This window comes from Ptychodera flava, chromosome 4, assembly GCF_041260155.1.
Source record: "Ptychodera flava strain L36383 chromosome 4, AS_Pfla_20210202, whole genome shotgun sequence".
Classification (NCBI taxonomy): Eukaryota; Metazoa; Hemichordata; class Enteropneusta; family Ptychoderidae; genus Ptychodera; species Ptychodera flava.
The window spans coordinates 12461827-12533915 of NC_091931.1; the positions used below are offsets into that span (position 1 = coordinate 12461827).

At 39.5% G+C, this 72089-nt stretch overlaps 4 protein-coding genes across 4 annotated transcripts; 2 read left to right on the plus strand and 2 right to left on the minus strand.

The window, feature by feature from the left end:
- Positions 1-4675: 4675 nt before the first annotated feature.
- Positions 4676-12724, minus strand: LOC139130426 (uncharacterized). The gene is made up of 7 exons (XM_070696216.1): positions 12601-12724; positions 10307-10839; positions 9750-9861; positions 7682-7947; positions 6291-6390; positions 5629-5793; positions 4676-5523 (listed from the first exon to the last, which is right to left on the minus strand). The coding sequence occupies exons 1-7, from the start codon at positions 12674-12676 to the stop codon at positions 4856-4858; spliced, it is 1920 nt and encodes a 639-aa protein (XP_070552317.1). The 5' UTR covers positions 12677-12724; the 3' UTR covers positions 4676-4855.
- Positions 12725-15142: 2418 nt separating this feature from the next.
- On the minus strand, positions 15143-27770 carry LOC139130427 (sushi, von Willebrand factor type A, EGF and pentraxin domain-containing protein 1-like). Its single transcript, XM_070696217.1, has 9 exons — positions 27568-27770; positions 24725-25257; positions 21702-21813; positions 20533-20801; positions 19513-19615; positions 17735-17899; positions 17175-17339; positions 16324-16488; positions 15143-16222 (listed from the first exon to the last, which is right to left on the minus strand). The coding sequence occupies exons 1-9, from the start codon at positions 27641-27643 to the stop codon at positions 15540-15542; spliced, it is 2271 nt and encodes a 756-aa protein (XP_070552318.1). The 5' UTR covers positions 27644-27770; the 3' UTR covers positions 15143-15539.
- Positions 27771-29338: 1568 nt separating this feature from the next.
- Positions 29339-52893, plus strand: LOC139130908 (NACHT and WD repeat domain-containing protein 2-like). The gene is made up of 18 exons (XM_070696714.1): positions 29339-29574; positions 31506-31600; positions 33279-33481; positions 37740-37852; positions 38271-38476; positions 39059-39337; positions 40134-40354; positions 40756-41007; positions 41377-41589; positions 42017-42347; positions 43837-44142; positions 45374-45593; positions 46227-46377; positions 46524-46698; positions 47135-49078; positions 49637-49839; positions 50276-50423; positions 51057-52893. Exons 1-18 carry the CDS (start codon positions 29354-29356, stop codon positions 51164-51166), a joined length of 5391 nt encoding a protein of 1796 aa, XP_070552815.1. The 5' UTR covers positions 29339-29353; the 3' UTR covers positions 51167-52893.
- Positions 52894-61593: 8700 nt separating this feature from the next.
- LOC139130428 (uncharacterized) lies at positions 61594-63624 on the plus strand. Its single transcript, XM_070696218.1, has 2 exons — positions 61594-61755; positions 62446-63624. Exons 1-2 carry the CDS (start codon positions 61700-61702, stop codon positions 62714-62716), a joined length of 327 nt encoding a protein of 108 aa, XP_070552319.1. The 5' UTR covers positions 61594-61699; the 3' UTR covers positions 62717-63624.
- The last annotated feature ends 8465 nt before the right edge of the window (positions 63625-72089 follow it).

Genomic DNA, 72089 nt, shown 5'->3' on the forward strand with positions numbered 1-72089 from the left:
CTTTACGGCAGTCAGATTTCACTGATGGACCATGCGGTGACGTAAAACAGTACTCTCTACACATTTACCCCTGTCGATCCTCTCTGTCTCACGCCGGGGCCTCACGTTCTCGCTGTCTGTGTGGCTTTGATTGTTGTAGTTTTGTCGTCACGATAAAAAATGGATGAAAGCAGGGAAATAATCGAAGTTAAAAAAACAGGAAACCTTTGCACGGCAACTTGAAGGCATGGTCATTGCGAATTGCGAGCAATCGGGACTTGAACAGAGAGAGATTTAGTCGGCCGACTGGACTTGGGTACCACGACTCAGAGAGTATGGCACACGGAAAAATCGGAAAGTGTTGAGGCCTATCCTAGTTAATTGTCTTTTAGGAGTATGGCACACGGAAAAATCGGAAAGTGTTGAGGCCTATCCTAGTTAATTGGTCTTTTAGGTTTGCCAAAAATTTGGTTAATTCGTCCATTTTAACTTGAAACAAAAAATAAACCAGTGATCAGTCCTGTAAACGAAAGGCCTTTACGTACTTTTTTGTTCAGTTTGGGTATGGGAAAGTATATTAGAATCCCTCTGTGAAAGTTCAAACTTGTAGTAGGCGGTCGTAGCTGCTCTTGAAGGAGGTCACACTTTCTGCATTAATGACATCGGCTGGTAATTTATTCCAGGTGTCCACAACTCTTGCTGAAAAAAGTACTTTCTTGTGTTAAGTCGAACGGTTAGTTTATGAAGTTTGGGACAGTGTCCTCAAGTTCTCGAGTCGGCTGCTAACTCAAGTGAAAGGTTACAGTGGTCATGGCCTTTGATAACTAATTCTAGAGTTGAATCATGTCGCCGCGAATTCTTCTTTGTTCAAGTGTTATTAAACCAAGTTGTTTAAGTCTATTTTGATAATTGTAGTGTTGGAGTTTAGGTATTATTTGCCGTGCTAAGATTTTTATGTCCTTTTGTAGCCATGGTGACCAAGCTTGTACTGCATGTTCGAGCTGTGGTCTCACAGGTTGCTTGTCAAGACGAAGAATGACATTTTTTTATTTGATCGACAATGATCGTTTGATGAGATCAACATTCTGTTTGCTTTTTTGCAAACTTATCACATTTGCTTGAAGGTTTAAGGTAGAATAAAGTAGATGGCCCAAGTCATTTTTCTCAGTTGTACGTCCCAGTGAAATATTGTCATTGAGTATTATTGAAGGGGTTGTTGTAGCCAATATGCGTCCGCCAGTGTTCACTCATTTTTTGTAGCTTGTCCAAATCAGCTTGTAGAATTTCAGGATCACTACAATTTCGCAAGGGATGATATGTCTTGGTATTGTCAGTAAATTTTTGAGTTCAGAACTAATTTCACCGCCAGTATGATTGATGTAGATTAGAAAGAGTATTGGTCCAAGAACTGAACCCTTTGGGACACCACTTGTGACGTATTCTCCATTCAGATGATGCTCCATTTATGACTACTCGCTGTTTTGTATTTGTCAATCATGCTTTGACCCACTGTAGAATATTTCCATTTATGCCATGATACTTCATCTTTTCAATCAATCTGGGGTGTGGTACTTTGAAAGTGCAAGGAATATAGATGTGAAGCTTCCACCTAAATTTGGGTCTGATGAGTCTGTGTGTGGAGACTGACAATTGCGAAATGATTTCTTTTATTTGATGGAAAGGAAAGGTGCTGGTTTATACGGATGGTCCGAGGAAGCTACAGGGAATACTTTTGTCAATTATATCACCAATTTCTTCTTCTCTCTGATGCCCCATCTTTCTAAAATTGAATGCAGAGACTACAAGTTACCATTTCTGTTTGGTGTTTTCTTTCAAAACAGACACCTTTCAGCAAAACTATGACATTCCATCAGAGCATAGACATTACAAGAAACTTGAAAGAAACGTACAAGAACTTGAGGACAAAAGACCGCTACTGTATACTGTTATAGTGTACCATTCCTCAAACTGTCCAGATTTACGTAATTTGATGAGGCTGTCAAGGTGCTGTGCAATGGTATTGACATGTGGACACTTTGAATGCACAAGAAAGAAATCTAAAACTAATAAGAGAAAAGCAAACGTCAAAGAATGACTCTTTATTTTGATCCATTTTTTATGAAAATGCATACAGTGATCATACAGTGTATCACACTGTGACAGGAGTATTCATGTGGTTTGAGAAAAATTGTCCAATAAAGGCAAACAGATTTTGTGTTAAATTTTCTGTGTGTGTTTTTTAGCCGCTTACCCGCGTACCTTTTAGGATTTTGAGTGGACGCAAAACAAAGAATTTACTTACTTTGGCCTAATGCAGGTATCAATCTCTTCTTGATTCGATCTGTTTTATAACACGTATTAATGTACCTCTTACTCAATCTATTTTAAAATTTGTCTATGCCATGGAAATATACTTTTGACTTTAAAATCACTGAAATAGCTTGTTTAATACGTGTTATATGACCGAAAATAAATGTCTTTTGTAGGAGTGTTCGCCGTGCTAAATACGTAATGTCAGACTTTGAAATCACTGAAATAGCTTGTTCAACATGTGATAGAAAGCCAATTATGTTATTTTGCAGGACGGCTGGCAGCCATATTTGATTTATGCAAATTAGACATATTTCCCCAAGGTAGATTCGAGTAAACTTTTGATATGTTGTCCTGGGTACATCTCAAAATGCATTCTGAAGAACAAGTTCTATTGCAATTGGTGGTGGGTCTAACCCTATTTGACTGGACTAATTCAGTCATAACGCCCTTTGAATGAACCAACAGCTAACGAGAATCGCAGAGCATAAAGACGTAAAAAGAATCCCTCGCTACATATGATTTAATCAGATTGTCTCTTTCACTGAATATTGTGAAAATTGTACTACGGGAAGTGACAAGCGAGTCTCTCCATACTTACGCTCTTACCGTTAATGCATCAAAATTTCTTCGAAAAACATCTCATAATCGCCAACTATTTCTTACTAAATTTGATGTACATTTATTTCTTTTACCTCGGATTGACATGACGACATCCAGTGGAGTCCGTCGTACCGACCCACAGCATGGCAATTGTTGACGACGTTACAAGTTCGAGCATAATTGAAACTGACATGCCTAATGGTTCAATTTAGGTAGCCTTCAGAAATTAATGGCGGTGGGCCGGGGGAATTCCGTGCACACCTGTACCGTCACATGTCAAATGTGACCCTCCCCTATCCTCTTGTCTACAATGTGACCCTCCTCCCTGTCCGACATTCTAAAAGTTGAGCATACCGCAACCACTGCAGTATTCTCTCCAGGAATAACAGAAACAGATTAGCTAATTGATTTAACAATTGGTTTACTTATTATGTAAGTTAGGGACAAGATTTACAGGAATAGGGCTGGCGTTTTTTTTTTGAGGGGGTTCTCAATTTATCACGCAAGCATTTTTGAAGGAACATGATATTTTATACATTTGCGGGAGGGTCACCATTTGTACAACTATAAAAAGGCAAGATGTGGCTGATACAGTGCTTCACCCAAAAATATCAAATCATAATACATGCAGCCTATAAGACAAACTGTTCACAATTTTCCGCCACAAAACAAGCTATATCTGTACATTTATATAAGTTTGATAATAATTGTAAATGTACTTTGCTTGAAGTGGGAACTAAAAACTAGCATTTGTGTACTAGAAATTGGATTTTTGGATTTCTTCGAAAATGTTGATTCACTATACATGGTAGTCTATGAGAAAACTATGAAGTATTCTTTCCAATACAAAACTAGGTAAATTTGTGTATTTATGTACGCCTGATTATTCATATTAATGTCCTTGATTCAACTAGGGTGGGTACAAGTCCATGTGTTTGCAAGAAATTTGATTTTGGAATTTCACTGAAATGTTGATTCCACTATACATGGCCGTCCATGAGGAAACTATGAATAATTTTTTTCAGTCCAAAAACTAGGTAAATCTATGCATTAATTTTATGGATGTATAAATGTACTTGATAATACTATTGTGGTTACAAGTCAATGTGTGTGCAAGAAATTTGATTTTGGAATTTCACCAAAATATTGGTTCACTATGTTTGGTCGTCTATGAAGAAACTATGAATATTTTTTTCCAAAATAATAACAACATCTGTGCATTTATAGACGTTCGATATTTGATATACACCTTACACCTGTCTCATATGTTTTGTTTCTTTCTTTCATCAGTTTTAATGTTTAATGTGTTTAATTTAGGATACAACTGCATCTTCTTCGCTTGTGAGACTTGTGAATAATGTGTATGTATTTAAAGAATCGGTGTTTTTCGTCGGTGATTTCCTATTCAAGAAATATCACATGGACAATCGAAGGTTTGGCCGTAAAATCAGCTTCTGTTAAAGGTGACCCCCCTAAAATGATAGATTATAAAAAGCGACCCTCCATCTTGGACAGTTTTCTAAAAAGTGACCCTCCCCCCTCCGGCCTACCACTCTGTAATTACTGAAGGCTCCCTTAAGTCTTTCATTAACAGGCTATCGATTGGACATTTTTGTATTTGTAAGAAAACTTGCCGATAAATACCTTGAAGCAAAAAGACACTATATTGTTGCACAAATAAGTTGTATGAAAAGCACTAACTCATGCACGCTTGCGCAAAGACGCTGTTTTAATATGATACCATATATTCAACAGACAAGGAAAACAGAGAAGTAGAGAAATTAACACACTTTATAGACTTTATTGAATGTCACAATATTTACGTACAACGTAATATCGTCTCGGTGGCAAACATTACTGTCGATAATGAACTTGCACCAACTTTTCTAGTAAACAATCATAAAGATTTGCTATTAACCTGTTACATTTGGCCATAATCGTCTGGCAACCAGCCAATAGAAAATCATGCCTTGACCTTCATACTTGTCTTACGTGCGCAGTGGCTGATGCCCCCAATACCATTTCCATATCTTACACCTTCATCCAAGGGACAATTCTGAATAAACGGCTTATTCAGGTCTGATGAGTAACAGACGATGTTTGTGGACTGAACAATACCTTTCTTGTACCACCAGGCCGACATGAATTCTTCGGCACAGTTGAGAGCTTCGTTGTTATCGTTGTCACTGTCGACGGTAGAAAATGGCTGGCCGTTGTGATACGTAATCTGATCAGCCTCGTTTCCATCAAGCTGACTCCCGATTGTCATAGTGTAGAGAGACGCCTCATTGCCAATTGAAAATGTGTCATATTTTCCCCAAATAAGGTTGTCAGAGAAGTCAACGACGTCTACCCGAAGGATGTAGGTATTCTGTGCCGTTAGGTGGTGTATGTTGTCGTTGCCAAACCAGTAACCCCAGCCCAGCACTCCAAAGCCGTCTTTGTATTCTTGCCATTCTCTTTTGAAGTTAACCGTTTTGTTTACGCGGTTTTGTATCACCGTCCAGCCTCCACCATCCGTCGTCATGTCACAGAACACCTGGACAGGTGCTGCCAGGCCCGCTGGTTTAATGTAATAAATACCATCTGATATGAACCCGAATGCAAGAACTGCACCACAATCTGGAAAACCTGAAAGACATAACAAGAATAACTCACAGAGTCTAGGCATGTTACATGTAACATTTACCGTACTAACTTTCAGTTCTTCATTTCACTAATAAACAAACGACTTACTTCTGCACAGTGGCAAGGGGTCAGTCCATGAACCATCACTACAGTCAGTACTGCTAGCACCGTCCAATGTGTAGCCGACGTCACAACTGAAGGTTACGGTATCGCCATGTTGAAACCCGCCTGACTGTTGACCATTGAGTGGCGTACCAGGGTTCGTACAGTCAGCTGAAAATAAAATATGACAGAATTAAAAATGCCATCTCAGCTGATGAGTGTATAGGACAAAATTCGTTAACTACAAAGCTAGTGCAGTATTTGATATTTTTGAGTTCTCCGAAATGATTCATTTGTGCCATGATTGAGAGAAAGTCGTAAATGGCTTATTATATTGATGAAATCATGCAAGCTAAACGATCAGCCAGATACGAAACTTCCATTTTTAACTTCTTACATTTCAGTAATAGGTTCGGTAAATACATAACACAGGATGTTCATTGAAAGAAAAAAGATATTTTAGCTCGTCTGCATTGATTACAGGAGAAAGTGCCAGACATTTTCCCGAAATAACCGACTGTTTTTGACTGTCCACAAAATGAACCCATGTCTTCGGAAATAAAATATAGTTCGCATGCTTCTGAAAAGCCTACAAATGAGCAGTGTTTTGAAATCATTCATTCTGAAAATGATGCAGCGTAATTATAGTGTTTGAATAATTATCTTACCACATGTAGGAACTGGTGGGACACAATCGTATGCTTCACAAGTTGCTTGGCATATTTCTCCAGGATTGCATGGTTGGTTGGCACAGGGATTGGCAGAGGCCTTATGGAAAAAATAATGAAGTCACCCATAATGTCGCGATGATATTAGTGACTAAGCAAGACAGTAAGAGTCAATTTTGCATCTTGTAATGAGCAAGACCAATGAAACATACGAGAAAAGCAAGCAGAAGGAAGTGAAGGATTTGTTACAAGAACCTTAATGTAAGTTACAAATAGTTTCTTGCCCACATCGCTCATACATTTGGCAAGCTCAAGCTTGTTCTGCCAACAAATAACATCCTTTAGATCAAACCTGTTTCAAATTAACAAAAGCGTTTGAAGACAAATCTTTCGGCCGAGAAAGTGTCCGCTGTCTGATGCTCAGCCCATTAAAAACATCTGCAATACTTCATAGTCTGCGATCGGTATTAACGATTAACGTTTGTCGTTGTGTTTTTGTTATTGTTGTTATTATTATTTTTGTTGTTGTTGTTGTTTTTGTTTTTGTTCACAGGGTTAGCACTGCACAAATGAATATTGAATTCGAAGTCGGAACCGCTCAAAGTAGTCCACTGTATTGTAAAGCTGATTCAAAGCCACGCGACTCTGCGAAATCATTCCGCATACGCAAACTAAGTAAGGTATCAATTGAAATACAAAGCATCTTGACTTTTTCTCAGTGAAGACACATCAACATGACGGCAGCACCATCTGCCTTTGTCTGATGACCAATCTTCTCCATAAGGAATCGTTTTGCTTTTGATTAGCTGACAGTTATTTGCACTATATAATAAAACGAATGCAATATCCTTGATTGCAGTGTTCAAAACCTAAATATTAAGTCTATGAGAACTGGACGTAGCTTTCATTCCGTAAGTCTCCTGGAAGCGACCCGTAGACTACAGGGTTACAAAAGGCGTGTCATATAATTTGTAAAACGATTAGACAACGAAAACGGTCGAAATCCAAGTTTAGCTGCTTAAGATTTGCCACTTCAGCGTTTTGCAGTATGTACGTTCTACTCGATTCTATGTAAAATGCAACTGCGCCTGATATAAAAGTTTCCAAGCAAAATCTGATAACATCTAAATACCCTTTAGCAGTTTTTCAGTGACCATATATGGCACATTTGCTAAAAGAGACAAAGGAACTTGAGAGTAGCAGATTGAAAATTATGAAAATTGTAGAAAATATGTAATATTTGGTAATCTAGACTGCAGTTTTGCGTAATTGATTTTTAGTTTGTCAAAAATTGCAACCACATATGAATCTCTTTGTAAGCTGGCAAAGTGCTTGATACACAATCAGCAAAAAACGAGTAAATTAAAATAAATCATTTTCGCTGTGTTTACCTCGTTAAGAGTATTCACAACTTCGTAACGAACAGAATCTTCATACTGTACCATGTCCGGTGTGTTTCCTACACTGCCTCTGCTAAGCTGACAGACTTGTTGCTCCTTGCTGTAATCGATTGACCGACACGTGCTCATTTTAGCACATCTACGAGCACAATCCATGGCGGAATTCTCACTCGGTAAAGTGATGACGTTACCAACGAACTCGCCTTGATAGTCTTTCCGTAAGTGTATCGAAGTTCTACATAGAGGCGCAGAATTACCTATTAGAAAGAAAAATTACGAAAGTGACAAGTGCGTTAATTCTGATGATAGCATAATAATATTGGCAGGGTGTACTGTCGTTGTTGTTGTTGTTGCTGTTGTTGTAGTTATCAACACCAATAATCAATGTTATATCATGATACCAATATGATGGCGCTAATACTGCGATCTGATTGGTCGAGATGCATTCGCAATAAAGCACGGTTGGAACGGGCACGAGTTCTCAGCTAGAGAAAAAATCGCGTGTTGACTTTAAAGGTATACTGTCACCTGTTCCAATTTTGCACAGTTACCATGGAAAGAGAAAATCTAACCAATCACAGATTTTAAGCGGGTGGCGCCCTCACATGGGCATTTTGAATACCAAGGAACGCCCCTTTGTCCATATATGGGCATATTTAGATTACAGGTGACTGTATACCTTTAACATTTTGATACAATACCAACAAACCACCTCAGCAACGGACATATCACTCGATTTTGACAACTTCAATTCATGTATGTTGTGAACTGATCAAATGCCGTGGTGTACCACGGCTGGCTGTTGTTTATTACTTAATAATTATACAACACCTGCAACAGCAAACATGAATGCGAATATTGGAATTGTAAGGCAGGTGCCAACGCCTCTAAAAACTACCTTACTGTCAAGCTAAAGATGAAAACAAAGTTAATTACTCTTAGTATACAGAGTCGATACTTACACCCGTGGCACTTTAGTGTTGATTAAGCCTGTCTGGTGCAAGCAGAAATTCTGTTTGTATAAACGAAACAAAGTGGTGGTCGGTGTAATAAATGTAAGGTTCACTATCGGCACCCCACTGTTAGGATTGAGATAACGTTCTACTAAAATGTCTCGCCTGCCCAATTCAATCGATGACAACACTGCACTGTAGACACGCTGAAGTCTGCACTCCGACAATGAACATCAATAACAACGGTCGCGAATATCATACGGGAAAATCCTTCAGTAAGGACATGGGCAGCTTGATTGTTCAAAATATAAGACATTGTGGTGCCAATTTGGCATCTAGCGAGGTACCACGAGGAGCTACAAAAAACAAGCGAGCGACCGTTTTAAGATAAGCGTAGAGGGAGCCAGAAAAGTTTGGAAGAGATATACATGTATCAGGACAGGTTCCCTTCAACCGGGATGAGAAAAGTGTAGTTCATGGTTACACACATGTGAATACATGAACATGTAAAACGCTACCCCGACTGTACTTTACTCTTACCTTTCCGTACCAAGTGAAATTGGAGTAAGTTTATTCACGGTTTGTAGGAAAGAAACATGGCTTAGTGCAAGTGAATGTTTATTTCGAAAGTTTTGCAGTCAAGACTGGCGATGTCTGTAATGTAATTGCTAACATTTTCAAAGTGGCATTTTCTCAATTCCCGCGTCTGAACAAAGTCCGAACACGACACTTGCGATACCCGCTATAGTATCGTTGGTATTCATTCACTGCAATATTGAAATCGGCACAAAATGTGTGATGTTCTGTAACACTGACTGCATTTGAAACACATGAGTTTTACCTGAAACTAAACACTCATAGGGCAAATGCTGTGGTCAACAGTGTATTTTATAATCACTCCGTAATTTCAGGCTAATCGGCGTGTCCATGGGGTACCGATAGTAGGATCATTATCACCACTGATACAGGGTAAAGTAACCGTTTTATCACCCTTCTGCAGACAGAATTTCTGCTTGCACCAGACAGGCTTGATCAACACTTAAGTGGCCACGGGTGTAAGTGATAATGTAAATAATTATTAAAATGTTCTGCTGAAGATGACTCACCACATGTATCTGAAACTAGTAATACAGCATTTGTCAGATCTGTCGATTTGAAATCATTCCAGGAAATGACGTCACCACAATTTAGGTCACCGAGACAATTTTGTGAAATGTCCTGCGAGAAAATGGAACACACGGATGCCTTTACAAAATTAAATTAAGATAAACGACTATACAAACCCAAAAAATGTTCGTTTTCTTTCCGATTACGCATTCTGTAACTAGTAAAGCAGTTAACAAGTAGAGTATGATAAATTTTGGAGTCCTAAACCTACTGTTTCAAACTGTCCAAATGGAAAAATGTCTCGGTAATCCTTGAGTTTTGCATCTTACATCACTTTATGACAGCTATTGTCAATATTGAATGATCTTATTGACTTTCAGAATCCTCAAAGTAACTTTAATTTTTTTGTCAATAGGTATCTGTCTGTCCATCCGTCCGTCCGTCCGTCCGTCCGTCTGACTGTATGTATGTATGTATGTATGTATGTATGTATGTATGTATGTATGTATGTATGTATGTATGTATGTATGTATGTATGTATGTATGTATAACACACCCGCAAATCAGGACCACCCAGAGCATTTGACCACAAGTTGAAGTTTGCCATGTCACCACTGAAGCAACGACTTCTTGAAAATCCACCACCTAGTACCCCCTGCCCTTGTCCAATGAAAGCAGTTCCACCCTCTTCGATCATCAAAGCCATAGCAAATGGCGCGCCCCCGACTAGCGGTTGTGCATCTACCAACAATGCCCAGCGTCCCGCATCGGACTTCCATTTCGCGCACACAATGTGCCATACACCGTCGTATATGCCTGCATTTGCACCAGTCACAACTTGAGATTTCACCACCAAGATAAGGTCACCGTTTTCAAGGTAGAGGCCCAATTCATCAGTCGAAGTCATCGTCGCATAGCTGAAGATGGTGCCGTTTTCTGACGCATCCGAACTCCTTATCCAAACACAGATCGTGAATGCGGATAAGTTTGGTATGGGTTTAGAAACGGCCAAGTAGCTCCAGCCACACGAACTCTCGAACATAACCTTCTTCGTGGCGAGTGTACCATTTCCAAAGCATTCCGCACTTTCTAATTGGGATAGGGAAACCAGACAGACTTTATTTTCAACCATATAGATAGTGAGTTTGTTTTCCAAAAAGGCTGTTATTTAACCTAATTATGTCCGTGGTAAGTGCACGTAAGCTTACATTGGCGACAGCTTGCGTATGTTATCTCAGGAAATGGATCCTTAACGATGCCTCTCTTTTGACACTTGCTAGAGTTCCAATGGTTGTATGCATGCATTGGACTGATTGTGACAACGTCATGTTTATAGCTATGTTTCTCTCAGTGTTTGCACAAAAGGAATTTCCTTTCGTGTCTACAGGTAGAAACTAATCCATTTGTTATTATTTGTCAGTGAGAGAACATGTTTCTGGCTGGCAGATGCGTAAAAATTTCTCACGTTAGCACAGGTTGCATCTTTCAGTAACGTTTGAATTGGTTTACATTGATGACCTGCTTCGATATCGAGCACTATATATATATATATATATATATATATATATATATATATATATATATATATATATATATATATATATATATATATATATATATATATATATATAAATATATATATATATATATATATATATATATATCTTAATGAGTGACGTGGGTAATACATGTAGACCAACATTGTCATATACTAACACAATTTAGCAGCAAAATGTCACCAAAATGGACTGCAGTATGGGCATAGATCGAAACAAATAATAATAATAACTTATGTTGCATGTAAGAACGCTGAGTAGTCACTAACACGTAATTACTTTGTCAGCAAAGCAACTACAGATGTTGCTAAGTAAATTGCTCATTTGCCATGGAACGAGACAATTGAATGAGAAGTGTTGGCGATCATGATAGGTATTGTCTATCTATAATGTTACAAGTAGGGGAAAAAGTTATTGTGTAGTTCAAAGAGTTTTGATTAGAAAGCAACGCTACTCCAAACACAACTGCCTCCATCTTGTCGTCTTCACAGCAAAAAATTGCCCTGTGACAGGCCCTGTACAGACCCTAACACAACCCCATGGTACAGGTCTGTGTCAGCAAAGACGTCCCATTGCTGTGACAGGGGCTAATGTGCAGATCTGTATCTAGAGCTGTGGGGACAGGACTGTGGACAGTGTGTTGTGGACACGGACCTGTGACAGGGTCTGAAATTTCTGCCTGTCCCATCACTGTATTTATAGGACAGTCACTGTACACAGCAATGTGAATACAGACCTGTAACAAAGTCAACGATATTTTAATGTGCACACAATTATGCCTGTATTCATTTCTGTCATCAAAATTAGCCCATTTTTCTGAATATATACAACCCTGAAATCTGACAAATTTTCAGACCCTGTAACAGACATTGTAAATTCAATACTGACACACAATTGTTTGTAGACCAGTATTTCAGTCAAGTGGTGACAGTACTGGATACACTCAGTAATTACTTCACTGTATACATTCCTGTTATACCAGGCCTGATACAGACTTGTTCATACACACCTGATATCTAACAGAGGTTATTCCTCAGGGACTGTTACAGGTACTGATCAGACCCTGTTACAGGCATGTACTGAAATTTGCCCGTAGTTTTCTTGCTGTGTTTGATAAACTTTCTGTTGACTTACATTGCTTTCCCGTGGTGTACACGTTCCAGATACTGAGATTTTAGAGTAAAATACCACAATTTAAGACCTTTCCCCTACACATTTTCCTTTGATTCTGATGTCTACTTTTGTTAAAAAATCGCTTGTCGTCGATAAAGTGGATGTGCACAGCGTTACCTACCTGAAAACGGTAGCAAGGTTGCGATTATAAGTGAAAAGAGTGTTGTTAACGTTGACCGCAGAAGCCTAGGTAACATTGTACAGGTTTTCAAGTACTCAGAAAGCTGCCGTGAACTGAACGAGGAACAAATGATTATTCCATTAAAGTACACATTTTAATAACTACACAAGACGTTGGGAGCAAATGTTGATAGGTACAAAATGCACAAATACACGACAATGACCGCAAGTGGCTAGTACACAGTTGTCAATGGGCTTTTACGTCAGTACACCGTTCTGGTAGAAAAAATAGATGTCAGGTATTTGTTTGAATTCTCTGACAGTATCGTTATCAGTGTTTGTGGTGGCGGCATTTGAGTTTAACACATTGATTAATTTTCCTTCTAATACTTCGACAGACTAAATCGTTGTAGCACAACTGAAAGCTTTCCAATGGCTGTTTCCTAGTCGATTCATAAGTAATTGAAAATGTCTGCTGGCACAGAGGCAGACGATCGTTTCGAACTCATTGTATTCCATAGCACCTAGGGGAATGTTAAAGTTGATCAATTTTACGCAGTTGCCAATCAAACTTGGGAAAAGATGGGGCGTCGATTACATCTTTATTTACCTTCCCTCCCCCGCCCCGCCAGTCACTTATAAATGTGCAAAGGGTTCGGCCATTTCTAGATATGAATGTGTGTATATGTGTGTACGAAGTGCATACCATTCTCTCCTTCAGGAATGATGTGATGTCCCGATAAAAATATGTCATTGAACTTCTTAGTTCACTGCAGAATCTTTTGAAATCCGTTTATTTGATTTGTCAAGAGCTAGTGAGCGAAATTTATCGATTATTTTTTCAGCCAATCCATAAACGTTTAGTGAATGTTAATATATATGCAAAGTTGCATCTATCTTAATCGTAGGTGTCGGTATCAAATTAATATTCGTGGGCACGGAATGTCAAACTGACTTGTTTAAAAATATCGTTGAAAGTTTATCTGGTAGCCAATTTCATCCAGTGGCTTCCCTAACGCTCCTGTGCCAGTATTCAGGATCGACATAGTTAAAATGTGATTTGTCCTCCATCAGCAACACGTTGTTCCTAAAGCCTAAACTGTCAGTCGACCGACGACTGTAAGCAACATTTGAGGTGATGAGGGCACTGTAGTTCAAGACATATAAACGTCATCTTGAGCTGAGTACGGGAAGTGTTCCCGTCTCAGAATGGCCCAAATTAGTAGAAACATTGAACCTCAACGTTGCAAAGGTGAAAGTACAGACCACAATTTGAAGTTTATGTCAATACACGTTTTCATCTCTATGATTCTCGGTGCCTTAAATACGATTTTACCACCTAAGTGAGTCACGAAAGTCTCAGGCGGTTGACCCTATTTTCAATATGGCAGATTTCTACAGGTAAAGCATATGTACTTGAGATTACTGAACTGATAGTTTTAGGTTCTTTAGGAGTTCCGTAGCAGAAATAACTAAAAATGAAAATATTAGCAAGTCTTGCTAGTTTCATGTACAAGCGCAACTTTCTGCCAAGAAAACTATTACGTTTGCGCTAAAGTGATAGATAATTATCTCAAACTTTGTCGACTTCTTACCTACAGTGCATTTCAATGCCCTGTAGTTTGATCCCATAGCACAGAACAAAAGCTCTCTGCCAGTAGTGAGAATTATGGTCCATAAACTGTCTAACAAAATTTCACGTTTTCCTACTTTTTCTCGTAGATGTAAGGCTTTGCGATCTGTAATAACAACATACCGAGGACTCCGCTTACATTTTAGTTACAGCTACCATGCTTGAGAGAGCTTGCCATTTTCAGTATGTTTAAGGCTACATTTGACAATTTTGATAGAAATCATTCCCTAATTACCATAGAGTCGATAGATCTCGTAAAATTTAAATGTTGTGGCTACATTGACGTGAGGCATATCATGTGAGGCAGACTTTCTTGTTTACAAATAATGTATTTCATGCATGATATGCCTCACGTCAATGTAGCCACAACATTTAAATTTTACGAGATTCGTTGTGAACAAACATGTTTTAACTTTCATCATTCGCCAAAGTAGCCTAGATACAATGTTTACATTGGTCATAGGGATCCCTGGCAACCTTTGAGCAGAGTTCCGACGACCACCCTCCTTTAACGTAGAGCCCTCTTAACAGATGGAGTTCGAGTGCATACTTACTCTCCAGTACAAATTAAACGCATAAAAATGGCGATAGCTAAAATTAGGTAATCTGAATTCACAAATACTGGGTGGGGTGGGGGAATTGCTATTGTACTCTTAATTCGTCTTAAATTCCCCCTCAATACCCTAAAAAATGTCGAATCCTACAAAGATAAAATTTTAATCTCTTTTCTCCAGTATTTTTCGCTCTTTCTATCAATTCCAACCTCTTGCTTCTCACCCTTATTAATAGAAACTGCATATATGTTGTGTAAACTTACATTGCTGGCAGTTGTATTTCAGTCCAGCCGTAACTTGAAATGTCACTTTTACACTAACACTGTTGCATATTCATACTCAAGCTGTGCTCACATGCTTAACGCATTTCAACATTTATTTCAAAAAAAAAAAATTACGTACAAGAGAATGACGTTGATACGCAGAATAACAAACGTTGAGACATAAAATATCAAATTTAACTTGATGCTGCTAGTTATCATTCACATTTTAGTTACTCTCTATGGGCAATGTTTTCGTGGCAAAATCTACTAATCAGACATTTGCAAAACTGATTTCCTAACCATTAACAGTCTTCCCCATCGCAAACTAAAATTGCTTCTCAAACATCCCTATGACTTCTACTCGTCTTTTCTTTTTCATCATAGAGTATTAATTATGTTTTAACTTATGCCACGTTATGTTGTATGATGTCAAGTTCATTCATGCCACGGACTTTTTGTGTGTGTTCACGCACAGCAAACACCCAGTAATTCACCGCATGGGTAATGATGGCCGTACCTTCATGCTGGTTGTCCGAAGGCAATATTCAACACCATCAACACCGACACCGTATTTTGGCCCCAGAGGATTAGGGCAGTTGGGAACGAACGGTTTATTGAAATCGGACATGTAACAGGCAACGTTGTGGCCCGGGAGAAACTCTTGCTTGTACCACCATCCCGATTCCAAGAAGTCACCGCAATTATAGTCGGGGTTGTTTTCGTTGTCGTTGTCCCTGGTTGAGAATGGGACACCGTTATGGTACGTCATCTGATCAGCCTCGTTTCCATCAAGCTGACTCCCGATCGTCATAGTGTACAGGGATGTCTCGTCGGCTATGGAAAAGGCATTAAAATTGGCCCAGATGTCGTTACCGGAATAATCGGAGACCTCAATCCGTAGAATATACGTGTCCTGTGTCGTCAAGTAGTGTATGTTGTCATTGCCAAACCAGTAACCCCAGCCCAAGACTCCAAAGCCGTCTTTGTAACCTTGCCAATCTCTCGCAAAGTCTACTGAGTTATTAACGTGGTTTTGTATTACGGTCCACCCTCCACCATCAGTGGCCATGTCACAGAACACTTCAACAGGCGATACAATGCCCGCGGGTTTGATGTAATAAATACCGTTCGTTGTGAAGCCGAACCCCTTAACTTCAGCGCAATCACAAAAACCTGCAAATGAAGACAACATTGTTATTGATTTCCAGTAGTTTATTATATGTTGAATTTTTTAAACCTAGGTATCATCGTTCTATTAAACTCGTTATACTTACTTCTGCATAGAGGCGAGGCGTTACTCCATGAACCATCACCGCAGAGAGTACTGTCAGCACCGTCCAATGTGTAGCCGACATTACAACTGAAGGTTACTGCATCGCCGTGTTTATTACCTCCTGATTGTTGGCCATTGAGTGGCGTACCAGGGTCTGTACAGTCACCTGGAAATGTACACAATCTGGTTATCAGTCGGAAATAGAAGCTTGATTTTACCTATCCTTTCCCAAAAGGTATTAGAATTGGTGCCCAATATGTGGCGGGTAAAGAAAATCTCTTGCATCCTACATTTCCCACAAAACCTCAACACCAAGGCAAATGAAGTTTGACTTCAAAGGGGCTGAGTAAAGACATGATCCTGATCAATAGTTGATCGATCAGCCGCAACTTACCATACCCGACTGAGCCAGCTATACTGCCGTCCATATTTGAATTCCATACTTAAGCTTAACGAAGGTAAGGGCTCATTTTTAGATGCAGAGTATTTTCAAAACCCTTGAAAGTAGAGAAGGGATTCATGTTCCGACAAATTCTGTAGGTGATGAGAACGAATTTCACAGGTTCATTCTAATTTACATGTATGTGATCAAACTAGCACGCCAATGAGTTGGTTTATCATTATTGGCTATTCTGCCTGGACTTTCTGATATAAAAGCACTCTCCAATCCGTGAAGAGACTGTATTATCACCGCTATGTTGTTTTGAACAACTGCAAGACTCAAGAATAAACAAATTTTAAATGGCAAATAAAAAAAATCCGTACTCATCCTATTTTTATAAATAGCATAAAATCGGAACCACGCTAATATTTTTATTTGGCCCATCGCCCTACTTCACTTGAAATACTTACTTCTGCATAGAGGCGAGGCGTTACTCCATGAACCATCACCGCAGAGAGTGCTGTCAGCTCCGTCCAATGTGTAGCCGACATTACAACTAAAGGTTAGGGTATCGCCGTGTTGATAGCTGCCCGATTGTTGGCCATTGAGTGGCGTACCAGGGTCTGTACAGTCAGCTGAAAATATACAGAGTAACATAATGTTATAAACCGGAAACTGAAAGGCTGGATGTTAACATTCCATTACAAAAAGGTATTAGAATTGGTGCTCAATGTGGTGAGAAGAGATCACTGTTTGCACCGCACATTTCCTACAAAACAATATAGGCTGATTGGATTTTCCTGGTAGACATAAATTGGTCTGAAGACTAAGTTGCCCTATAGTTACAATTATGGCGAGACTTGGTATTGACGTTTTCAACTGTGTATCATTCATGTCATTGATTAACTTACTTTACAAGGAAACGGTAAAGGAAATGAAAGTCGTTTCAATGCAAGAACGATGTGACAGAGACTGATCTAAAAACGATGCCTGGACATCATGTTATGACGGTTGCAAAACGTAAGATTACCGTGGCATACTGGATAGCTGTCGTTCCACACACCGTTATCGCACATTAATACAGTCGGTCCTGTCAGCGTATGACCCGGATTGCAGCTAAAGGTGACCATGTGAGAATGATAGTACTCCCCACTATGATATCCGTTTTGAAGCTGCTCGGGACTGTCACAGTCCGCTGTAGAATTGTAATAAACAGAGACAAAAGATATTTATATTCTTCCTTGTGCCGTTCCCTCCGCTTTCCGTGTTGCAAAAATCGTGTCGGTTACTCGTTAAGAAAGTAACCTAACATGTAATGTGTATGGTTACATTGAAAGATGTCCTCATTAAACGCCCAGTCGAAATCTCTAATCGCATTAGTACATTTTGAAATCTTAGCTATTGAGCTCGCTCTTTACTATCTCGGTATGTGTGTATGTGTGTATGTGTTGCATCTTTATATTTATTTATTTTTATTTATTTATTCATCTTTATACTGGTTAGCTCCCTCAGTCAAAAAATGTACTGATTTCCAGGGAGGACCAGTGTAAAATAAAATAAAACATTGTAATGAATAAAACTTAAATAACACTTAAGGGAATAAAAAAGCAATATACATAACAAGATAGGCAAAGTAAAAATCACGTGGCAACAAAAAGACAGCAATATACCAAATGTATACAATACTGCAAAACCTACACATAATCACACTGGAGGATATTTCTTAAGCATTTGTTTAAATTGGCGTACAGAGGTGATATCGTGAAAAACAGCAGGTAAATTGTTAAAATAATTTATTGCACGATAAATAAAGGAATTACGTGCTGTAGTTGTTCTATAAGAGGGAAGAATGTGAGAATTTCTTGTCTGATAACGATGTGCCGATTTATAGCAATCAAAAAGGGTTTCTAAGTATGGTGGAACAATGTCCCCTTGATTGGAATTTAAACATTTAAACATCATGTGACACACATGGCCTCGACGTCTCGACTCAATGGTATTCCAGCCAAAAGTAGCCAATAGCTGTGGCCCAGAACAAAATGATGTCCGTTTCTTGCAAAATCATTCAGAATAATACGGGCTGCTCTATGCTGAAGTGATTGTAACCTATCAATATCAGTTTTGTTTGCCCCGTCCCAAATAATATCACAGTAATCAAACAATGGTTGAATTAAAGCGTTGTACATCAAAGTGCAAGTTTAAGTATCGACATTCGGTCTGATACGACGTAACACACCGAGACGGGCAGAAATCTTTTTGTTCAACAATGACAAATGAACGTTCCATTTAAGAAATTCGTCGAAAAAGACCCCTAAATATTTAAAGCATTCCACCCGTTCAATTACCTGATTATACAATGTTATTATGGGTGAACCAGCTTTTTTGATATTGTGATGTGAACCAAATAGCATCCATTGTGTTTTCTGAACATAAAGTGTCAATTTATTCATATCTAGCCATTGTTCAACTTTTCCTAATTCAAAAGTGCAATTTTCCATTCGTCTGACGTTCAATTGGTCTACCTGTAAAATACTTCGTTTTAAAGTATACATATATATACTGTTGTATTTATTTGTTATGATGTTTTAAATAGGTATCATCCCTGTTCTGATTTCATTCGCCAATCATTGTATCATTGAATCATTCTTTTGAACATAACCGAAATGTTTCTCAGTTTCTGTTCATTAATTAAAACTAACTTTTCTTCGGACGCTAAATGGTTTAGCGGGTCAGCAAGCAAAATGAGTGAGATTATTGCTTTTTGGCATTCGACATTATGGTAACAGTATAAGACCATAGTTGACTCACCACACGTCGGTGGTGGAATAACGCATTCATACTTTCCACAGGACGTTGCTTGGCATACTTCACCCGCACTGCACGGCTGGCTTGCGCACGCGTCGTTCGATGCCTACAAAGGAAATTTGATGAAATTAATCGTGTAATTATATTCGTTATTTCGTTGAAAACAAAACGAAAATGAATGGAATGTGTACATCCTTAGTCTTTTATTCTCATCTTCGTCATACAGAGATGTGTACCAGGTAACTAAAAGCGACTGACTGACTGAGCAATTTTGTGAGTTCTTTTGCTTATATTTTGTACTTTCGCTTCTTCTGGCAAAAACAGTAAGAGTCAGGAAAAACGAAAATTTTATTTTGTATCATCTATTCTTATTTTTAAATGGCAGAGGTTGAAAGACTTACATCCAAAAAAGTGATTATAATCATGGTAAGCAAAATTGAAATCACTCTTATTCAAAATGTTAGAACTTTATTACCCAACAAAATTGTTATTTTGTTTTACCGTATTTAAAGAAGATAATGTGAAAATTTTAACAAATTTGCTAGAGTGGAGTTATTTGAAAATTTTGAAAATCAGAGAAAAAGAAAGCCTGAAAATAGGGTAATTTTTATGAATTTGCAAATAACACGATTAGAACTAATTTAGGATAATTGGATTTTCATATTTTGCAAATTTCTCAAAAGTGTTAGGTGCCATATAGCTGAATGTTGTAATATCGCAAATTACTCATAAAAACAAGTGTGTAATATAAAAAAAAACAGATGAGATAACACTTGTAGATTAAATCGACATTACTTCACCGTCCAATTATCCCAAATTAGTTCCAATCGTGTTAAATGTTACGCTACTTTCTCATCCAACTTACGATTGTCTGTCATGCTGAATGGTGAACCCAACCAATAATTTTGGGTTAACAAATGAATGAAAATTGAATGAATCTTTTGCAGCAAAAGCACTTTTGAGCAAAATACGCAGTGTTATGTGCAACTTGACACCACCTCAAATCTTACACACGTTGATTACCTCAGCTACAGAGTTTACTACTTCGTATCTTGCAGAATCCTCGAAGTATACCATGTCCGGTGTGTTTCCTACACTGCCTCTGCTAAGCTGGCAGACTTGTTGCTCCTTGCTGTAATCGATGGACCGACACGTGCTCATTTTAGCACATCTACGAGCACAATCCATCATGGTGGAGCTCCCATTGAACGAAGTGATAATGCTTCCCTGAAACCCGCCTTGATATCCCTTCTTTAAAGCTATCGATTCTCTGCACGAAAATATTGAACTTCCTGCAATAAATCATATTTTTACTATCAGAGGAACGGGGCTCGTCTTGCAAATGAAACAGATATCGATTATTTTTCAACCTTTAAATTAGTTTACAGCTTGATCGGTTGTAGATTTTGATGTATTTATCGGTACTTTTGTTCCCTTGGTCAGATATCGTTTCTTGTTCTTTTCCCTAAATCACGTACCTTACTTGTCACTATAGTCTGTCCATTTTTTATTATGTCCAATGGTATTTTGGAAACTGGATTTCTGATTTGGTGTAGAATTCATTTGTCATCAATGAGCATTCTTAAACGAGGACATTAAGGAATTGGATGTTTGTTTGTTTGTTTTTCAGAATAAGATAATGCAAATATGGTCATAAGTCACGATTTTTGTCCCATTCGGCATTTCTTGATAAACGATACATGACAAGGAAGAGTCAAATGTGGGCACCATAACCACTGAGATTGTTTCTGATCAGCATTATAACGGTCATTACGAGGAATGTTTATAATAATACAGTTGTATCCCTTCTGTCTGGTAACAATGAAGGCAGCCATCATGTATAATTTTCAGCCTGGTAGGCTGCCATTATTACGACTTTCGCAGAGAACATCACTGAAAGTGACATTTAAAAGTAATGTTTTGTCATAAAAGAATTAATCACAACCTGAATCTTCATTCATACTTCATTTTTGAAATTTTTATGACATTCAAGATATCAAAAAGTTATATTTTACCTCGTGACCAAGTAACTTTACGTTTCCTTCAAACAGAGCGAACACCGGTGTATTTTTTGTTTGTGTCAGATGCAATGCCTGTAAAACATGGAGGATAGCTGACGTCGACATGACTTACACTATGTAAGTATGAAGGACTACTAGCATTTTCAATTAATAAGATGGCCGATGACTTACCACATGTATCAGACGGTAGCAACACACTATTTGTCAGATCAGTAGGTGTAAAACTACTCCAGGAAATAACATCGCCACAGTTCACATCGCCGAAACAATTTATTGAAATGTCCTACCGGGATAAAATAAGAGAACGCCAAATCATCAAATTCGAAAATCCTGCTTTTCGGTAGAAATATTTATCTGTAGATATGGAGCTCATAAGAGTTGCAGGTCTGATCTTAATCATTACGGTATTCTAGTCCCTTTAAGGTTTCCTTTCCTAATAGACAATCTATAGCACATCCTCAGGCTAATGTACAATTAATGAATAGCCGAGTGTATACCACGAATGTTGTGACTATGCCCAATTGATTGAATAAGTGTTTGTATTTGATCTGAAGAATAATTATTTTTCCAATACTTTAAGCTTGGAGCATTATTGTTACTTTGCCCTGCCTAATTATTCAACATGTGCCGCTCGCGATGGTACCCTTTGAGTCCCACCCACAAAACTTCGAATCACACGACACAAGCTGAAGTATGAAGATGTCAAACACTGGAATTCTATATCATCATTACTGAAGGAGATAGAGTCAAGACATTCCTTTAAATCAGACATTAAGTAACATTTGTCAGTTCAAAAGCGTTTTTCTTTTCTCTTTGATTATCTGACACGTTTTCTCTGTTCCATTACAGTTGACATATTTTGATTCTGCTCTCTATATATTTCTACTGTTTGTTGCCATGGACTAGACCAGTCCTGATGGACTATTTCCACGGTCCTCACTCAGGAATACTTAAAATTTACCCAGTGTTATTATTTTAATAATGATTGTTTACTTATTTTGTCAGAATTAAACAAACAGGAGTTGTAATTTTTACTTTTTTCCTGGTGAAATAAAAGGTTTGTATAAATTCCTTATGGTAGGGGACCATCGGAGAATAATTTGAAGAATACATTGCTACATGCAACTAATACGGACATCTTTGAAGTCGATTGAATTTAATGAAGTTTTTTTATGGCCATGGCTTGTGTTTTTAAAATCAAAATTTAATATTTCCCCATTCACATCGGGATAGCGGATATTGTGGATTTCTGATAGCTGTAACTGTCAGGTAATTTGTTTCTAAAGTGAAATTTGCACCGACACCCAGTGATTTAAATTCTTGTTTCGCAAGAGAATGGTTTGAAGTTTGCAAAAGCCTAAATAGTCAGTTTCGAATTCATGACTAGTATTTGAATATTTCGACTTTTACAGGTGATTTGTATTAAGAAAACGATTAAAAGGCTGTACTGGCACCAAATGGACCTAAATTACTTAAATAAAGATATGTCAATTCCATTTCTTACATATTCCCATGTGAAAAACAAAACAATTTCGGAGACATACAAAAGAGAACGAGAGATTTGCAGACTTCACTTTCTGAATTTTGAGTAGAAGCGTATTAAATGCTGCATATGACGTCAAATTCATAAGGCATAGCTAATATTTAGCACCTGTGGCCACTTTAGTGTTGATTAAGCCTGTCTGGTGCAAGCAGAAATTCTGTTTGTATAAACGAAACAAAGTGGTGGTCGGTGTAATAAATGTAAGGTTCACTATCGGCACCCCACTGTTAGGATTGAGATAACGTTCTACTAAAATGTCTCGCCTGCCCAATTCAAATCGATCACAACACTGCACTGTAGACACGCTGTAAGTCTGCACTCCGACAATGAACATCAATAACAACGGTCGCGAATATCATACGGGAAAATCCTTCAGTAAGGACGTGGGCAGCTTGATTGTTCAAAATATAAGACATTGTGGTGGCAATTTGGCATCTAGCGAGGTACCACGAGGAGCTACAAAAAACAAGCGAGCGACCGTTTTAAGATAAGCGTAGAGGGAGCCAGAAAAGTTTGGAAGAGATATACATGTATCAGGACAGGTTCCCTTCAACCGGGATGAGAAAAGTGTCGTTCATGGTTACACACATGTGAATACATGTACATAAAACGCTACCCCGACTGTACTTTACTCTTACCTTTCCGTACCAAGTTAAATTGGAGTAAGTTTATCACGGTTTGTAGGAAAGAAGCATGGCTTAGTGCAAGTGAATGTTTATTTCGAAAGTTTTGCAGTCAAGACGGGCGATGTCTGTAATTTAATTGCTACATTTTCAAAGTGGCATTTTCTCAATTTCCGCGTCTGAACAAAGTCTAAACACGACACTTACTAGACACGCTATAGTATCGTTGGTATTCATTCACTGCAATATTGAAATTGGCACAAAATATGTGATCTTCTGGAACACTGACTGCATTTGAAACGCATGAGTTTTACCTGAAACTAAATACTGATAGGGCAAATGCTGTGGTCAACATCATTTGTATACAGTGTATTTTATAATCACTCCGTAATTTCAGGCTAATCGGCGTGTCCATGGGGTACCGATAGTAGGATCATTATCACCACTGATACAGGGTAAAGTAACCGTTTTATCACCCTTCTGCAGACAGAATTTCTGCTTGCACCAGATAGGCTTGATCAACACTAAAGTGGCCACGGGTGTATTTAGCACACGTGACACCCATTTCATCTTGGCATCTGCTTTATTTTTTGGATACCAATTAACAACGCCCTCACCCATTGAGAGTTTCCGCTTTTAATGACAACAACTTTGAATTTCTCTTGGGATCTAGCATTGATCGATCGTGTACACTGTCTTTAATTCTAGATTAAATAAAGTATAACACCTGAATATTCGTTACACAATTATTGTACATCTGCGGACTTGTCTCCTGAAAACATTTTCTAACGAAATGAAACAGACATAAACTAACGAACTGAACACTTATCAATCGCATCAAAAGCCTACATAGCTACTCCAATTGACCGGTGTCTTCTACTATTCTCTGCAATTCTATCTTTGCGTTTATCTGTCTGTCTGCCTTGATTATATAACATTCTCTCTTTCTCTCTTCATCAAATCATCTCATATTTTATTCACATGTAATTTCAGTCTTGCACACGTGAAGTGCATATTTCAAAACTAACCTGTAAGTCGAGACCACTTAGAGCTTGTGACCACAGGTTGAAGTTTGCCACGTCACCGGTGAAGGAACGCGTCCGTGAGAATCCGCCACCTACAATCGCTTGTCCCTGACCAATGATGGCGATCCCCCCTCCGTCGACTTCTGTATTTGCAGATAGTAAAGTGCCCGAAGATACAGTCTGTCCGTTTTGAAACACTGACCATTGTCCGTCAGTTGACTCCCATTTCACGCAGACGTGGTGCCACATTCCGTCGTAAATATCCAAATTGGATGTGATCACTGCTTGAGACTTGATAACGAAAGTGAGATCACCGTTTTCAGATCGGAGATCGATTTCTTCGACCGTGGTCGCAGTTGCATAGCTGAAGAGGGTGCCATTTCCGGGCGTGTCTGAACTTTTCATCCAAACACAGAGGGTGAAAGCAGACATGGTTGGTACGGGTTGAGAGATGGCCACATAGCTCCACTCACATGAGCTATCCAGCATAACCTTCTTCATCGTGAATGCCCCGTCACCTTGACAGTCCGCACCGTCTGTAGAAATAATAATCAAGACATTACTTGGGACGTCTCAATTTCCAAACTGGTAAAAAACGATGGCTTAATTTTGGTAGAGAATGCTGCCATGCAAATTTGCAATGAAGGTAGAAGAACATACATGTAGTTCTGTAAAGCAGTGGAGTGTTCAATAATATTCATCACTAGCTACATATTTTTTTTAAGTTTCTAGGGTTAACTACAGTATTAGAGAAAATGTTGTAATCTTAAAGTCCGACTATACGTAGTCATTTACGTAAAGGCAAATCATCTTTTGGTAAAAATATATGACAGTTTATATACAAAGGAATTTGTCCTTCACATTGTTATATTTTCAGTTTATGCATAGATTCAGAGTGACGAAGAGTTACGCTGGCGTGTTCCTCATTAGGATTTGATTTAGTCTTTAACTTTTTGTTCGCTGAATATAAAATAACTTCCTGGGAAATTTCTGGGGAAAAAAAGTGAAAATTTGACTTTGCGGAGATATGATGCAGGGTATACCGGGCCAACAAACTGCAAGGTCACCTATCAGCGAAGATACTAAGTTGGAGGCAGGCGACTTTTCCAAATATTTCCACCCGGATTTCCTATGTATCGTTATTTTCCATGAATTTCCTACACTCGTTGTTGCTGTACGTAGTTCCTTGCAGAAGACAGTCGTGTCAAAAGTTCTCTTAAGGCATCACACATGAAGTAATCCCTCCCCCACCCCTCCAATCTTTCTAAGTATGCGATAATGTTTGATAAATAGCACATAAGGAGCACCCCTGTTTGTTTCTCGGGTATACAAGTGGGAAATATAGTCCATTTTCTCTGTCCGACATAGAGTGCTGAAGATGTCCTTACGTTATTTTGTTTTATTTTTTATTCCTTTTATTTTATTTTTGTTACTTTTCTCTGGCTCTTAATGGGAGTTGGTCATAGCTATTAACTACATGTACTGGGATTGTAAAAATGAACTTTCAGGGAGAACATCTAGCATCATGGCCATGGTTCTTTTTCTTTCACAAACGAACGTCAGGTTATATGAAGGCCCTACAGATAGTGGCCCCACGTGCCCACCACGGACACATGTATCCACTAGTGACATACAGGTGACAACCAAGTTCTTTCTGAACATGCAAGCGGTATCCACTACTACAGTAACTACAGTACTACAGAGTTCAGGATGTCGGGATATTCAAGTTGAAGTGTACGCGATTCACAGACATTGATCATTTATGGTCATAATAACATTCTCTACTCGCAAACTTTCATATTTGTTTTCAGGAGAGCTCAATATTGCAAATACATAATATTGAAGAGTTCAATTCCATCTTATGAAAGATGTAATGTGTAATTTGGCAGAAAAAAAAACTATGCGACGACCATGATAGCGAACATTTAATAATTTTAGAGTCATTTTATCCGCAAAAACAAACACGAAAGATACTCAAAAAATGTGATCAGGTAAATTTTTTCATAAAACGCATTATAAAGTGACTCTTTACCCACTTACCCACAGATTTCACTGTGGATTACTCTACAATATGTAATCATTCCCAAAATTTAGATGGGTCGTCATACATGATTTGTGGTTAGAGCGAACGACTGGGCATGCGTCGGTTATAGCAAATTCGCACAGTTGCGTAGTATCGTAAACATAATCTTTGTCCAGTATAATGTAATGCAGAATACTGTATCGGATTTAAAAGCGTATCTTCCTTCCCGATAGCTTATTCTCTGCTTTTAATATTATTTAGTTGATTTTATACGCTGGGGCTACACGTTAATCTCGTTGGTTCCCAATATTTACATGTATTACGAATAGTTAAAACAAATTAGAACGTGTTTCTTCAACTAAGTTTTATATGCAGTTGCATTGACTTGGTAGGTACAGTTACGTAATACAGTTACAAAATCTTCACAAAATTCAATCAGGAATTTGAACTCCCGTAAAATGACAAAGAACAACCTTCGATTCTTTACTGCATTTGTGACAATTGCCATGTTGAAAGGCCAAGTTCTTTCTTTCCATGCATTGCGTTGTCAAGCGATAAGGAATGTCCAATCACTGTAAGTGTCCTCTCCATGAATACAAAATAACGCGTGAAACGTTTCAATTGAGAAATACGTACCAACATTTCAGTTTTATTGGACTAATTAAGTGAAGGTTTGAAGCTAATTGCAAATTTGCTATGTACTTGTCTTTCGTTGAATATTCAATGTCATATCAGTGTCACCGATTTTACAGCCCAGTGCATCACCACGCCTACATGTACAATGCAACTGCTTTTCATTTGAAATTAAATAATCTTTGCCTACCTGCTGTATTAATTATGAACGGAACTGAAGCAATAAAAATGGTCTTGATGATCGTCACGATGATAAAAGTATCCATATTCCTGTCAAAATTAGACAGAGCGAGGAACTAATGACAATGCCACGTGCTCTGATCAGCACACGATACTGCCTCAATATATATGTTTCAATATCGAATTCTACGTACTTTGCAAGAATATCGGCCCATAGTAATGAATGCCGTCGTAAAAGTAGGACGGCTTATCTCAGACACAGCTATAGAAACCGTGAATCTATATCACCAACACAGTACCGTAATGTTAAATTTATTTCGGCAAAAGTTTTATTTGAGAAAGCTCATACAAATTTGTTATTGATTCTGCTCATTAAAGTGTAGTTGCTAGGCATTTCGTAGAAGCGTTCCGACATAGAAACCGAAATTGAGAACACCGTAAACTATATTGATATGTTTTGATCTTAAATTTGTGTAATCATTGTCTGTTATCCTTTCCCTGGTCTGATCAATATATTTCTTTTGATCAAAATCAAATTCGATTCCATGTTTCTGGTTTAGATAGTGTATCGGCAGAACAATTTAACGTATTTTGGTATAGCCGGAAGACATGAAAGGGATATTGTGCGTTCGACTTCCCTGAACCTCTTGGCCTTGACCGTCTTCCATGATGATACAATATACTACCTGTCTGATGCAGCAGAATCATTAGCAAACAGGAGTCAAACAGGGGACAGACGCGTGGCCCGTGCTTGGGCACAGCCACAAGGGCATCCATTCAATTTCGACCGCATTAATAAATAACTTATAAGAATATTCCGAACAGGGTCGTTTTTATGGTATCTATAACTGCAATTTACGTTCTCTTCGTACGAGCAGGGAAGTTCGACATACCCAAGACTCGAAGTCAGCCTGTTGTACAGCATAGACAGCGCCGCAGGTGATCGTGTTCAAAAGTCAATGCTTGTGAGCAACCTGTGGAGGCAGTCGATATCAAGAGCGCACCGTGTGCTGCTTTAACAGCGACTTCACAATGCAAATGACATAGAAACAAAAGTGTTTATTTGGTTTTTTCGAATCGTAGGACCCTCGAGGAAGCGTTTTTTTTCTCTGATTGTTAGTTTGGGCCCTATCAGTAAATGATACTCAGTTATAGTTCGAACGGGAAATGCCATTTCAATATTTTAACAGGTGAACTACATTTTCGCTTATTGTGTGAAAATTTAATCGTCCGTGTTACATGTATTGTGAAGAAAGAAGTAAGGGACACGACTGAATAAAGAAATGAAGAAGAAATGTGAAAATAAAGTGAAAAAAGCTTGCATCTAGAACTCGCGAGTTTATGAATGGCATATCTTGACATACCATTTATTTACAGGTCTCTCTGCCATAGAGATTTGAAAGACTGCATAGCATTCTTTCGGTCGATTTATTCTACATGTAGTACGGGAGCGAATTAAGTACGGTCGCAGGCTTTCAAATGAGCTCTATAGTTGGCTGAAATTATATCGCGGCTTAGCAGGTTTTAACATAGGCACTCGACGTTTGACTGTATGGACGGCCAAATCCATGTTAATAGTAACGTTGCGAGAAAACGCTGCCATCCAGGGATCGCATGGTGATGAAACCATGCACGGTCTTGGCTATTTCAATATGGTATAATCGTTACCCGATCAGGTTGCTCTCTCTCGCTCTTCAGTCGTAACGAGATACGAGTCCCTAAGCCAAGCATTCGACACTGGGACAAAGGGCACTTTGATATGCAAATGTCGTTAAGGCATTTCAGTGTCAACTAGCATGACCCCAAACATTCAATATGACTCTACAGAGACTATGCAAGATGGACGCGGAAGATCGCAGCCAACCGCCGTTGTGCGAACCAAGCGACATTACTCGCGGCCGAAGGCTGCGACGGCACAAAAAACTATATCCGTAGCTCTGCGTAAGGACACCGATATCATGGGGTGCGGCGTCAGCAGCCCTGGATCCGCCGACAGGCGTGTCGGCAAACTTCCGAGGTACGTATATACAGTCTGGTCCGATAGGGTTATGGGATTTTGACGCTCTGAACAAGTTGTTTGAGCGTGAGGCTGTCAGGCAGTAATATGAACATAAGTGTTCTTCTGGTTACAGTTACGGTGCGAGTGAATATGACAGTTGTTACCTGACCACAAAACGCTTTTAATCCGGTAGCCGGTGCACGATCAGTCTCTCGACTTCAAAGACCGCAACATCGACCAAGAACGCATCAAAAATGCCTCAAGGCAGGCTTGCGTAGTTCAATATAAATTAGGCCTACTGACCAACAGTCAAACTGTTTGGCAGCAGTAGTCCTACAGGTAGCAATGCTCGCAGTCCTTCTGCTGAAAGACACAAAGCTTTTATCGCCAGACATAGAATTATGGGACAAAGTATGACACGTCAGAACGGTGAGATCAATTACGTTACTGTTAATATCGATTTTATGACATATCGATTTTATGACATTGTGCGGCCGCCAGCAAAGCAAACAGCCACCTTAAAGTCAGTCTCCCCTATTTGTGCGAATTTATGAAGAGTCCTCTTCCTAGCAGGAAAAATGTATAATTGTAATTCGTGATACGCATCACAGTTCCCTCAAGTGAATTTACAGTTACTCAACCCTAAGGCCCAGAGCTCTTATCGCTGAAATGCCATGACGGATAATCATATGGTAACCTAATTGATTGTCCAGTAGAGTCAATATAACTGTGCCATGTTAGAATTTAGGAGGGATTGCTGTCGTCCTCGTCACAACAACAGTGGAAATTTGAAAATTCTACTTTGTCTGAGGAATGGACAATAGATCCTAGGCCATCCAGTAGTGCCGTGAATGAACTGCACGGGGTGAAAATATATACTCGACATTGAATACGATCACCCAAAGTGCACGATGAAAAACAAATCTATTATGTTGATAAGGTGATTTTGATCACAGTCCCTCACCGGAGGTTGGCGTTTTGCTTAATCTTGGCAAGAATACGAGTTTGTTGAATTCTCGAGCTCACTACAAGAATATTTTCCTTCGGAAACAAATGTAAATCTACTGCAGCGATCAAATTTAAGACCGTAGTATAGATAGCGCAAACAGGTATAAAGTTACGTAGATTGTTACCCTGTAAGGTAACATATCTTCGAAATAACGCTTTGCAAGACAGCCACAATTGGCGATACCCGTCGCTTTTACAGTTGCTTCAGCTGAGTTATCGTGTCGTTCAATGTACTGAGAGACTAAAATGGATTTATTCTACATTTTTGTATGTATGTATGTATGTATGTATGTATGTATGTATGTATGTATGTATGTATGTATGTATGTATGTATGTATGTATGTATGTACGTAGGTAGGTAGGTAGATGTGTGTGTGTGTGTGTGTGTGTGTGTGTGTGTGTGTGTGTGTGTGTTTGTATGGATGGATAGATGGATATACGTTCTATCAGTTACTTCATTTGTTGACTTTTTAGTAATTTATTATTTATTTATTAAGTCATCTAGAACAATGCGGCGCAGAGCTATGGAAGAAGAGCTATCAATATTGTTAGAATGGTGTTTTCTTCTTATCAAATTGTTTCGTTATTATTGTATAAAAAGACTTACGTTCATATGGTAATATAACTGTTTACTACTGTATCCGATTGATGTTTTACTGTGCTGGTACTGCCCAGCTCGAGACAAATCAATGAGCTGTGTTGGTTCAGTCATAAACCCTGTAGCGAGAGGTATGCGACTGATCGACTCTTTGAAGAAACTGTATTAGGACTTTGTCAATTTTAAATGATGGTGACTTGCGACACATGTACTTAGTGGCATTGTGACAAACAAATTGATTGGCGGGTTCATGACAAGATGGATACTGATGGGCGACTCGATCTTTTATTCGGTTTTTCACTACTATTGAGAATTTAAATCTTTTTTTCTCCCTGAATCAAGGGACATTCGGGCAGACTTACTATGTGGTCACCTTGACGCCTACAGACCCCAGCGTCAGAGGCTGGTACGGATCTTCGTCGGCTCCACCTTCGAAGGTAAGGAAGTATTAAGTTTCGAAAGAATGGCAAACATGTTGCCCCTTCGTGCTATTCTATACTTGGGATGCTTGCATAAACCGAAATCTGTAGATTTTCTCACTGGAGTGGTTTCAACCAGAGTCCCATTTCGCCGCATGGCAACACATGCCATGGTACGTGGCGGAATGTCATTACTGACAAGTTAACTGGCACAGACTGCAAACTTAAAGGCCTCACATAGCAGGACCATTCGCTGCTCTTTAGTAATTACACAGGATCGATTCCATAGAATATCAAGTAAATGTTCATGTTGGTGCCTAACCTCTTTCAAACCAAAGACAACTGGGGAACCGGCAACTTTTGCCCAAGTACTTGCAGGGCGGTCATTAGCTTTAGCTGCATTTATGAGATATTTTTCGTCATTTTTTGTTTTTAAGTATAGGATAAAGCCCGAGTACGAGGGCTCTTCTGGTATATAAAGTCCAACCCAACGATAAAATGTCGAGGCCGCAGGCCGAGACATTTTATCGTAGGGTTGGACTTTATATAACAGAAGAGCCCGAGTATGAGGGTTTTATCCGACTTAAAAACTATCGCCCCTAACTGATATATTTTCGTTTTCAATGTATTTACGTCAACCGTCCCCTTTGTCAATGTAACATGTTTAGGATATGAATTAAAACTTTTATTTGTGAAATAGCCTTCCAATGTAATGGAACATCCTATAAATGCCCTAGGGCACATGCCTATATAAATGCCCTAGGGCACAGCAGATTTTGTGTTGCAGCTGGTTTCCGCTGTATTACCAAATTTGAATATTAAAACGTACCAGATGTCTACAGAATATGACATGTTCACTTTTGATTGGACAGTACTTTACTACGGCGCTGTCATTCGTTTCTGGAATTTGGTGACCAGGGCTTTACGTGTAAATAAAACACCCTGAATTGAGCACTCTGATTGGTCAATCAACAGTGGATAGTTTTTAATGTCAGATAAATTTCATGCTTTTCTCACAAATTTACGTTGATATCCAGTATTTAGCTTGTCAACTCAGCCCGTACATGTGCAGATTTCATCGTTATTGTTTACAAGTGAATTCTGGTCCGGACTAGAATTCAACGTAAACAACAGCAGCGTACTTTACACGTATAGGCGCTGTATTGACAAGCTAAATAGTATATCAACATGCTTTAGGAAATAGAACGAGAAACTGTCATTCAAATTACGAACAAAAACGGTGAAAAATCATCAAAAGTTAAAGCTATAGGGCCTTTAAGATAGAGTTACACGCATTGGCAGTCTTTGCTGATATTTTAATATTATCAGACCTTCCTGTTCTTCGCTATTCTAGAAATTCGATATACTGTGAGAATACATTGTATACACACATACTGTAACTCTGTCTAAAGTAGAGCAACCATGAATTGTAAGTTTATGTACTAGATATGTTTTTGTTGTAGCATCCCGAAGTACTTTTTGAATCTCTTTCTTCACTCTAAAATAAATTGCACACAGTGTCAGAACTGCGATGCTGTATTTACAATTTGGAACTTTCAGTCTGACGTCTTTGTGAGTACAATAAACATTTTCGTGTTGTTACTGTCACTGGGATTGGCTATTGTCCCCAACGACAACTACAAAAATACAGCAAAGTTCTAATAGAGGGAAACTATTGTTTTCTATTTCATTCGAGATCTTGAATTTGAGAGAAACGCATTGGCTGAAAGAGTCTATCCGAAACTTAGAACATTCTGTCGGGAACGAGGAATAGAGTTTCAGGCGGTGGACTTGAAGTTTGGCTTGAGCAGAGAGTCCTATGAGAACCTCGTCACCATGGAGAGCTTTATCGGCGAAATTAAACGCTGTCAACAACTGTCGATGGGACCCCAGTTTTTGGTAAGTGCAGCGAATGTTTTATCTGTATGGTGGCTAGGACTTTACGTGTTATCACGGTGTGTTTCTCAGCGTAATACCTCTTAACGGGGGAGCCGAATACGATCTGTACCCCGTGCACCAGGTGCTAGACTTGGTTCAAGTCTGTGATTTGTGAATGTTTGAGAGTGGAGTGAACGCTACGGTGGCCCAAAACTACCTGTTCTCCGCATTCAAAGTCTGCGTCGCAATCAAATGTTTTTCTCTCACATATGTCTCTGCATTCAAAGTCTGCGTCGCAATCAAATGTTTTTCTCTCACATATGTCTCTGCATTCAAAGTCTGCGTCGCAATCAATTGTTTTTCTCTCACATATGTCTCCGCATTCAAAGTCTGCGTCGCAATCAAATGTTTTTCTCTCACATAAGCTTATGTCTCCGCATTCAAAGTCTGCGTCGCAATCAATTGTTTTTCTCTCACATATGTCTCCGCATTCAAAGTCTGCGTCGCAATCAAATGTTTTTCTCTCACATATGTCTCCGCATTCAAAGTCTGCGTCGCATTCAATTGTTTTTCTCTCACATATGTCTCCGCATTCAAAGTCTGCGTCGCAATCAAATGTTTTTCTCTCACATAAGCTTATGTCTCCGCATTCAAAGTCTGCGTCGCAATCAAATTTTTTCTCTCACATATGTCTCCGCATTCAAAGTCTGCGTCGCAATCAAATGTTTTTCTCTCACATATGTCTCCGCATTCCAAGTCTGCGTCGCATTCAATTGTTTTTCTCTCACATATGTCTCCGAGGTATGCCTCAGTGTACGTTATTCCGCGAAGCATAATTTCTATCGAACAGCGCTATTGACAACGACGAACATTGTATCAAGTTATTTTCAATAGATTATCGATCGAAAATTTGTTTGGACGGGCCGGGCGCTCGTGTGTTGAGGTCACGTCATAAACATTTCCACAATAACCCATATATTGACTTATACACTTAAATATCAACATTGAAGGTATCCGTTGGTTTCCTGTACTGAAATTAAATCGACGACAATTTTTTTAGTTTTGGTGATACTTTTACGTACGTTTCGGCACATTTTGGCGCACCTCGGCGTAGTTTGGCGCCATGTGAACGGGGGGGGGGGGGACTACATGCGAGTGAGCGAGACAACAATGTATCAATTTCGGACAAAAGGATATCGATCGATAACGTTCACTGCACGATTACAGTGGAGACTCTACGCCCGTTCGCCTCTGTTCTGTGTTATTCTTGCAGTTTACTGGGATTTTCATAGTTAATATTCGCCAAAATTTGGTATAAATTACAACAACCTGACTGGTATTTGTTCTGTATAATTTAAGAGACGCTAACCGATTAAAATGGGTCAATATTAGACCCTGATTCTGCATATGCAAACGCTGTAAGATCGCCATTTTATTGAGGGCAAGAGCAAAAATTCAGCGATCGGAAAAATAAAATGCAACTAAAACAAGTTTCGTCGAGAAATTGAAAAAACTAAAACGACAGCAATTTTGTATATATATCAAGGAAACACCGTGCCACTTTTCACTATAATTGGTTCAGAATTGAGAAATTTGAACGAGCGATAGTTGTACGGTCTGTTCTGTACATTAAACGCAATTGTTTTCTATGGGAAATCGAGCAGAGTAGACACATCGTAAAATGAAAAATACATCTGAAAAAAACCGTTGGTTTAACTTTTTCATTTCGCTGTTATTTTTTATAATATTTGGTATGACACATATCATGAAGGGTAACTAAAACTCTATGGTTTTATTTTTTTTAGTTTCCCTCTTTTTTATGAAATGACGAGTTGAAGATCGTTTTGCTGTTGACTGTGTTTTTACTTGATTTTGCATATGTCTCTTATCGCTTACGTATTTTTGGAATTTCCTTGTGAAATTCTTCCCAAAATATTATAATTGTAAGGGCAGCATATACGGGAAATAGGACCTGTTGCTCTTTCATTAATATTTAGATGTGCAGCAAGGAAATACGGCGAAATTTTCAACATGACGCGGGAGGTGAAATTGACTCTCCAAACGCGCACTCCACGTATGTGTGGCAAAAATTCGGGACGCTATATACCGTACAAAATGGGGCGCCTTTGGGCCGTAGTGCAGTCAATATATGGGTTATTGTGGAAATGTTTATGACGTGACCTCAACACACGAGCGCCCGGCCCGTCCAAACAAATTTTCGATCGATAATCTATTGAAAATAACTTGATACAATGTTCGTCGTTGTCAATAGCGCTGTTCGATAGAAATTATGCTTCGCGGAATAACGTACACTGAGGCATACCTCGGAGACATATGTGAGAGAAAAACAATTGAATGCGACGCAGACTTGGAATGCGGAGACATATGTGAGAGAAAAACATTTGATTGCGACGCAGACTTTGAATGCGGAGACATAAGCTTATGTGAGAGAAAAACATTTGATTGCGACGCAGACTTTGAATGCGGAGACATATGTGAGAGAAAAACAATTGAATGCGACGCAGACTTTGAATGCGGAGACATATGTGAGAGAAAAACATTTGATTGCGACGCAGACTTTGAATGCGGAGACATATGTGAGAGAAAAACATTTGATTGCGACGCAGACTTTGAATGCGGAGACATATGTGAGAGAAAAACAATTGATTGCGACGCAGACTTTGAATGCGGAGACATATGTGAGAGAAAAACAATTGATTGCGACGCAGACTTTGAATGCAGAGACATATGTGAGAGAAAAACATTTGATTGCGACGCAGACTTTGAATGCAGAGACATATGTGAGAGAAAAACATTTGATTGCGACGCAGACTTTGAATGCGGAGAACAGGTAGTTTTGGGCCACCGTAGAACGCAATGATTTGTATTTTGCTTTCATGTGAAACGCGCGCGTGAGTGGACGCTGGGACGAATATACCTAACATGTTAGGTATACTAGTCCCAGGTGGACGCGATGAGTAGGGTGAACGCCATGAGTGGAGTGAACGCTTTACAGCGGAGTTTTCAACCCGGTGAATCCGGCAGAAACTAACTCACTACTGCGCAGACTCAAACGTGACGCATTCAATCGCTGGGAAAACCTGGCGTAGCTGCCAAATTCCGGATAGGTTCGTACGAAATAGGAGAGACACAAGAGAAACTATTATAAGTGATTTTATTTTTTTAAAATTCACCGACTTGAACCAAGTCTAACCAGGTACCTAAGATCGGCCTATGTTTACACGTAGGAACAACAACCATTCTACGCTTTTGTATCATCCTGATTTTTTCGGAATGTCACGGTGATAATCTGCCTTTTAAGCCCTAATTTTCCTAATGTCATGCGCATCAAATATAAAAGGGGAAGACCCCTTGTAATGCATATGATTTGGCGTGCGTTTCAGGCTTTGTCAACCCTACACTCTTGAGTTGCTGAGCCTGGTGCGCACGACCACAGATTCAAGACAACGCATGCAAAGACATGGGCTGAAACTATGTAATATAGTATTACTTCGGTTGTCACTCTATAGTGCACAGGTGATAGAGAATGTTTTGACAGGCATCTCGAGGCATAGCAGTCATACTTCGGCAATCGGAGGCAAAGCTTATCCCGTTCACTAGGAAACGCAGATCAGTTAAAAAAATTAATTAATCAATTTCGCATTATTTTGTAGTCGATATTAAGAGAAAATGCCATTATAATTTTAAGTAATATTTTAGTCACGTTTCGACTGTTTTAGAAGCCGCTTAAAGTCAAACTTATTCGTTATCTCACAATTTGGGAACTTAAGTACACTTTCAGGCTGATCATATACATCTCTCTCCGACTTGTATACACTGCAGCCATATTAGGAAGCCTGAAAAAGACAGGGCCTTCCACTGAATTTACAAATCAATGTAATGCTAGGGGGTCCAGCTGCTTTACAAAGATATGAGAGACCACCTAAGAAATTTGCAATGTGTTCTCCAGGTGTCGCTTGATATAATATTTAACGTCCATCATGTCATCCATTGACAGGATGTAAGCCAAAGATTGGTTACTTTTATCGTTGGTTCTCTGCACAAATGATGGAGGTTTAGACTTATTTCCTTCGTAACGTTGCCTGTATTACGATAGGCCTACCCATCCAAGTCGTTAAAATCGTTTCGCTTGCGATAATGGTCAGCCACATGTTTTTTCTCGTCATACCTTGTTGCATGGTCAAAATACTGAACTTCGTACTTTGATAATATGCTTATAACGATTTCTTTTGTCCACTACGAATTCCATAACATACAGATCTTCCTCTCAGAGAGATTAGGAGAGAGGCCTATCCCGAAAGTGATCGCAGCAGACGAGTTTGAAAAACTGAAGCAAATCGTGCCGCCGGAGGACCAGGAATACTTCACTCTGTGAGTATATGCCAGTCCCCTCCACCGGCTTACTTGGTAAATAATAAATTCTTATCGATCTTATTTGTTCATAAGGCGAACAATTTTAGATTGGTAGATGTTGAACGAAAACCCACTCTTACCAACAATTGTCAACGTACGGTATATTCCAAGTCCGATGCTCACACGAAACGGCTAAAGATGTTCAGCCCGCGTGTACATACAGAGTAAATATAGTTATTTCAGTCTCATCGCGTCCTTGTCTGTCGCATGCATGTGTGCATACATGCATACATACATACATACATACATACATACATACATACATACATACATACATACATACATACATACATACATACGGATGTGTGTGCACATATTTGTATTAAAATATCTAATAACCAGCATTTTGACAATCGACGAATTATTTCTTTTGTAGGTGGTACAGGCTTGATAAGAATGCGATACCACCGGTCTACGTGCTCCAGCATCAACTGGGTGCCGGTAGAAAACTGTCCATGGAAGAGCGAGAGTCTGGACCCAACCAAGAAAATCATGATCAACAACTCACTTGGTTGCGACTGAAAATCATTGCACTAAGTGCCCTGAAGAAAGATCGAACCTTGTTGCATCTCGCTCCTCTAGGTAAATCATTGAAATTCTTCTAAATATGGGTAATTAATTAACAAAGGAAAATCTAAAGAGAATATTAACACCTCGACAATACTGTAATATTGCCTTAGCTCATAGGTAGAGATATTTGGACTCTCAAACTTTTGACAATTCTTATTGGCCAACCACTTATGGGGCTCATTTTAAAGCTCATGGATAAACTATATGTTGTGAAAATTGAAAATTTAATTTAGGTTTTAATTTAGAGTTAACACAGGAATGGCGGCAATATTGAATTTCATGTTTCTGTAAATATTGGTTAATTCGTTTCTCTGCCTTTGATATAATGACAAAATAATTTTTTAGCGATTCAGTGTTATTTATTTGTTTACCGAATTATTTATTTTATTGTATGTATGTATGTATGTATGTATGTATGTATGTATGTATGTATGTATGTATGTATGTATGTATGTATGTATGTATGTATGTATCGTTTATTTATTTATTCGTCTGTTTATTTATTAATTTATTTATTCATTCATTCATACATCAAATATCCTTTCATCGTAATGATGACAATGTAAACATGACATTCTCTTTTCACATCCACAGATTTGGAAATCATGAACGGTATTGAGACCGACCGCGGACTGTGGTGCCATCGAGCCGTTGAGTTCCAACAGACTCCATCACCGACTCCCGTGATTGGCAGGAGGGGTTTTGACAACTCGCTGAGGGGCAAGAACAGGGCCACGGTGGCAAATCTGTCCAAGTTCATCGACACCGGAGAAGATAAAGAACTCTTGGAATCGTTCAAGAGAGAGCACCTGAACAGTCGCTTTGGTCCTTTCAATATACTGAGATATAAAACGATATGGCATAATGAATATGGTAATACTTTATCTGTATGTGTTATTTTACTCACTAAATATTCAAGTTTTAAACTCACTTGTTGCATCTCGCTTTAACTACTTAATTTATTAATTGTACACTTTTTGTGTAGCCTGCAGACAAAATGACATTTGTAGTAACAGTATGGCGTCATTTTAATTTCTAGCCAGCTTGATCAGGCAAGGAGTGTCTGCTTCAACGTCAACCCAATGCTTGTATAGGGCCATTCAATGACTTTCACACGAGCGGCAACAGTGAGGAAGCCGCCCGTTCAATTGCATAAATCAGGCAATATGGGTCCTTCCCTGCAAAACATATGCTCACATCTCATAGCTGGGCTTTATTTTGTTTCACGAAAGGAATGTCAGCCACGAAATTTGGAAAGTTCTTTTCAAAAAACCAATTTTCCAACTCAGGATATTTTGAGAAGATAATGTGAACTGAATATTAACGAATTGAGAAAATCGGTACAACAATATGGCTACTGGAAATCCGGTGTCAAAACTTACAGTTCTCGGAAATTAGTTTCAGTTTAAGCTAGTTTGCCTTCCAAGTTAATGTCAATGTAGTGAAAAGTACATGCAACTAAATTAGTTTCTACAAATTCATTTAAAAGCATCGATTCTTCACGAATTCGCTGAAAAGCATTGATTTGCTGAGTATTCTGCAGTCTTGAGCGTTAAATTGCGACTCGTTATCAGATATGCCTGAGCCGAATTGATCGATAACGGAAAGTGCCGTCTGCGACAAGTTTCTCCCGCCTGTGAGTGTGTGTGTTTGTTTGCTTGCTTGTCAGGTATCGACCCAGCTAAAGTTCCCATACAGATGCACTATATCGACATAATGTGCAATCAAGTGGGGGAAAGAATCGAGCACATGATTGTGCCGGAACTCATCGATAAGCGCGATGTCGGCGGCAGTGCCAACCCGACGCTGGTCGATCACGAAATAAGGCACCATATTGGAATTTGCAGAGAGCTCTGCAGAAAGTTCGTTGGACGAGAGGATTTGCTGAAGGTAAAAAGTTCAATGTCGACGTGACCTATGTATAAAGGTCGTTGGACCCTTCAATTTGCTATCAAGATGTTGAAGAATATACAGTAAAAATTATAGTACATTGAATATTCTTCATCCCGCCAAAAAGTCAGCCTTGCAGAGAAAACAAAATGATGCCCATCCCCTTAAAATTGAAATGTGCAGTTCTATTTTAAAGCTTGAAATGTGTAGTGAATAAGCTGAAGACGTATAACAGTTATGGTCGGTGTGTTTTCACATTTCTTTCAGTGCAAAGTGACTATTATTTGCAGTGGATTTTATCAAAACGTTGACGGGTTCTTAACTTTCAGGTCCTAACTATCTGTACATATCACTGTACGTCTAATTTTAATTGACTTTGCATCCGAAATATTTCTCCGCAGAGCGTCGAAAGCTACGTGGCAGGCAACAAAAGGAGTCCATTAGTTCTCTACGGTGCAGTTGGCATCGGGAAGACGTCACTGATGGCCATGGCAACCAGGTACGCTCACAAATGGGTGCCGAGCAAGGCGGCGGCCGTGGTAGCTGTGCGGTTTCTTGGCACCTCTCCAGCAAGCAGCTCTCTACGAAAACTTTTGTTTTCCCTGAGCTGTCAGATCAGCGACGCCTACGGACAAGTAAACGCAATATCTGAGGTCAGTCGATACACTTAACTGTGCAATTATGGGATGATGAGGTCGTGCTAGCAACTAAGGTGTGTTTGTTGCATGATTATTTCGGGAGGTATTTTCAGATCGACAGCGATACTTGCATATAGTCAGTCTTGTCAGTAAACATGTAAAGTTATGGGAAGACTCTTATGAATATTCACCATATAACAGACACAGATGTAAAAACACTGCCACATTATATGCCCTCAAAATCGGCAGGACGCATACACTTTACCAATACAGCAACAACACAGTTTTAAATTTCTGAAAGCAGATGTTAAAATGCTAACTTGATAAGTTTTCAGTCCAGTTTGGATATTTTTGCTTTTCTGAATAGGATTTTTTTCCCTTCAGGAACTGAATGATTTGGTACAACTCTTTCCTCGCATCTTAAAACTGGCCAACGACAAGCGCCCCCTCGTGATCTTCTTGGACTCCCTATGCCAGCTGGAGACGTGCAGCTCAGCGCGCCGGCTGTCATGGTTACCAATCCAACTGCCCAGTCACGTCAAGCTTATCGTCAGCACGTCTCTCGGGGACGCAAACAACACTATAGGTGACCTAAAGGTTAGTTCGCACGACGTATACTTGTTGTAAAACAGCTTTTGATGACAATATGTTTCTAGTATCGCCTTTTCAAGCTATGCAGTGCAAATTTTCTGTCCCTTGCGCAATACAACCATGCCAGAGCGTTTTTTTCTAGAAATGAACGTCGACAAGTGAAAGTTATATCTATAAGTTGGTTTAAAACTAATTTTGGTAGCAAGTGCATAAGAATTCTTAAGCTTTATGTGTGTGTGTGTGTGTGTGAGAGAGAGAGAGAGAGAGAGAGAGAGAGAGAGAGAGAGAGAGAATCTTTAATACGTCGCTTGGTAATGAAATTATGCTAATATTTCTGACCGTTTCTGACCGTTAAGTTTTCAGTCTTTCGTTTATCTGTAGAGTATAGAATATGAGAATAACGTAACCAAAATGTTCCCTCACTTCACACAAGGAGTACATAAATGATACGTCTTCGCTGATGGAGATCCCACGTCTGACGGAGAGTGAAATAGCCGAGTTGACGAGACGATGGCTGGCCGAAAAGAATCGAACGTTGACGGCGCGGCAATGGGGCATCATCATTACGGCGTGCAAAAGATTCCCATATCCACTGTACGTGAAACTCGCCACGAACGAAGCGGTAAACTGGAAGTCTTACAGCCCGCTACAAGAGACCTGGCTTGAAATGACCCTTAAGGGAGTTATCAATGTCTTGTTTGAGAAATTGGAATGTTTGTACGGCCGTGTACTTGTCAGTCACATGCTCGGCTACCTAAGCGTTGGTATGTTTGAATTGTTCCTTTATTTTCTATCATCTATTCAATCAGCTTGTACTTCGTGCCCGGCAACGATGTCCTCAATGTTTGCAGTTGCACGGACAGAAACGATTCCGATATAAATAGTTTTTGTTTCGCTTGTATACCTAACCTGGTTTTTACTGACCAACCGTGAAAGTTGGCATGTTCTTTAATTGCGTTATTAACTAAAACACGATTGGAACTAATTTGGGATAGTTGGATGGTGAAGTAATGCCGATTTAATCTACAAATGTAAGCTCATCTGCTTTTCTTTTTACATTAAACACTTGTTTTTACGAGTAATTTGTAATATTGCAACATTCAGCTATACGGCACCTAACACTTTTGAGAAATTTGGAAAATATGAAAATCCAATTATCCCAAATTAGTTTCAATCGTGTTCTAAGCACTCCCAAGTGACACTAAATGGACTGGAATTTTTTTTTTCATAGTAAACAACTGCAGTGCACAAAGACGTCAGAGATTTTGGCGCATTTAAATCCTTTCATTTTAAGTGCAAACTGAGAATTCTCTCTACATAAATTATCCAACGAACCCAATTGAATGTTATGATACTCCGTATTCTTCTCGGCGTTTAAATGATACAAATACACGACTACCGTGAAGACTATCGTACGTCCACGCATCGTCCTTGTAAATGAACTTTTTCCTCAAGATAGACTCCAGTTTTAGCAATTATAAAAGATATTTAAACACTGTCGGGTTAGAAGGACGTGTTTTCCGTACCGAAGTACAGACATTTTACGTCATATTCGAAACTTGAGGGCATTTTGCTAAATCGCGATACTAGTAAGGGCCCTGTCACACCTTGACGATTTAGCAAGTGTATGCCGACCTATCAAAACTTTTCTAAAACGTTGGCTTGCTAGATGTATTTTCAATTTTGGGCGTATATACAGCGTACTCATAACGTACTCATTGGCTAAAATACGTTTTGGGTACGCTAGACAATTATCTCGACGCATTTCGACTTATGAGTAACTCACAAGTAACGTGTGTCAACGTGTGTCAACGAGCGGATAACCTAACGAAAACTTACATTGTAAAGCCCGCGTGTGCGGGACGTATGAGCCATACGCTGGCATACGTCGAAAAGTTTTGTGTGTGCACAAAAGTTTTCGACGACATATCGCCGTACTGCGACGTATACTAGCGTGCTTCAGCGTTATACAACACGTACCCATAACGTATTCGACGTCGTTGGCATACGCTGCATGGCTAAATCGTGAAGGTGTGACATGGCCTGTACGATGGTTTTTACCTGCTAAATATGTGTATTATTCTTTCGAACAGTCGTACAAAAAGGGTGTCGTATCTTATGTAGCATCGAAATACTGTGTTGCGTCTAAAACATGCACGTCGCTTCAAATTGGCAGTCTGTCATCTCACTAATGATTCGGCTACCTCTATGAATCATAAAAATAAGTACTTCCTTTTTTTCATTTTATCATAGCCAGATTCGGATTGACTGAAAACGAGCTTGAAGACATTCTGTCGTTAGATGATGACGTTTTGAATGAAGTGTACGGGGAGTCTGTACCCTCCGTTCGTCGAGTTCCGCCTTTGTTACGGATACGCATCTGCAACGACTTGGGATCGTACCTGACGGACCATAACGTAGAGGGCGTGCTCACCAAGACTTGGTGTGACGGGCAGTTCAGGCAAATCGTCCACAACCGTTATTTGGTGGACTCGCCCGATAAAAGACGAATTTTGCATTCTAATATTGCAGACTATTTCTTGGGAGTCTGGGCTAATGGTAAGATCAGACTTTCAAGAAAAATATGAGCATTTGAGATGTGGAATCTCCGTTGCGGGGGAGGATGTAGCAATGGTGCGGGGCTTCTGCTTTGGCATGTGCGGCCTGAATGGCACGTCGGCAGTACTTTCTTTAAAGGGACAAAGTCAGCCATTTTCATGAATTTTGTTTGATACAAAATACTACTTATATTGTTTGACATGTTAAAAGATACTGAATGAATGGGTGACCGTGCATATATTCGACCCCGGTTTTAGGCACGATAGGGAGACCAGGCCTACATGAAACCATCGTGAAAATGAATTAACGGTCAAGACCATTCATTCATTTTCGCAATGGTTTCATTTAATTTGTCAAAAACCGGGGTCGAATATATGCATGGTCACCCATTCATTCAGGATCTTTCAACATGTCAAACAATATAAGTTGTATCTCGTATCAAACAAAATTCATGAAAAATGGCCGACTTTGTCCCTTTAATTCCTGATTCCTGGTTTACATCGTTGAATATCTCTGATCATTTTGAGTCCTTGTATGACCAAATTTTTTTTATTTGGTGTTTTTCGATGGCCTCAACCAGTCGTTTGAAAAATATACTAGCGCACTTTCAACGCAGGTGTGACTTTTCAGCTGACAGTGTAGCCAACGCCAAGATAACCGCATACAGTAGCCATAAAAACGTCGCACTGTTTCCAGTACTTGGTCAATTTTCAAGCTTTCCTAAGTATATCTACTAGAATGACGTATACGTAGGTTTTTGCTCATCGTTTTGTTGGATGTGATCTTTAACTCGTCTTTGTCAATATCAGCTGCACTACCACTATGATGCGCAGAAACATCACTGTCGACAAACCAAAATCATATACGACGTGTACCATGCACATTTCGATATAGACTAATATACATTTGTAAATTGTCAGTATTACGGCATAACATTATCGTATGAATTCTTGATTTGTAAATGCAATTTTCAAGAGATTGGTTGAGTATATACTATCAACGGAAATAACAAATAAGACGGTGCTCTATAGACTGAAAACGGCAAAATTGAATCTTAGAGAAATACATCGGGCGTAAGATACAGAGTTCTATCCACTGTTGAGAGTTGTTCAAAAGCGGCAAAATTTGCCGAACTCACTTCTTTGTCATACTTAGGAAAATATTTGCTCATCAACGTTTCTTGGTACCCACATTGCCCGCATGAGTTAACAGTATACTGTGTGTAACACAGGCATCAAGAAACCATTCGTCACCAACGGCGAACAGGTCGGCAAGAGGGACCGCTTGGTGGCGTCGCAACCTCTGATGTTCTTGGACGGTCAGCCGAACACGAGGAAGCTTGTCGAACTACCGTATCACTTACTTCAGAGCGACCGCCTCGGTACTCTCAAAGTGAAGGCGCTGTGCAACTACGAGTGGCTTGTTACAAAGATGAAAGTCACCTCCTTAAGGTAACTATTTTCTTATACTGAAATGGCATTCAGTGTCCTATAAATGTCTTAAAGCATTTTGATAGTATGAGTTGTCAAACATTGTTTCTGTTTGTAGATAAACTGTCATGTTCTATTCCTCAAATCATGTCAAAATACTAATTTTTCATCTTGTCAACGTAAGATATATGTGTGATGTCCAATATTATTATTGAAGACGGAATTTCAGTCCGGAGTATATTTCATCTGTAAATAATGACATTTCTTGCCATGCAAGACTGAGACTTGGTATTTCAATATGTTTTATAAGATGCGTTTGTTTTGTTGAACAAAAATAATGAAATATGTTTTGTTCCTTTAAGTATAATTTGGTCACAAGTGCTCACACGTATCCTTTACAACCTGAGATAATAAGCCGATGCCATTAAAAAATTAATGGCATCGGCTTATATCTGGATAACGATGGCACATCGTATGATTCTCAGTATGTTAAGAAAACTCACTAGTACAAAATATTCAATCCTAAATTATCAATGTTATATTTGAAACAGAAACGGTTATAATGCACGAGTGTGGACCCTTTAGACATACACACATACGTGCGGCCTGAATGCTGTTGGTTTATTAACGTATACTGCCCCTACTCGCCCACAGCGATGTGCTCGAAGACTTTCAGATGGCTCTGTACAAGTTCCCGGATGACGAACAGCTGAGAACAGTGGAAGAAACGCTCGTGCTTTCCCGGCATGCATTACAAGAAGACACTCACAACTTAGCTTCGCAGCTCATCGGAAGAATAACTAAGGTAAATTAAACTGTAGTTATAAGAAATAAATACACGCGTTAAATTAAATGATTACTCCGGTCAGTGGTGTGTAGTTAACCTATTTCCCGATGTTGAATAATCGACTACTGAGTGTTCACACTGGCGCCTTTCATTTTATTTTACAGATTGAGGGGCTTGAAGAGCTCATAAAACAAGCTAGATGGCCAAGTGTCCCTGGACTTATCCCCACTTTGCCGTTTCTAACCCCTCCCGGAAATCAAATGGTCCATGCCTTGTCGGGACATAGCGCCGGTGTCACCACGGTTGATATCACGCAGGATGGAAAGTATGCTGCTACAGGTAGGAAAGGGAGAGTGAAATTTTTGAGGGGCAAGGGTATCACGCATAGAGATATATTTGTAGAACCTTCTCGTCTTGAGTGTTGTAAATATCACGGTCATGACCAATTTGATGATGGAGGTGACGGTGAAGATGACGATGAAATTTAATATACTTTATGACGACGACGAAAGGACAACAGCGATAGACTATAGTGATAATGATGGTGATGACTTCACTATAAAGGTGTAATAATGTCCAATGTAAATCGTACTTCACTTTCCCAAATTAGTCGCTCATAATAAATTCAGTCCATCTATACTGTCGTAAGGAAGACAGCGAACCAAGAGATGCCAAAATATTCTTGCATGTCCAAAGTTACATGGATGGTTTTATTTCTCCTTTGTGGAAAATGGCCATGAACTACGTGTAATATTTTCTTCCATTTGTTTATCAGGCTCACTTGATGGTTGTCTCAACATATGGGGAGTCGAAGATGGTATCTTGCAGATTTCCAGCTTGATGACTGGCAAAGCAATAAGAAAACTGAAATATGCAAATTCGGACAGGCTACTTGTAATTTCTCATCCTGACAACATATCGATACTTGAGGCGGAAACTCTAGTTACCCTCCACATGCTGAGTGTGAGAGGGTTAAGTGGAAGTGCGCCGCCATTTGCCCTTGGCGGAAAGGGTCGCAAACTGGCCGTGATAGTTCGTTCGGGAAAGTTAATCGTCTTCGATGTCGCAAAAGGTACGGTTATTTCTGAAATAAAGGACGGGGTTCTACAACGGTCGTGCGAAGAGGCAAAAATTGACGCGCGATGTGATCTTGCGGCGTTCTTCAATCCGGCAAACAGGAAGAAGATCGTAAAACTTGTCAATCTCACCGGCAAGGCGACGGTGAAATCGATCAAAGTATCGTCTCGCGAAAAAGGGGAGAGGAGGGGCGCTCCCGACAGCAGCGTCAACGTCATCTCAGACGTCGTAGTGACGTCATCGAGAGCAGTCATAGTGATAGGTCAGCATTTCAATGACGTGACGATATACGACGGCAATAACCTACGACTTATAAAGAGAGTCCGTGGGCAAAGTGAGTACCTCCAGCACACATCACTGCGGTATCGATTCACCTGCGACGACGAAAACCTCGTGTTCCCGGTACACGACTCGATTGCCGTTGTGGACATCGCTGATGACGACGACAACTCCACGTGGTACGGAATGCAGCACCCGACTTCCGTCACCGGCGTCGCGTCCGTGGACATGAGGATCTTCGTTACCATAGCGACGGATAACGTGATGCGGGTCTGGGATATAGCGCGCGAGGAGCAGACAGCTTTGATGATCAGAAATAGCTGGGAAAGTCACAAGATCATGTCCAAAATGGACGCATACAGCAGAGAAGAAACGCCTTGTGTGGAAACCGAAGCAACGAGTGCGGAAGACTCTGCGAGCATTCTGACGAGCAGGGATGTGCAGATGGATGCCGACGATCAGGCTACACAGCCCAGCGCCGTACAGAGTCTCCTTGAAAGCATACAGGTGCTGTCAGACGATTTGTTTTACACAGAGTACTCGCAGCATCCAAGCGAGAGACCGCATGAGACCATACAGCAGATCGAGCCCATCCCCGGCAACTGTTCGTACGTCCTCGTAAAATCTAAGAAAGAACACTACTACTTCATTACGATTTGGAATCTTTCTGCGCTGCATCCCGTTAGAAGGTCCGTCCTCTATCGATCGAGACATCGGAACAGCATCTTCGAAGACATGAAGTTGGTGTCATTGAACGGGGCAGTAATGCTTGTCACGGTGGAGACTAGAATTCTCCTGGTCGACTTCGTTAAGTGTCAGGTTCTCCGGGTTTTAGATGGCACCTTTGCCAATGAGAATGTCGCCCTCACGAATAACAGGCACCGCCTGACAGCTATCACTGAATCAAGAGAACAGATAGTATTGCATGACCTGAAATCCGGCAATACTGAACAACTCAGTACGGATGACAACTCAAAGGTATCAGCCATCACGTCACAGGCTGATGGCTGTGGCAAGGTGGTGGTGTCGCAGCATCACGTTGGTGATAAGATAGTCTGCCATGTTTGGTGCACGAATCGATGCGTTCGGCTACACACACTGGACGCTGGCGATGTCAGTACAGCCGCCCAGCGACCGTCGCTAACCAGGGACTTCTTACTTTCTGGTGACTCGCGTTACCTGTGTTTTTCGCAACGCAGCGACCACGTTGTCGTGGTCTGGAATTTGCAGACTGGTCAGCTCGCCCGTCAGCTGATGGCACCAGAGAAGTGGCGACGAATAAAGTCCTGCACGGCTGTCGGGGCGCACGGACTGCTTGTGGGTTATGACAACGGGCAAATATTACTATGGGAACTTACTGAGGGTAAGGTTAAAATTTGTCAGGAAATATAATTCGTAAATAAAAGTTTTGTGAGAATATCGACTGCGACAAGGTTTGAAAAAGCAGATCTCGTTCATGTTTGTGATGCTGCTATAAAAAGATGTCAGCTTTTGGTCTTACCATCGAGAGCATCTATATGACATTTTGTCGCCTACCTATAAGTCTCATCCCTACTTGATCACTAAAGTGATAAAATGTATAAATATGGATATCGTATCGTTTGTTAGGAATAACATTTTTACAAAATGGTGTTCAGAGAAAGTTTACCCTATCGGTTGCATCTTCTGCCAGACCTATTCTCTACATACAGATAGGGCAATGGATACCGTTTCAAATATTATCTTTCATTCCAAATTCCACTCTTGCTTTCCAAAGGGAGTTAGCTTTCTGAGACATATGCATGCTATGTGTGGTGATGCTTCAAAACGTTTTCAGCATGCCGTAATCTGTTCCGCAAAAAATAATCGGTTTGTTCTCTCCGGCCTACCGCTAACGGGCACTGGATTATTTGACCCCTTTTGTTGCTTCTCTGCCCTGCAGGAAGAATTGTTCACACGCTAGCCGATCACTCTTCTCCACCCATTATCATCAAGTCTTCCCAGGATGGCCTCCGAGCATTATCTATGACAGAATGCAGCTCCCACGGCGCTCGCGACGAGAGACGACTAATATTATGGGATTTAGTAAAGGGATGTAAACTGGCCACTTACCATGTGGAGTACACGCAGTGTAAGATGTACAAGGTCAGTCATTGACAGTGAACGCTAGAAAAACACGTCATCATCACTTGTATTGTTTGATAAAGATGTTAGAATGTTTTTACTCTGGACATGTTTCAAGAAAGTTCTTAACGAACTAACGATCATAGGAACAAATCATCTTCTAAATGAAATGGGGCAATAAGATACATATCTATACCGATAGCATATTTTATCATCATATTAGTGAAGAAGTACCAACTCAGGATAATCGAAAGCTCTTATTTAATGTTGTTGTCGATATTTCGTGGGAGTAATCCCACTATATCAAGACTAAAATAGTAATAATCACAGAGTATGGCTAAAACTTTTCACCGCCCATTCATCGAATGGCAGAAAAATATGTATGCGAATGGAAATGGTGATATGTTTTATTGCTAAGTTGCACCTTTTCGTTCTGTATTGCAATCCTGTCTTTCAGGCCGAAACAGTTCATCTGCTGTTCAATGGCAATCTCATCGTCTTACCGGCGAATAGCATCGGTTCACCGCTCACTATGAAATTACAGGGACGGTATATGCCATCATTTGAAGTACCAGTTCCATGGCCGACCCCATATGAAGTGATAGGTGAGACAAGACAAGTTTGACTATTGTGGGTTTTGCTTGCTTGACTTTTCAATTGGCCATATTTTTCAAAAAAATGCCTACCGTGATATTTATATTTATCATACTTGATGATATTCGTGCCAGATGCAGTTCTTTCGTAAAGCGATTCTGATAAACGTGACGGTACGAGTTTCAATAGCAAACGTTTTCCAACCTGAAATCATGAGTTTATGATCTGTTATGATCTGTTAGCTTTATCCTTTACTTATTATCAATTATTTTCACCCCAAAATCATGCCGCAATGCCTCGCTTAACACCCTTCAACACAGTCTGTATTTGCGTAAAGCAGAATGTAATTATTGTTGACAATTGAATATCTTATCCGGATTAGATAAGTTTGCATATTATTTACAATACATGCTATTTTCAAGGCTAACACTTTGGCTTGTATGAGGGAAGCGAATAAATGTTGTTGTTTTCCCAATAATAAAATAATGAAAGAAAATATTATGAAAAGATACATCTATTGTCCCTATAATCAACTGGTACGGTTGCGTCACGGACCGAGGAGATGCATTTTCAAGTTATAGTTTGATTAGCGGCTGGGTACAAAGAGTAACTCCAGTAACCTTTTCTTTTTACTTTTACCGTAGACGATGAAACATTGCTGGATTTTTCGCTGGCTCTCGGCAAGGACGAGAACGACTTAGTTGTCACCGTGAATGAAAACCGTAACGATGATATCAAAGATGGCGGGGAATAGTGAAAAGATATCACGTTCCATTTCCAGCCACGGGAAGCAGAATTCATTTTCAATGGCTTAATAATTGACACCATGAAGTTCCTCAATTCTTTTGGGTTAACTTTCCAAAAGCAATATACGAAGTTGACAAGTTATGGAAAGAAGTCAAATAATGCAATGGTGCTAATAAGCTTACTTATCTTCACTGTCACAGGATTTCTGTATTTTCTACTAAAATGTGATCAAGTCCTTACAATGCAGAGGAACATTACCCTTGAATACGCACTGACTGAAACTTTTGATGAATTTTCGTGATTTTCTTGTTTATTCTGACAATGAAACACTTTGTTATTCTACTCCCGAAACCATGCCAAAATGTCTATAGTGTCCAGATTACTCATCAGTTTGTGTGTAGTGTACGATGTCATTGGTTACAGCTGTTTTTCTATTTCGGATCAAAGTTTCCATGACAACAGCACGGCAATGCATCGTGTGGGGAGTGCAAGGCCAATATTTGCATTTCAACACATTTTCGGGTAAAGAATAAGGAAACATCTTCTATTTGGGAAAACAATTAATGAACATATCAAAAGTTGCGACTGTTGTCCATAAAAGATAAATCCTAGACTTGTAATTATTACTTAGCCAATAATTTTCTGTAGACAAAAATACGCGGTACTGTGAATTTAAAAATTCACTGCACCATCATGAAAATCGGATGCGAGCTTTCAATACTGTACAGGGTATTATGATAAACACCTATTGCCTGGTCATGAGGGCTATAGCGCCCGTCTATTACCCCGAGGGGCCGTGTGTTACCAGAAACACATCGCTATTCCCCGAGGCCGTAGGCCTAGGGGTATAGCGATGTGTTTCTGGTAACGCACGGCCACGAGGGATAATAGACGAGCGCTATGGCCCGAATAAAGACCAGGCTATAGGTGTTTTATAACACACCACATGCTCATGTTGTATTGTTGTATAGTCTGTAATGTGTTTTGATATTTTGCACCGTAACAATCCATTGTGACAAGTTTACTGGGCGATGTTTCCACGGCGGTTTCAGTTGTACGTGGTACCATTTTCTTTCAAAAAATATTCTAAGCATACCTGGCGACATCCTTTAATAGTTGCACTTTAATCTTTTCCGTCGATGAGCTGTTAGAATGTTGGAAAATGTCAGAAAATCTGTTTTAGAGAATGTGTCGTTACCTATCCCGGACGCACATCACGTTCCAGTCACCTGCCATTGCTGCAGACGACACAACGGTCACGTGACCGGGCACTTTTCCAAATTTGGTCAAAACTATTTCCCTAGGAATATAGCTTTTCAAAAAATACCTCTGACGTCACTTTTGTCGATCTGATGGGGATTAGACGTATCTATTTTCTCGTCACGTGACGTATTCTGGCGAATCGCGACACGGAATGAGCATGTGGCGTGTTATAAAAATAAATAGTACATAATTAAGTCAAAGCACGTACAGCGATACGATAAGTTAATATTGTCATATACTTGTAATGTATAATGTATATTTATGAGATGATATATGTTAATATACTGTGTTTTATACTTTTATATTTTGAAATCTCACTTTTCCAATTCAAGAGACCAATTTGCATTGAGTGCCAAATGTGCTATAAAGCCAATTTTGTCAGAAGACTGCATGTTGTAAACTGTGCATGCAAATATTTACAACTCAAAATTTATTTCATATTTGTTTTTTTGTTTTGATGAATAAAAACACATTTTCAGATTTCAAATGGGTGCGCTGGTTTTGCTTACACTCCAGCGATAGTCGCTGATATGAAGAACTTTGAATTTGTCATGCTAGGTGTCAGATAGGTCAGTTTGAGTTCGAATTCGTAAACACACACTGGATGATACCATCAGCCTTCACGGAAATATCACAAAGGACACGCCTTCCGTAGAGAATCCAAGAACCACATGGTCTTTGCTTTCAGAACATGATTGAATTCTTTATTGCAGACAGGAAAGGTAAACTGGACACCAAATAGGGGAAATTGTGCCTTTAGCTGGCATCGAACCATTATACGAAACAAGCGCACGAAAATGCGACATTACTCAGACGTTGTCAATAGGTCAACAGAGACAGAAGCGAAAAACGAGACTCGGAACTTTGAAAGTCAAGAAAACTTTGAAAAATAACTACCGAAAAAGCTGTTTCTTCCAGAAGAATATATATCAAGGTCTTTTTCAATTTCGAGAAAGATGAGAATCTAAACCCACAATGAGTTATTTTTGAAAAGAAAGAAGATATAGTGTTTAATGTAACGGTTTTTTGTTATAAGAGATAATCTGTTCCCGGCGTAGAATACTAATGCAAAGAATAAATGACCGTGTTTCAGTGGATTTCATGTTGGTCATGATTAACTTTAATGCGGTGACAGTGAAGGTGACCCTGACTTTGATTAAAAAGAATGCTTCAAAAGTCCGAAGGTTGTTGTCTTAAAGGTCGGATCAGTTTCTACTTACTGATGCTTACTACTTTTCCCATGCATAGGTTCAGCGGCTATAATTAAACGAGATAAATTATTATGTTATACTTTGAAAAATAATTTTGTAGAGAAATACCGATAAGTAGAAATTTTGACGGAATAATTCAACAACGCAGTGCTAAATCTTCTTTGTGGTAAGTCTTCCGTAGCTGGCTTTATTTTTTGAAATGATATTTGACGCACACTGGACAATACATAGTGTGATATCGAGTCAAGAATACAGAAACAATCACTAATAATGGACAGATCATTAAATCCCGGGGGTGGTCAGAATGAGGACATATGCGAGTTTAGTTTTTTTCAAGAATTCAAGATTGTCCATTTTTCCCGAGCTGGTAGAGCAAACAAACATTTCCCCTTATTTATTTATTTATTTATTTATTTATTTATTTTTGTACAAGCAACAAGACTGCAACCACCAGTTGATAAGGATAACTTTCGCACAGCGGCTCACCTGAATTTTAAAGAAAATAGCAAAATGATGAACATCAAACAAACAAGCAGAACGAAAGGCCTACATCCATCCATCCATCATATATACATCCACACATACATCCATTCATACACACACACACACACACACATACATACATACATACATACATACATACATACATACATACATACATACATACATACATACATACATACATACATACATACATACATACATACATACATACATACATACATACATACATACATACTAGACTGTCAGTCAATCAGTCAATCAGCCAGTCATACAATCGGATCCACGGATACAGATCAGGGTTTGTATGATCCAATACTTACTAAAATTACTCTAACATCGACTGCTCCCGGTAGTACCGTGTATACTCCCTAAAAATAACGGTAATACGATAAATACCAGACCATAGATAAACGAAGTACAAAGAAATAGTAGTAAAAAACAAAACTTCACTACTATATCACATCATGATGTTATGAGGGCGCTGTACTTACAAAATAATATCCGGCAAGCAATTCGGAAAGCTTCACGCAACTGGGTATGTTCGCTTCGCTGCCTCTGCGTAAACTTCCACTGACGCTGTAACTTTGTAACATTTTGCGGGGTATCCACGGAGATAATGTTTGATCATCTTTAGGCACGATTTTTAATTTCTGCACATATTAGAGGTCGACACTCATCAATGAATAATATCGGGATGCTTGTATTAGTTATTATTCGGACAGAAACGAAAACAAGAAATATTTAGTGAGTGAGTCAGCACACGACATACGAAACCCATTTCTGAACGACTTTAAACATGAAGCGATGCCGGTCAGTCAGTCAGGCTACCGGACTTACACCACGAAAGTAACTTGAGTCAACATACTCATACTGACGCACTTTCCATGTCGTACGTGGTTCACACAGAAAACTCGATAGAAAAGCATGAACTGCAAACAAAATTAACCCAAACAAACGACATTATGTACACACATAGACACAAAAAATCACTTTGGAGGTTCTTCGTCCAGTTTCTGCCACGCATTTAGGAAGGAATATAAACCAACATCACCATTCGTTAACCAACCCGGTGGAAATCGGACCCTTTTTGGGTACCCCCTTTCCTGCCAAGTCGACGGCACTACGTTTTGCTATCCCCTATGCGTTTAGGGGTCATCCGAGGACAGGTTTTCTGACAAGGAACGCCTTTTCCCCTCGAAATGGGTTCGCAGGGAGTCGATAGACAGGGAAAGGTGCAGAAACCTGTCCGCCAGTCCCCCATACCCTAGGGGGGGCGGGGGTTTTTTTACCGCTTTTTAGCGGACTTGGCAGGATAGCATGGTGACGTTTTCTGCCGGAGTTGGACGTACTTGGCTGCCTGGCACTATAGAGATTGCTGCCGAACTTGACCAACTCGGCAATGCTAATCTAGAAGGCTACCTCTTGCAAACGACTTGGCAGATATGCCGATGGTGCGAGACGAAAGTCACTTATTCAGTTGTGCGTGACTGAAAATGAGAACGTATTTTTGACGGGACGGCTCGACTTGTTCCTCCGATGGAACGGATATGAACGACTCGGAAATACCATTACAAACTGGTGTCCGACGTACTATTAAAAATCTGTGGGTGGAAAGTACCTATTCAAGTGTATTTTCGATTTTAACTCACTAAGCCTGCCCCTACCGAGATTCTACCAAGAAATGCTTGAATCCTGGTCGGTCTGCAATGCTGAGGTCAATGACTCTGAGATTGACATTACTTGTCAAACAATTTGGAACAACAGAAATGTTCTAATTGGAGGGCATTCTGTCTATAATCCAAAGCTAAGACAGAAAGGGTTTGAATTAATATTTGATTTACTTACCGAGGAGGGGTATCTGTCATGGGAAAAATTAACCAACAAAAACCTCCAAGGGAACGAAGTCCTCCTTCTTTATGGAGCAATCACATGTCTCAGAGTAAGGTAGCCGGAGCCATTGCTGGTTGAACCGGTGTTTAAAGCGCAGTGGTCGTCGCGCTGCGCGTGCGTGATTTTTTTGTTGATAAACATAAATTTTTGTAAACATAAGTCTTCTCAACTTCAATAGGAGTGAGATGGGAACAGTCCCCCACTCTGTTAAGGCCTTTGTAAGACTCAACATCATGCAATAGTAAAATATTAAGATCGAAAACGAACTTCAGTGGTGTATTTCTATCTATAAACTCGTGTAGAGCTACGAACATCGGGACACTACACTCAGCACATGTCGCTGAGTTTACTGCACGCAGACACAGTGAACAAAAAGCTTTGATCGCGCGCGATCACGTTGGTTGTACACAATGCTATGTACAGTACAGTGAAAATACATAACTAAAATGATCAACGTTGCCTATATATGTAGACCAGCAACAAGCACAATGCCTAACACAAAAATTACACTCAAGACCATGATCGGCAAGCCAGAGCAGGACACGAGAGATGTTGTTGGGAGACGGTCACCGCGTTGACGTACACGGATATAGAGAATCCGGTCCCACAACGTACCGGCCCGCGACGACTTGGCCCACAACCAACTGTTGATCACCATGTCTTACTTCTCCTTGTATTACGTGGTAAGAAATAGTAAAATGACAGGAAACAATAGACAAAACGAGCGGGTTTTCGCGGCATTTGGCAGGAAAATTGCACGGCTACACCGTGCATAGACGTATCGAGAGATCCTGTGCCCAGGCCCTGTGCACGGTCATGGCAGTGATCCAACCGCTAGCTGGTGTAGGCCTACCGGTGATGGGCGAACGTCGTTGTTGTACCTCCTGATTGCCGGGTAGGTCTGAATCCTTTTTCAAGTGAGATAACCCCCACATAACAAGAAGACCTATGAAAGATCCTTCGCTTGACTTGATACCTGTACTCGGAATTCTCGTTTGCACCCCAAAACGGGGTAAACTTTGTAGTTGAGTTGGATTCTCCACAGCCGAGTGAAGCGCGCCATAGACCCGGTTTGACACGGACGTTCATACAGACCACGGAACGGAACAGATGCAGAGATGCTTCTTGCTGCAGCGGGCATTGCTCTGCGAGCTGTAGATTTCTGTAGTTTGGGTTGTTGTCTTTGTACTCCTGTCGGGCCTCTTGAAATGAAAGCTCTCGTCCTTGCTAGCGATGTCGAAAACTAGAGCCCGGTCGTTTATAGTCTGTTGGCGTATACATGCGTACATGCGTACGTCTCGCTCTATGGCTCGAGCGATAACAGTAGCCGAGCCCCATTCAACTGATTCAAGAAAATCATGAGCAAATGTGATCTCAATCCAGCGTGCAATTATTGTTCAATATTCAGCAGATATTTAACTTAGATTAATTGACCTTTTATCGCGTGTTACATTTGGTTAGTTGGTATACATGTGACAGATCAGCCGCCATTTTAACAAGCGGCAATATCGCAAACATTACAATCAACCCGTAACATGTGCGGCGTTCTTGGATTTGTTTACAACAGAGGGGGACCCCCTCGGGAGGATGCGCAGCGCGACGACCACTGCGCTTTAAAGATGAATATGAATATGTGTTTTTTAATTGTAACTTTCGACCCGCCCACAAAGTTACCAGGGAGAGCATCAGAAACGCCATTTACAGTAAAGAGGAACTAAGTCCAATTAATGAACGATATTATGAAAGAGAATATGACTTTACTGGACCATGGTCTCCCATATATAGTCTACCATTTAAGGTAGCCATAGACACAAAAACACGTGAATTCCAGTTCAAACTTCTTCATCATATTCTGTACACAAACTACGATCTATCTAGAAGAGGCATGGACCAATCACCGCTCTGTTCATTCTGCCAAAACAGCAACGAGACACTAGATCATCTTTTCTACACCTGTAAATTCACTGAGACCTTCTGGAACGAGTTTCACACATTTTTCGAGGCATCTCTCAATTTGTTCACGAGACATAACTTAAATGAAGTGCTCTTTGGTGTTGACGGTTACTCTGACATTCATAATCACTTGCTACTGTTAGCCAAAAGACACATCTATGCCATGAAAATGAAACAGAGTAAACCATACTTTGCAGCTTTTATGTTGCAAGTGAAATTCAACTACCATCTAGAGTACGAAATAGCTCTGGAAAAAGACAAATTAGAGAGACATTGCAACAAATGGATTTCAATTTTACACAAAATTGTGGATAACTAAGCACTGTACTTCATTTTTATCTTAAGTTCATGTTACTAAAAAAATGTTACCAATAAAACAATTTTAAATACAAAAAAAAAAAACATTTCCCCAACGCATCATATTTACAGTTCGTAGTTTGTGAAAGCACGGTGACTAAAATTCTTCATGTCAGTGGTTGTTTGCACTGTGACACACACACACACACACACACACTCTCTCTCTCTCTCTCTCTCTCTCTCTCTCTCTCTCTCTCTCTCTCTCTCTCTCTCTCTCTCTCTCTCAATAGCGCCAAGGAATGGATGTTACTTTACTACAGAGGCAAGTGATGAGCTTATACGCGTTGTAGTTCGTTCACTCTCAATGAAATCTCCTATTCTCCTATTCTCACCATTTAAAACAAATATGTACCGATTAACCATCTTAAAGACAGTAGGCCTATGCAGTCTATTTTTCCCTCAAATATGTTGTGAGAGACCATTTTCTTCGGAGATTGGAACTACATGTTCGCTTCGCGTTTTCAACTAAAGAGGGCGCTATGAGCGCCAACATGATTGGTGTAAAGTAGAGCCATAGTGACGTCACACTTTTGTTCTATCTTCCATGAGAGAAAATGCCGAGAGAGTTTGACCGGTTGACCTCGCTGTTAATTTTATGCAGGAAATTACAATAACAATGCTTGGTCGAATGACGCAGTGCCTTGAGGGTGGGATCACCAGTGGTATATGGGGAGGAGTACCTTCCCGATGGTGATAAGTGGTGCAGATTACCGTCGCTTAGGTGACTGGCGTATACGCGTGCCAAAAGACACCTATGGTTGATTTCCTGTTGACCAGTCGGATGGCAGAGTTGCAAATACCTGGACTGAACCATTTGGTTTTTTGTGGGTGTCGGTGGTACTTTGACAATATAAGTAAAAATGCACATATATTGAGTTTATTGTCTTGTTTATGAGCGGCCAGTATTTCCAACAGCATAAATTATGTGCATTTGCCCTTGAAGGAATAAATAATTTTCGAATAAAACATCGCGAATGTAACTACATTCCTTAAGCTCGACGTACACTTAAGTGCCCCAAAGAACCATGAAATCGCCCGACTTTCGATTGAAGAGATGAGTTTTGCCAAAACGCGTATACAGAAAAAGTGGCAGATGACTTTATTTTTAGAATCATAGACAGTATAGCGAGATGTAAAAAATGTGAAACAGGCTCCCCACCTAACTATCCTAAATGTTTTTGTGTCGAGTTTGTGTTTGATTCGTTTCGAAAATGTGTTCCTACATTCTTATCCGATTGTTTGTGTTAATGAAATGTTTATTTCGCTTTGGATATTTGTAGAGAAGTTTGGATTAGTGTGTACGGTAATGTTTTGTTTGTGTGGGGAAAGCTTATGGCGAGACGCAGCCGGACCTATGTTGTTACAAAAGTTGATAGAGTCGCCCTTTGACGCTTGCGTTTCGAAACCCGAGTGTGGTTTCTCATCAGTCGCAGTGTAGATTCTTTCCTTAGTTTGTGTTTGTGAAAATTTATTTTAATGCATTTTAGTGGTCTTGCTTTCCGATTAGCGCGATTAGCGAGGCAAGTATATTAATTTTGGTCACGTTGTGAGTCCGTTTGGTGGTTCGGTTTGTTTGTTCTATATTTCTTTACTTCGTAAATTTTGTTTTGACTGGTGTGTCTTTTAGATTTTTGCGGAGGTTTGTGAATTTTTAGGCAATAAGTACCACTGCGGGGTACGGATTTTATGTTTATTGGATCAAGATACTTACAAGTATCCTGGTTGATGTGCTTGTTCTCGTACATTTTAAGTAATAGTTCATTTACTTTGTTTACTGTTTGTTCTGGCTTGTTGTGTATAATACTGAGTGTTACGTAATTGCCTTTCGCATTCGAGTACGTAATCGTTTGTGTTGACAATAACGAAAAACCGACCCTTGTCGAAGGGTTATTTTCCCAAAATTTGTCCAATGTTTGCAAGCTGGTTTATCGCGATTCTCAGTTTGGCACGCGACATGTTTTGTTTCCTTGTTTGAAAGGGTATCTCTAGAAGTGCGAGTTTAGCAGCTTCAGATAGCTTCCAAGTTTTTGTTTTTTTGTTGTTCGTGGAGTCCAATTTGACTTTTCTTTGAATTGGTGTTGTTGCGATTGTTTGTGTCTCACGATGTAGCGTAGTCACATTATACGACTTTATTTGTTGAAATCCTGAGGTGTTTTTATTCTGTTTGGTTTTGTTGGTGTCCGAATGAATTTTAAGGCTTTTGCCTAGTACTATTTTTCGGAGTTTCATAGTTTGAGCGATGATAGGTTGTTGTTGAATTTCATGTTGTTGTCGGCTTTTCTTTGGAAATAGCTGATTTATTTCCACGGCCATGTTTTCTGTTACGTTACTGTGATTGTTTATTTTGTATTTAATGTTGTGTTTCAGTTGTTTGTTATGTGTACGATTTTTGTTATTTCTTTTAAGTGTTTGTGTGTTCTATGTCATCTTATCGTATTTTTTGGTAGTTCCCTTTTTGGAGTATTTGGTGGCCCTGAAAAGGGCCGCTTGGTATGGGTATTTGTTAGCGCTTGGCGCGTTTGTTTTGGCGATAAGGCTAGCTTTTTATGCTTCTTTTCGCCGATTCGATGTGCTTGGTGAGTAGGTGTTTGCCGCCTTCTTGTCACTGTGTGTGCTTACATGGACAGTCTGCATAGCCCTTGAATGTGGTCTCGATTTTGATCAAACTTACAATTTATGAGTATATATCAAAACTGATAAATGATTTATGTGATTACTGTAGCCACAGTCCCTCTGTGGATAGAGGGACTGTGCTGTAGCTATAGATAGGCTACATTCAGGACGGGCAGCGACGGGCAGTAATTAGTAGGCAAAACAGGTGGTTTTCACCGTGGGCAGAACTCGGTGCAATGATACTGAACATTAATAGTAAGCCTGTCACCTTGAAGGTAATGCTGTAGGTGAAACAAGGACACACGATGGTACAAACAACACCACAAGTGAAACGTACACACAGAAATACACGCGTTCCTACGTTGTGCCCACCCGGGCCACGCGATTAAAATATGACTGATACTGCTGGATAGTGTTAATTGGGTCGGTAAACAGTCAATTAATAGTTTAATTGACTACCTGGGTGATTGGCAGGTCGTGTCCAACGACGCATATGCAAAGCAGGCCAAAAGACAAAAGCCCCCAAAGTTATTGACAGCTGGCCAGGGGTCACCATGAATACGTAATGAAGCTTCACTACGCAGAAACTGCGTAGTCAAGCCCTTCCTCGGCATTTTCCGGCATGTCAAATAGATCACAACAATACCACAGCTAGCAACGTTGTTCAATTCACTTGCGAAGAGTCAGCACAAACAAAAAACTGTCAAGCTTAGCGATTAATTTTGTAATTTATACAGAAAGCGTAAAAAATGGGAAACAGACTTTCAAGAGAGCCGAACGTCTTCGACAGAAATGTCTTGCAAAGGTGAGTTAACCAGTGAATTAGGCTCTACAAACCCGAATCTACAAAATGTGAGTATTGAGAAGTTGCAGCCCATCTGCAGAAGCAATATGCACAGCTCAAATATTAAGTTTTGCATGACAACAGAACGACAACGACTAGTTTTAGTGGCTTCGTGAAGTGTTGTAAATTTCCCTCTGCAGACGTGCATTCTTAAAATAAGCCAAATTGCTGGTATACGAAACATTCAGTCATTGTTATCTAGCATTCACATATCTCTGACCCGTTCTCTGGAACAGACTTCACGGTCAGGAGGAAACGGTACAAGTCCAATATGAATTTGACCGTGTGCTTGAGGATATCAATTCTAAATGGTTACAATGTGATACAGACGTGTGTTTTGGTTTACCTGTATCGTTTTCATTCCCTTCGAGGGGTGCTCTGAACATAAAATCAAATGGTTCCCCAGTGACGAAGGAAAATGCACGGCACGTCACTGCAGAAGAGCTTTCTCGGCGTTGTGAAATTTACTGGTGGTTACCATTGCATGCAAAAAATCTATGGTGGCTAGGGGAATACAATGTAGATGGGTTAAAAACGTAATAGTATCACGGTCCAGGTCATCGACTGAGGCCACTCTCCAATTTATGTCTAAGTCTTGAATCATCAACTATTCCTATTTATGTCTAACTTTTGATAAATTCATCTTTGTAGAGAGGAAGAGGAGAAGTATACAGATTTGCTACAAAAGTGGGAAGCCGTGCAAGTTCATCTTGTTGCAATGGAGGAGAGGATTGAGAAAAAGAGCAAGAAGAAGAGGCGGTTTTTTAAAAAGAGAGCGAGGAAAGAAATCGAACGCCAAAAGGAAATCCTTGACGCTGTCTGGGACATCAGAAATGAATTCGTCAGCGAGATGAAGAAACAACGCTTGGTGGCGTACTATAGAATACAAAACCAGGAGAAGAAGGAACAGATAGAACGCTAAGGAAAGCTCTTAGAAAACGCACAAATAAGTCTGAAGGAGAAAATTGAGAAAATTAAAAAGAGAGAAGCGGCTGAGAGTTGCAAGGAATGGATCAAGGAAAGAAAAGCTTGCCAGGGAGAGGATGAGGTCATTGAACGTGAGATGACCGAACGAGGGGAGAAAATTACTCAAATTAGGATGCGCAATGCATAGAGAAAAGAAGAGAGAGCTGCCCTCCAAAAGAATAGGTCATTCGGCGATTATTTCACTAAGCTCAAAACCATGGCCAAGATCGAGTGAGAGGGAAGTTTACACAGACTCCGTGTTGCAATTTCGTAACGATTGCAACTTTTCACTACAAGAACTTCCGATCCAAGTTGATGGATAGAATATATTCAAGCGTTCCCCTCTCACAACCAATATTGTCATGTAAGAGGCAGTGTCGAGTATTCGTACTTGTTTGCAGGTTGTCTTGTAGATACGTGTATTCACCTGCAATATATGTCACCGTCGAGTCTCTTTGTGAAATGACTCGCGTGTCTGGTACTCGTGCAATGGCTCGTACGTACTCTACCTTGCAACAGAGACGTGTAAAATTTTGAAAAGAAAACTGGGATTGTCGTTGTGATCGGCGTGCATGGTGCTAGCGCAGTACACAGGTGCCTGGATTGCCGGTGTACATGCATAGAGAGAGATGGGAAGGTTTGACACGATTTTGCCCTCCGGAATCCTGTAGACAATAAAAATCCACGTATATCAACGCATGCAGTCAAAAAACTACCTTCCTCCGACAGATAAATACCTTTGACGTTTAATGTCCAACCCTGGGACGTGTTAATCGTTATTTAGTCTCTCTTTTGTCCCTAAATTCCTGGTTACGTATCCCGGTTACGTACATCCTCAGGGTGTTACGTAGTGTTTGTTAAGGACCGTTCAGTTTTTACGGCCGGGGGGGGGGCGGCAAAATCCAGGGGGGGGGGGTCATCGTAATTTTGGAATCCACAAAGGGGGGGTCATCGCTTTTTCACTGGTAGGAAGGGGGGCCACCACATTTTCAAAAACATAATACCAACAGTAAAGTTCAATTTATGCCATGGCCATGATGGTGCTAGCGCAGTACACAGGTGCCTGGATTGCCGGTGAAATAATCACCTCGCTTCGCTCGGTGATTATTTCCCGCCAAATATGCTAATTTTCACCCCAGAGGTCTTATATCCGCAACCAAATACCCTCGCTTGCCGTTTATAACCTCTAAATCAAGTCGTATATAGACATTCTACATATTAAATACGATTATTATCCAAGCAATGTGCCAAGCGCCTATGTGCAGTTCGACAATTGACATGTATTGCAGTAGTAATTCCTGTATCCTTGGTTGCATGCGAAAAGGGCTTCAGCTGCTAAAACAGGAGCCCGTAGTAGATTTTCCGACGGCAATGTAGATAATTTGATGTTGCTCTCAATGGAAGGGCCGTGTGTTGCCGATTTCCCGTACGGCAGAGCAAGGGAGATATTTGCCTCCGGCAGCGCCCCCAAGCGGTGAAATGATGTAAAAACGAAACAATCAAGACATTTCAGAAATCGCCTAATGATACTCAGAATTCAACATTAACACAATTATCAGTAGTTTACAGCTGCTAAACATTCCAAACAATGTAAACAGCGGGGACTGTGTCATCTTTCAAAGACTTGTTTACTGTGGTTTGATGTAGTATGTTACATTATTAATAAATGGTACCTGTAATGGATTCCATCCAATATTTCCTATCATTTACAGATGCTGATTGAAGCAATTAATCTTTGCTGTCGAGGTGAAATTAAAAACTCTGTGACAAATTTACTGAAGAGGCTTCAACGGCCCTTGCCTCCAGGCGAAACACTGGTGAAACTTTTTGCACTCAACTATGATGTGGATATTAGCAATGCCAATCACCTAATGGCAATCAAAGGTAAGAATGATCATGAGATAAAACAGCTTGCACCACTGTTATGAGTCTGATAGGAAAAACATTAAACAGCATGGCCCTATCTGTTGATAATGTTTTGATAGATATATTGAAAACAATACTGGGTTTGTCATACTGGTATGGACTGTTCATTCATATATGTGTAAGGATGTATGATCACAAAGCTGTCAATTGTCATCATAATTTTGAATTACCTTTAGTGATTTTTAAATTCAAGGATGCTTGAACATTCTCATCATACACCAGCACAAATAAAAATTCGAACAGTAAAGATGCTTAATATAAAAGAAAGATGTTTTAATAAATTGAGTAATATATTTGTTGTCAATATTACATTATTAAACCCGAATCCCACAGTATTTACAGTTCTCTCAATGCATGTACACCGGCAACCCAGGCACCTGTGGCGCAGTATACCTTCTGTTTGCTACCCGGCCTTACAACGTCGATGAAGACACCATACATGTATTTATGAAAAGACAAAACCTCATCTCAGTTTCAGGAAACAAAAATTCGACATTCGAAGTGGACAAAGAAACACGTGATTTTTTTTTGCATTTTAGAGAAAGTTTAAAAAAATGCCCCACCGCTTACCAGATACAAACGCAAATATTTTATAATTATTTTAAAGATTAGATGAAACCATTGACAAGAAACAAAAAATCTAATTTGGTGAGAGTATGGCGATCTCGTTGATTTCGGTCATATGACTCAAAGGTTTCAATAATAATTACTGGTTTGAATTAAATTTTACATTTTATTTTCTGTGTATTGATAAACAAAAGTTTTGAAATCTACATTTTGCCTGTTATGAGTCATTATGTATGAACTACATACACCTATACGCAAACACAGGCACACACACACAGGCGTACAAACAGACACACAGACAGACACACACACACACATATATATATATATATATATATATATATATATTATATAATATTGTGTGTGTGTGTGTGTGTGTCAGTCTGTCTGTCTGTCTGTCTGTCTGTCTGTGTCTGTGTTTGTGTCTGTGTGTCTGTTTGCGTGCATGTGTGACGTCAAAACTAAAGAGTAAAGTCCCGTAGTGTTTACACTTGGTGGTGAATTTCTGTTTGTATGAACAAAGAATATACCTTATATTGCTTTGGTGAAATATGACACATTTTGAAAATTCAAATTGTTGAACCTGTGCTTGTAAATGTGAACAGTAAAGGCGCGGTTTTCCTGTTCTACGAATTTTTTGAAAATTTTATACCAAATGGACATCATGTTTTATTGGCTACAGTTTTTTATCAAAATTTTTGCAAAAAAACTGAGAAAAAATGACTGTGCTATATTTTATAAAGGTGAGAAAAATTAAAGTTGGCACTCAAAGGGTTAATCCTAGTACAAATTGTATTGCGTCAGAGAACATTAAAAAATGTCACATATGGCAATTGTCCTTTATTCCCTTTAAAAAGTGCATATTGCTTATGTACGATGCAAATCCAAGTCAAGCCGTCTCATAGATAACAATTATTTGGGCACAAGAAAACCATCATCAGTTTTAATGAAAAAGTATCAATCATTGGGTAATTATAAAAATGGAGTGAACTTTACAGCAGTAGTTAAAAACATAGGGCCAAAGTCCCTGAAGCTACTATAGACATGGATAAAAAATTAAGTATTTCCTGACTGTATGAAATTATCTCACTTAGGTTTTCCTAGGGACTTGTAAACCAAATATTAAAGCTGTCTGACCAGCGGTTTTGAAAGAACAAGCAACTCAACAGATGACAGAGCTCTGCTGTGTTATGTAGAGAATAACCTTTTGTGACACATGTATTGATGAAGAAGGTGGATATCTTTGATTAACATTGTAAGTGAGTTCTGTTGAATAAGTTGAGACTGTACATACTCAGAGAAAGCACACTGAAGAGACAAATGTTTGAAACTTAAGAAGTTCAAGGTCATCAAAAGCATTATAAGGAATCATGTAACTTTCATTGTACTGTTTACACAGATTGCATAATTGCTATAAATAGCACATGAGGAATCTTACAGCCCAGCTTTACCATAAAAACCCTATCACTTTGACCACTCTTTTAATTGACCACTCTATTTTTTTCCTCAAAAAGTAATTTTATTTTATCCTTACCAAGTCAACCACAAATGGAAATTAGAACTTTCTCTATCTCTATCTCTATTGACTATTTTGAGCAATTTCTTTTAGATAACATACAGGGCACAATAAATTACGGTTCAGAATATGTCAAAGTTGGGATTCAGGAAAGTTGCCTTTACATGTTTTAATCCTCCAAGATGGCAAGCATTTCACTATGAACTGTCAAAAAAAGTTGAACTTTCTGATAATTCTACACTAAAATTATTTTGGCTTTGATGATTTCCTAATGAATTCAATTATTTAAAATCATATTAATTATTTTTTTCTGGGTGAATTGATAGGGTTTATACAGTACAAGAATTACATACAATGTAAGTCAAATTTTTGTCTTGTTTTGATCCATACCGTCTTGGATAATTGCCATTATTTCATCAGGTTCTTTTTCTGCTCTTTCCCGGTGAAAATGAAAACGCTTGCGTTCTGTCCTAGACATGAACAAAAAACCACACAAATATACTTGTGTAAGCCCACATGTATAATTCAAACCCACACACATGCAAGTCCACAATATAAATCAAACTCTCAAGATCTCACATGATTTCCACTCCAATTTTATATTCATATCATTATGTGCAAAAGAAATTTGCCATTTTCTCTTCTCAAGTTTACAAAATTTGTAAACATCTTGATTACGTCTCAATTATTTGGCTTCACCGAATGCATTCAGTAACACATTGACATGTAGTGACTTTATAGTAAATCTCCTTCACAGTAAAGTCTGTTTGGGCATCTCTCCTTTGCATTTTGTGGTCATCATACGTAACCACATCAAGATACATGTCTACAGTAGCCTCAGAATGTCAGATACCGGTATATATAATTCCCTCCAGGAAAAACAGTACCATTGATCATAAAAGCTGATGCATGAGAAAAATATAATTCCTTCATTTATAGGGGGACACCTCGGTTCAGTTTCCATGCATGAAATTGAAACAAAATTTCTTGAAGTGGTTCTGAAACTGCTTTCACATAGAGTTTGTTTAAAGAGGGATTAGCACTAAAGAGTTTAAATTACATTTCTCATTCTGCCAGCATGATCAAAGGCCTCAAACACCATGTCATGTCATGTGAAAGAAAGTATCCAGCCATTACTTCAACTTTAAAGGGACAGTAGCCCTCCTTTTGATAATTATTTCACTATGTTTGTATTGTTCAACAATGCAAACATAGTGTTGCTGGCAATGTAGGAAATCCAATGTGGCGACAAGCTGAATATCTAGCATATCAACATGATGTGGGGAGTAGAACAAGAAAGTGTAGATGACACACAGAAAAAAACTGAAAATATCAAAAGTTACAGCTACAGGGCTCGAAATTAACTTTTTCCCCTGGTAGTCCCATTGGACTACCATTTTCTGAAGTTGGTAGTCCAGTGACAAGGTCTGGTAGCCCATGCATGAGTGAAGAGTCTTTTGTAAAGGATATTTTTGTTTATATCTAGACAATGAAATATTTATTTTTCATGATTCTATCCTGGAAGTGGATTTTCTAGTTATTTAACATCAATACCTGCAGATCATAGCCTTAGGAGAACGGTATCGCATGTGTAGTGGACAACGGTCACGCTTCAAAGTTAGACGACTTATTCACACACACGCAGAGCTTTTATGCACATTTTTATGTTCGCCATGATAACGACTTTTCACTCAGCACGTGTAAACATAGCATGGCTAAAAATAGATTGGCTATGAATTTCAGGATGGCAACTTTGTACAGTCATGTTCCAATTAATTTGGATGGCTTTGTGGATTTGAGGATGAATAACTTTGTGTTTAATTGTGATTGATACATTGTGATTAAATATCAATGAAAATGAATTTTTCATTGGTCATCATTTCCCGAGCCTGTCATCCAAGTACATCAGTTCAGATAATGATATTTTATTGAAAGTTTGTCTCAACAAATTTGACTGCACTGTCGCCTTTTAATTTGCATAACAAAGTCATAGTATGGACTTTGTGTGTCCTGCTGGGTTTGACTGTATGAGTGTCGGTCATCTTACAGCGATCATGTCGCCCAATAAGTAATTTCATGTCCTAGGCTTTGGAGGGCTACTATTTCATGGAATTTGGTAGCGCCAGGGAAACGTTGGTAGTCTGTGGACGCAGGACTACCACTAATTTGGAGCCCTGAAGGTCAATATGAAAAGCAGATTATGGTAAGACAATGCATGTGAAAAGTCACGCTTCTTGTAAGACGTATTCGATGTCCTCCAAGATTTCCAGAAATTCTGAGGGTTAATTTTCACCCAATCTGATATATGATATGCATGAATGTATCATGACTGTGTTTATGTTGAAAATACATTGAAAAAACTGCTATTTAACTCAGATAACAAATATTTTCACAAAGCATGGTCCCAGGATGTCCATTTGACCTTTGCCAACAGCTAACTTCACTACCAACATTGCCTATTGTGTGCCCGTGGCACGGCACCCCCTTTAAGGATTTCAACTGCTGTCTACATCTACTGGTATCATATGTGAGAATTGAAGTCTTAAAATTCACTGAATACAATCAATGAGCTTACTCCACTCGATGTAAGTGATGGACTACCAGTTCTTTTATTCGAGTTCGCTCATATTCTGTTCTGGCTTTTCCAAACTGTTCATCAAGTTGGACACAGACATCGCAACAGACAAAACTCACTCATCTACAATAACAAAAAAAGGAAAGTGAGAATAAATTAGCTGAATAAATTGCAAAGGCATACATGTATGCCATTCAGAGTATTGACAATGTTCCACCAGAAGCAAAATTTCTGATCTAGAGGCTACTTTGGCTGTTTTCTAGGCATGTCCACACACAATTTGGTTAAGTTTGTAAACAAAGGTTTTGTTTGGTACAAGCAACATAATTGTCAGTGATACATGACAGAAATACGAATTCTTCAATGGTGTAAAACCCATAGTTCTTTAAAACCATTTTCCTTGCTTTTAGTTATTATTTTGTTAAACCATACTGTATCCTATAGCAGTGTAATATTTTTTTTTCTTACATTTATTCATAACCGGTCAGTCAAGTGGAGTTTGATAAGCAGGATTGTCACCTCCGCTATTGTTATACAGTATTTTAGCACCTAATTGTTCTCATCCATTTAGCATCTGCTGGACTACAACCCCATAAAATCATAACATTGTTCTCGTAATTATATCATTCTTCTGAAGGCCTCTGTTGATAAGTTCTGTCACTGTCCCTCCACCCACGGAGGGACGGTGGTTCTGTCTTCATTCGTTCGTAAACCATCCGCTTTGTCCAGGAGATCCAAGGAGCATGGTTGAATGACTCGGTTGGCCTTATTCGGCGCACAATCTCCCATCCTTTCGAAACAGAAACGCATCCACGCTATGGCTGAAGATGTCTTATCTTGCATGTGTTTGCGACCATCGTTGCCGTGTTTCACAGTAACGACATCTTTCACAAACAGTTTCTTACAGTCTTCAAAACGATCGTCCGAAATTTTATACGCGATTAACCAGGCTTTTTGGCATACATTTCTTCCGCCAATCTTTAAGTTGACCTCCACCTGGGGTTTGACTTAAGGACTTCATCTTGGATGGTGTAATGTCGGGGGAATGGCATGTGTTTGCCGGTAAGAAAATCTGCTGCATTTTGTGATGTCTCAGTGAAATAGGTGAGAAGTGATTGATAGGTGGTGTTCAGATGCAAAATGTGATTGGTTTCTTCCAGGATACGCCAAAATGGTCCAGTAACCAGTTTATCAACAAGTCCAAGAACTTTTACTCCTGCCAAGCACAGAGGATCTTCTATGTACTTCAGTATGGTCTTCTGCAGAAGATTCGTTGTCCCATGTACGTCTGCTGGGAATGTGGTGATGTAGTTTTTATAGTGAAAGACCAGGGCTGACAGAAGAAAAACGACATTGAAGCGATTCCCTCGAAAACGGACTAACTTGTTCTTAATATTATTGGATTTTAGATATGTTTTAAACTCACTGTAGCAGCCAGACTGTTCATCCCCTCCTCGTGAAAAGCACTTTGCAGCCATACGAACAAGCTGCACAGAGGCAGCTTCTTTCACACTTCTTGGATCAGGTGCTTGTTCATCAGTTGTTGTGGTGCTGGAAACACTATCCCTGTATGAATGCTCAAATTGACGAATTGTGTGTGTTGATGAGTTTGCAAAGTTGACTAAGAGATGCAAGCCACAGAAGAAATTGTTCATTTTTGAGCATGACTGCTGTTCTTCTTTGTTCAGCTCCACCCAGTTGGTGATCAATTCTGGTAATATCTGTTGTCGGTACTCTTCAAGCAGGATGTTGAAAGCTGTATTTGTCTTGGCTCTGTCACTCATGGTATTATGGATGTTTGTTAGTATATGTTTGCTGATTTCGCTGGTTGAACTTGAAGTGGTGTCATCAATGTCGCTGAGTATGGTTTGAAAAGTGTTATATGTTGTAGTTGATGCCTTATTTGCCATTTCACGTACCGGTAGCCCTAAAACGAATGAATTGTGGTGTTCATCGGTGATGACGAATGTGTTGTATGTGAGTCCAAATTTGTGGGTTTCATCTTGTTGTAGAGTAGTGTGTCTTTTGTTTGTTAATGTTCCAAGTTGTTGTTGACATACAGGGATTTTTGCATCAATGAAATTATCAACGGTCTGCCTTGATGGTAAGCGGTCAGGTTTTTTTCCAGCTGGGCTCAATACTTCTTCAATATCTTCAGAGATTCGGGTTGATGCAACATTCAAATTGGATAAGTTCATTACACAGTGAATGAGTGCTGGTGTGAAGCCTTTCTTGTTGACATCATATAATTTGATGGTGCTGTCATCAGTATAACTTGGCTTCCTACGTCTTCACATCGTGCCTCCAGATGTTTAACTTCAATTTCCAATTTCTTTTGATCTTGCGCCAAAACAACATTGTCTTCTAATATGCCATATGCCAACCTCATGTTATTCAAAGAACGCTGTAGTCTGTTGTTTGCAATTGACAATTGATGTATCCTTGCTTTCAATCCTACATTCTTCTGAGCATTTTGTTGGTACATTCTCACACTTTTTGTTAATTTAGTGACAACCTTTTTGGTGCTTCGTATTTTGTAGTTTGCTTTGAATGCGCGTCAATTTTCTTCTCAGATAATGTTTTTCTTGGTGGAGCTGTTTTACAAGTGCACTTCCTTCTTTTTGGACTTTGTGCATTTTTGCAAACACTTGTCCTTGAATTTCTTTATCTTTGTCATGCTGTTTTTCCAAAGATGACATCTCACGAGCAAGATTTTCAGCAACACTTTTGTAAGTAACACTGTCA

Bases quoted from the DNA above. Each gene is read 5' to 3' on its own strand.
- LOC139130428 (XM_070696218.1), top strand. From the start codon at position 61,700: ATGGGAAACAGACTTTCAAGAGAGCCGAACGTCTTCGACAGAAATGTC. The intron at 61,756-62,445 runs GTGAGTTAACCA...TCATCTTTGTAG, and splicing joins GACAGAAATGTCTTGCAAAG to AGAGGAAGAGGAGAAGTATA.
- LOC139130426 (XM_070696216.1), bottom strand. From the start codon at position 12,676: ATGTTACCTAGGCTTCTGCGGTCAACGTTAACAACACTCTTTTCACTT. The intron at 6,391-7,681 runs GTAAACACAGCG...TTTTTCCATAAG, and splicing joins TTGTGAATACTCTTAACGAG to GCCTCTGCCAATCCCTGTGC. The intron at 5,794-6,290 runs GTAAGATAATTA...TTTTATTTTCAG, and splicing joins CCCACCAGTTCCTACATGTG to CTGACTGTACGAACCCTGGT.
- LOC139130908 (XM_070696714.1), top strand. From the start codon at position 29,354: ATGACCCCAAACATTCAATATGACTCTACAGAGACTATGCAAGATGGA. The intron at 31,601-33,278 runs GTAAGGAAGTAT...ATTTCATTCGAG, and splicing joins CGTCGGCTCCACCTTCGAAG to ATCTTGAATTTGAGAGAAAC. The intron at 44,143-45,373 runs GTAAGATCAGAC...TGTGTAACACAG, and splicing joins CTTGGGAGTCTGGGCTAATG to GCATCAAGAAACCATTCGTC.
- LOC139130427 (XM_070696217.1), bottom strand. From the start codon at position 27,643: ATGGATACTTTTATCATCGTGACGATCATCAAGACCATTTTTATTGCT. The intron at 19,616-20,532 runs GTAATCAACGTG...TTTCCTTTGTAG, and splicing joins TAGTAAACTCTGTAGCTGAG to GCATCGAACGACGCGTGCGC. The intron at 17,340-17,734 runs GTAATCTTACGT...GTATATTTTCAG, and splicing joins CAGCTATCCAGTATGCCACG to CTGACTGTACAGACCCTGGT.